This window comes from Spinacia oleracea, chromosome 2 (genome assembly GCF_020520425.1).
Source record: "Spinacia oleracea cultivar Varoflay chromosome 2, BTI_SOV_V1, whole genome shotgun sequence".
Classification (NCBI taxonomy): Eukaryota; Viridiplantae; Streptophyta; class Magnoliopsida; order Caryophyllales; family Amaranthaceae; genus Spinacia; species Spinacia oleracea.
This window is the reverse complement of record NC_079488.1, coordinates 1302789-1374877: the sequence shown is the minus strand read 5'-3', so window position 1 is coordinate 1374877 and position 72089 is coordinate 1302789. Positions and strand designations below refer to the sequence as shown.

The 72089-nt window shown below is 36.5% G+C and overlaps 4 protein-coding genes across 9 annotated transcripts; 3 read left to right on the top strand and 1 right to left on the bottom strand.

Annotated features, from left to right (window-relative positions):
- The first annotated feature begins 34787 nt into the window (after positions 1-34787).
- On the top strand, positions 34788-41689 carry LOC110799957 (uncharacterized). The gene is made up of 3 exons (XM_022005241.2): positions 34788-35369; positions 36463-37710; positions 40987-41689. The coding sequence occupies exons 1-3, from the start codon at positions 34870-34872 to the stop codon at positions 41576-41578; spliced, it is 2340 nt and encodes a 779-aa protein (XP_021860933.2). The 5' UTR covers positions 34788-34869; the 3' UTR covers positions 41579-41689.
- A 289-nt stretch (positions 41690-41978) lies between these two features.
- On the bottom strand, positions 41979-43178 carry LOC110799958 (uncharacterized). 5 transcript variants are annotated; one of them, XR_008927414.1, is made up of 4 exons: positions 42844-43178; positions 42700-42763; positions 42451-42566; positions 41979-42245 (listed from the first exon to the last, which is right to left on the bottom strand). XR_008927414.1 is itself a non-coding variant. In XM_022005243.2 (3 exons), exons 1-3 carry the CDS (start codon positions 42722-42724, stop codon positions 42078-42080), a joined length of 309 nt encoding a protein of 102 aa, XP_021860935.2. In that variant the 5' UTR covers positions 42725-43157; the 3' UTR covers positions 41979-42077. The 5 variants fall into 5 exon arrangements, 2 of the variants coding, with proteins under 2 accessions (XP_021860935.2, XP_056692343.1); XR_008927413.1 differs by having other exon boundaries at positions 42695-42763; positions 42844-43171; XR_002536510.2 differs by having other exon boundaries at positions 42695-43154.
- Positions 43179-44808: 1630 nt separating this feature from the next.
- On the top strand, positions 44809-51166 carry LOC110799963 (protein trichome birefringence-like 5). The gene is made up of 5 exons (XM_022005250.2): positions 44809-45788; positions 48575-48767; positions 49256-49449; positions 49778-49936; positions 50423-51166. The coding sequence occupies exons 1-5, from the start codon at positions 45172-45174 to the stop codon at positions 50769-50771; spliced, it is 1512 nt and encodes a 503-aa protein (XP_021860942.2). The 5' UTR covers positions 44809-45171; the 3' UTR covers positions 50772-51166.
- A 2893-nt stretch (positions 51167-54059) lies between these two features.
- LOC110799962 (protein PLANT CADMIUM RESISTANCE 10) lies at positions 54060-67166 on the top strand. 2 transcript variants are annotated; one of them, XM_056836364.1, is made up of 5 exons: positions 54060-54241; positions 54575-54818; positions 55576-55796; positions 62544-62636; positions 66644-67166. In XM_056836364.1, the coding sequence occupies exons 2-5, from the start codon at positions 54638-54640 to the stop codon at positions 66812-66814; spliced, it is 666 nt and encodes a 221-aa protein (XP_056692342.1). In that variant the 5' UTR covers positions 54060-54241; positions 54575-54637; the 3' UTR covers positions 66815-67166. The 2 variants fall into 2 exon arrangements, with proteins under 2 accessions (XP_056692342.1, XP_021860941.1); XM_022005249.2 differs by lacking the exon at positions 62544-62636 and having other exon boundaries at positions 54071-54241.
- The last annotated feature ends 4923 nt before the right edge of the window (positions 67167-72089 follow it).

Genomic DNA, 72089 nt, shown 5'->3' with positions numbered 1-72089 from the left:
TCAAGATGAAGTCGGGCCATACTAGATCACAAATATCTTATGCATGTTTTAAGTTATTTATTGCTTTAAATATGTCTTAAAATGCATGAGATCAAAAGCTTGATTATGTTGCATGATTAAGGATTTTAGTTCACTTAAAATCTAACCAACATAGTAAGAGCCTTAAGTTCCAAACTTAAAAATTGAGTTAAAAGGTGCCATGCCAAAATATACACTTGCTTGGATATCCTTTACATCAATCTAGTAATAGTTTTCGCTCAGCGAGGTGTTACTTATTGGTCCTAAAGGGGCAAGGTACACAAATAATTGTGAGTACATGTTAGTTTTGGTGAAACTCAACGATATAAGTAAGGAGTCCTTTTATGTCGTGGCAAATTCGATAGGTTTACCTAATAAGTTCTTAGACGTACCTATCAACCAAGAATAGTTTCTAGACTATTAGCAAAAGGCTTTTGCTTACCTAAGATGTTCTAGGATTAAGTCGACAAACTGTGCTTAGTTCTTCAATGATTTTAGGATCTTGGAATCATTTTATTCACACCTGCCGGAACACATAATTCGAATAAAATGCTAATGACTTGTTTAAATTGCATGATTGCTTTTATTTTCAAGTTATTATTCATGATAAATGTTTAGACTTTGCATGCTTCAATGTATGTTTTAATTATTGTTTATAATTAAATATCTTGCACTGCAATAAATCCTTTTAGAAAGGTAACAGTAAATTTCCTCGATTGGTAGTGAATCCAAGAACGATTCACGGAAAAGAGAGAAAGTGAGCAATTTAAAATGTACGTTTCTTATAGCGACTTTTATGGTTGTTTTCGAATATCAAAATCGAATGGCAAACCAATTGGTGCTTGTGAATTCAAAATACACTGTAGTTTTGAGATCATGAAGCATTGAGTTTAACACGCTCAGCTTTACCAATGGTTAACAACCTAATATCTTTTTCCATTTAATTCTCGAATGAGTCTAGTCCCTAGACATTCGAATAGATCGATGCTTAGAGAACTTTAGAAGCTTCTGGTAAGATCATCTAGTTGAAACAAAATATTCAACATAAATGGTAAAGAACCTTGTTGGGGTGACATTGGACATGTCTAACAAAGTATAAAAGTCAACACTAAAGAATTCAATTCTTAAGACTATAAGAAAGGGTACAAGAAATAGGAAAACAAAGGAACAAATGAAAGGAATTTACGATTCCGGTTCTACCTATAAGTTTAAAGAGAAGTGACCTAGCAATCAAACTTCCTTGGTATCATATACCGCTTGAGGTTCTTACTTCGGTAATAACTCAAACAAATGAAGCTAGGATACACTAATGACCTACAAGTGGGAAATGAAGCATGGAAATGCTACATTAGTTGTAGGGTCATCTAGTTTGTTTTAAGTCCTTTCAAAGGCTGGAACTAAATGGCTATTTTATTCCATAATCAGCATACCTAAATTTCTGCTTCAAACACAGAAAGACTCACATTCAGAAGAACAAAAACAATGTTTGTTTGTTTATTTGAATGAAATGGTCAATTACAGGTTGAGTCAATATGCTTGATTAAAACAAACAACTCTTTAAAGAACTTTACTAGGTTCAAATCAACCCCTTGATTTGAGTTCCACAAATCTTTGGCATTGTTGCTTAGACCATATCAACAAGTTAACATTCATAAGCTCTATTTTGATGGACTTCTGAAAGTTGATTGATTTCTAGATCATTTTAAGACAAGCTAGTCTTACTTGTTGAAAGTAACAAAAGATGTGAACTATTGTTAGAACACCTAGACAATAGAGTTCAAAGCTAAAGAAAGATTTTATGACTTTATTATTTCGCATGGATTTGAGTGAATGTAGGTTTATTTACTCAAATGTGATATAAGTTGAATCTGTTTGGCTAGTTCAAAGATTCAGAAGTATAAAATCCACTTGGCAAGAAATCATAAAGATCTAGGTTAGATCATGTTGATGATTACTTGAGACCAAATATGATCATCAAGGATTGTGTGTTGTAATTTCACAATCTAGCTCCATAAGATATGGCATATCTACGTTGGAATGATCGAAGTCAATTAGTACTTGATTCGATCAATGATGAATCATAAAGACTTTTCCTATAATTTCTAAAACAAAATGCTCAACTACCACCAAACTAAACCAAATTCGTCAAAGCTATTGAAAAGTAATTTCAGGATATCTTTTCAATTATATATATCTAAAGAGTTGCTAAACTCAGTGGGAGCTTAGTGTTTGTTATTCAACAAACTAAGGCCCAAGTCTAGATATATGTTTCATTGTGATTTATTCAAATGAGACACAAGGGTATTGTTTCTACCACGAATTTTTGAGAACATAATGTTTGTTTGCTCGAAATAATGTCCTTTTGGAGATTCGTTTCCAAAATGACAAGTGGGAGAAAATAGACCTCGAAAGTTTTCGAGGCGAACAACAAACATAAACGGACATTCCGGAGGCTTTTCGAAATGCTTCAGAAAATCCGAACTTATTCTGAAAGGACTTTAGAAGTAGCTTTTAAAGAATAGACATCTCTTAGAAGACTTTACAAGTGCTTCAAGGAGAATAGAATATTCAAAGGACTCTCAAAGTGCCTGTTGATATTCTATTGTTTGATGTTCTATACCCAAGTAGGCATAGAGTTCAAGTCACTGGAACTATGAGATTCTTCTATTAGATAGTAAGGAAACATAGAGTTCTGGTCAATGAAACTATGAGATTCTTCTATTCGATAGTGAAGAAACCTACAACTTGCAGTCAAACTATTATCATGTAGATTAATGAGTTTATGACTTGTAAGAAAGCTATGACGAAACCTAGATTCCCTAAAATGGTTAGAGGCCATATATAGACTCAAATGTTTTAAATGGTTAGAGGCCATAAAACATACTCAATGTTTTGATGACAAAATTGAAATTTTGTTGATTTGCAAGAATAGTTTCACACCTATTGGTTGCAAGTTTGTTTTAAGGATAAAAACCATCAAACATGGAATTGTGTTCACACACAAAGCTAGATTAGTTGCTAAAGGTTACAAGCAAATTCATGGCATGGATTGTGTTGAAACCTCATGCAAAATCGTAATGCTTAAGTCTATAATTCAAGCAATGATTGCATATTGGTACATATGGCAATTGGATGACAAAACGTATTCCTCAATCAAATGTTGGAATAAACTATGTACATGGTATGTCATAGGATTTGTGGATCCAAATAAATGCTTGAAAAGGAAAGCTAGCTTATGAAATCTAAGTCCAGATTTAAGCAAGCAATTGGGAATTAGAACTGTATTTTAGTGAAGCTAATAAGTATTTTAGTTTCATAAAATATACATGATTCTTATAGATATATAAGAAGTTTAGTGGGAGTACTTAAAACTTAATTGGTCCTATGTGTATTACACACATATCTCTCTATTGTGAAATAACATTCAAATGCTAATGACTTAGATTTGAAATTATTCATCAATGATGGACCATGGCGAAACTTAGTACATACTGGGTATTAAGATCTATTTACAAAAATCTTATGATATTGTTTTGGATTAAGTAATGGCATTTACTAAATCAAACACGAAAGTCTCCATTGGAGATATTCGACCCATGTGAATAAATCTAAGTAAAGGATGTTTGAACTATGTATAATCATTTACTAAGTTAAACATCAAAGAGTCTAAATGAGATTCTTAACCTATATTATATGTCAAAGAATTTAGCTGGATTCAGTATCTGCTGAAATTGAATAAGCTAAAGTTACATGAATAGAATTCAATTGGGAATTATTCTGCAAAAGAATTTATCATGTATGATATAATATGAGGATCGCCAAAAACGTATCGTATGACTTTAGCCATGACGAAAATATACCAATCTCTATTGATCTAAGTGAAGATCAACTAGATTGAGATCAAGAATACTTAAGGTACTTGAAAAGGTACATAGGAATAGTTCTTGATTCAAGGAAATAAAGATATGCTAAATATTGATGCTACACGCAGAAACACTGGCAAAGGATCAAGCAAGACCCCTTTGGAGTTAACCATTGACAAGGACGAGCTATAGAGCATCGTGTTTTGAAATGGCAACATGGGTTGGAGACCATGAGTTGTTGCGTGGGAAATTAAAATAATGATTTCTATGTTCTAAGATATAGTTGAGAGTATTCCACATATCTGTGAACTGCTTGGATAAGTAATTCCAAACAAAGCATCACTAGCAACCTATAAAGTTGAAGTAAAAGTAATTATTGCCTAAGAAGCAATAAAACAGGGTTGTTTAAAGTTCTTCACTGAACTTGGGTAGATCACCTATCTGCTGGCTTGATGATTCTTCATTGAAAAATGCGTAGAACCACTCTTGAAGCAAGAAAAACGTCTGCTAACTTGATGGTTCTTCATTGCAAAATGAGTAAAACCACCATCGAAGTAAGAAAGACTAGATCACATAATAAACAAACTCGAAAAGATCTTATCATCATATCTCGAAGAACATTCGATGAAAAAGGATATTAAGATTGGCAAAGCATGATAACTAAACCTATGCAACAAGTGAGAAGCAACACTCACATTGTCGCATTGGAAATCAAGCATAGCTTTGAATTCCATGAATTGTTTTAGAAGATGGGTTTGAGGCCCATGGTTATAAAACATTGGGGTTGAACATTTATCATATATGAAATGTATTTTCATATTCCATTTAATCTTGGTTTAGTATTAAATGATGAGTCCCTTCAAATTTGACGAAATATTCAAGATAGACTGTCAGGACCAGTCCTGTGACTAAGAAATGTCTATCAAGTGAACTTGAATGTCAAAGGTTGAAAATGGTCCCTAGTCGGAGTTTTCTATAAAATTGGACGCATAGAAAACGTTAGACGACTAGAATGCAAGATGACTAGTAGTTCTGTTTCTTGAACTATGTGGACATGGCAATGTCATAATCATTTGCGTAGATACTTACTTTGGGAAGACTAGTATCGGACAAGACCTATGAAACTTTACTGTAAGAGATGAAAGTCTGTCATAAGTAAATTTCATTAAATTATTAGACACTAAATCCTCAATACCTGAGTGATTTGAGATTACTTGTTTGAGAACTGGTTGCTTTGACGTTGACCAACCGTCGCACCGTAAAAGGAGGCTATAAAGGCAACGCTCAGGTAATCACCTATCAAACGAAGTCTAATCTCAAGATCGCAAGATTGGGATTGTCCTCCCATAAATCGGGATGAGATGCTTAAAAGTTGTACAAGGCCACTCGGAGAGCTAGAAACTGTGAAATGCATGGCCGTGCTCGGATGAATCATAGGCTATGATTATCTGTTTATTTGATCAGTTGAACTCTGAAACCGAGGAACACCTCTGGACATAATAAGGATGACAACTCTTACCTTATGTTCAAGAGCAAGCATCGAGTGACAAAGGAATTAGGAAATGCACACTTGTCCCTAAGGACAAGTGGGAGACTGAAGGAAATAATGCCCTTGGTCCAAGTATGCATTCTATGTTAAGTCTAATAAATGCGGTTCAGTATTAATTGACAAGTTAATAATTCAGTGAGATCAAGTGAGCTGAATGCCTAGCTAGAGGCCGCTTCAGTTCAAGTGGAATTAATGATATTAATCCACAGCTTACTCTTGACTGAACCCGTAGGGTCACACAAATAGTACGTAAACGGATCAAGTATCTAATGGCATTAGATACTCTATCTATGAATATTCGGAACCGACGGATCTTGGTTTCAGTGGGAGCTAAGATCGTCACAGGCAAGAAATGAATACTCCGGAAACGATGATATTGCCGGAAACGGAAATATGGATCGTATCGGAAATATGAATATTATCCAAGTCGTAGATGTTGCCGGAAACGGAAACATGGTACGTATCGGAAAATATTATTGGAAATGGAAATATTACCAGAATCGGAAATATTGCCGGAAACGGAAATATTGTCAGAATCGGAAATATTACCGGAATCGGAAAATAATTCTGGAAACGGAAATATTAAATATTTGTTCGAAACGGAAATTAATTCCGGAATCGGAAATATTAAATATTGTTCGTATCGGAAATAAATTCCGGAACTGGAAATTTAATCGGAAGCGTATCGTACGAATTAGCATCGGACGAGGCCTGCCGGACGAAGGCCCAGCACGAAGCCGGGCCATCGCCCAGCAAGCACGCACGCCACAAGCCCAGCCAAGGCAGTGCCCAGGCCTACCGCAAGGCAGGCCCAGCGCGCGCCAAGGCCACGGATGCGTGGGCCGCGCTGCGTGGGCTGCTGCTCGCACGCGCATGGGCAGCCCTTGTGGCTGCCGTGTGTGTGTGAGTTTGTGCTCATGCGTGATTCCTAAATCTACAAGAGTCAGTGTATGATTAAATTTCTATTCCTAATTGGATAAATTAATTAAATAGAATTCATGTAGGATTCTAATTTCAATTAATTCGTATCCTACTAGGATTACGATTCCTTTTCCATAACTCTATAAATAAAGGCCTAGGGGTCATTATTTATACAACAAGTTTTAAGTATTCAAAACTAAGATTTTTAAGCAGAAAAATCAGCCAATATTCTTGCCTACCTAACCGAAAATATTAGAACCTTAAGGGCGATTCTAGTTGGTCAATCTTAAGGCGGATCCGGACGTGCTGTGGACTATCTACGGAGGGACGACACTTGGAGTCCTAAAGACTTGTTCTTGTTCGGTTCGGGCGCAGCTAGGGAAGGCACGCAACAAAGAGTATGCATCTAAACTATGCTAAATGATTATGTGTAAATAATATGTTTCCTGGCTTTATGGTTTTTCCGCATGATTTATGAACTGTCATATGAATCATAACCTAACAAAAATAGACCTCGAAAGTTTTCGAGGCGAACAACAAACATAAACGGACATTCCGGAGGCTTTTCGAAGTGCTTCAGAAAATCCGAACTTATTCTTTAAGGACTTTAGAAGTGGCTTTAAAGAATAGACATCTCTTAGAAGACTTTACAAGTGCTTCAAGGAGAACAGAATATTCAAAGGACTTTCAAGTGGCTATTGATATTCTATTGTTTGATGTTCTATACCCAAGTAGGCATAGAGTTCAAATCACTGAAACTATGAGATTCTTCTATTAGATAGTGAAGAAACATAGAGTTCAGGTCAATGAAACTATGCGATTCTTCTATTAGATAGTGAAGAAACCTACAACTTGCAGTCAAATTATTATCATGTAGATTAATAAGTTTGTGACTTGTAAGAAAGCTATGACGAACCCCAGATTCCCTAAAATGGTTAGAGGCCATATATAGACTCAAATGTTTTAAATGGTTAGAGGCCATAAAACATACTCAATGTTTTGATGACAAAATTGAAATTTTGTTGATTTGCAAGAATAGTTTCACACCTATTGGTTGCAAGTTTGTTTTAAGGATAAAAACCAGCAAACATGAAATTGTGTTCACACACAAAGCTAGATTAGTTGCTAAAGGTTACAAGCAAATTCACGGCGTGGATTGTGTTGAAACCTCATGCATAATCATAATGCTCAAGTCTATAAATCAAGTAATGATTGCATATTGGTACATATGGCAATTGGATGACAAAACAATTCCTAATAAAATGTTGGAATAAACTATGTACATGGTATGTCATAGGATTTATGGATCCAAATAAATGCTTGAAAAAGAAAGCTAGCTTATGAAATCTAAGTACAGATTTAAGCAAGCAATTGGGAATTGGAATTACATTTTAGTGAAGCTAATAAGTATCTTGGTTTCATAAAATGTACATGATTCTTATAGACATATAAGAAGTTTAGTGGGAGTACGTAAAACTTAATTGGTCCTATGTGTATCACACACATATCTCTCTATTGTGAAATGACTTTCAAATGCTAATGACTTAGATTTGAAATTATTCATCAATGATGGACCATGGCGAAACATAGTACATACTGGGTATTAAGATCTATTTACAAAGATCTTATATTAATGTTTTGGATTAAGTAATGGCATTTACTAAATCAAACACGAAAGACTCCATTGGAGATATTCGACCCATGTGAATAAATCTAAGTAAAGAATGTTTGAACTATGTATGAGCATTTACTAAGTTAAACATCAAAGGATCTAAGTAAGATTCTTAACCTATATCATATGTCAAAAAATTTATCTGGATTTAGTATCTACTGAAACTAGATGAGCTAAAGTTACATGAATAGAATTCAATTGGGAATTATTCTGCAAAAGAATTTATCATGTATGATATAATATGAGGATCGCCAAAAACGTATCGTATGACTTTAGGCATGACGAACATATACCAATCTCTATTGATCTAAGTGAAGATCAACTAGATTGAGATCAAGAATACTTATGGTACTTGAAAAGGTACATAGGAATAGTTCTTGATTCAAGGAAATAAATATATGATTAATATTGATGCTACACGCATAAACACTGGTAAAGGATCAAGCAAGATCCCTTTGGAGTTAACCATTGGCAAGGACGAGCTATAGAGCATCGTGTTTTGAAAATGGCAACATGGATTGGAGACCATGAGTTGTTGCGTGGGAAATTAAAATATTAATTTCTATGTTCAAAGATACAGCTGAAAGTCTTCCACATATCTGTGAACTGCTTGGATAAGTAAATCCAAACACAGCATCACTAGCAACCTAAACAGTTGAAGTAGAAGTACTTATTGCCTAAGAAGCAATAAAACAGAGTTGTTTGTATTAATGAGTTCTTCATTGAACTTAGGTAGATCACATGTCTGATGACTTGATGATTCTTCATTGAAAAATGCGTAGAACCACTCTTGTAGCTGGACTGTAACACCCCGACAATTCTCTCTTTTCTAAAACAACATTTTAATATAAAACGTAGAGAATTATCAAGGCATTATCGCCCGTGTGAAAACGTAACGGCTTATTCAGAATTTTGCAGCGGAAAACATAAAACTAACTTTAGGTTTATAAATAATCGATTACAGGTTTAATCCCAAAAATCATCCAACGAAAATAAGGAAATATAAATAGTACGACAAGTTTAAAGTCCCAATTAACAAACCCAAGTCAACTTAGTAAATCAAAACTAAATACAAGCTCTCTATTCCCGATCCCAATGATGCAACATCTTCAAACCTGCAGATGGACGATGCTTATTGATTCTTAGAGACTGCTCACCAAAGATTGGGTCATCACATGATCAATAAGGCATAGCCATGATCAACATGCACAAGCAAAAGCACGTAATCAGCAAAGCTAAGTACTACATACTAAATCAATAATAATCCTAACGTGATTCTATTAAACGAACAATCCTAACATGGTACTAAATAAAACATAAGCAAAGATAATCAAGATATATTGACTTGAATACTATATTTGACTGAACTAGACCTTTGTATCATTAACATTATTTTAATTGAAATAGTCAATGGACTGAGTTGTCTACTAGAAACTTCTTCTTCTTCACTAAGGAAGACGAGGTACAGGCGCGACTCCGTAAACCCCAATGACCTGCGATATCGAGGGACTTTTAAATAAAAATAGAACCGGTGATCAATCCTGTTAGGTTATGATACATATGACAATTCATAAATCATGCGGAAAAACCATAAAGCCAGGAAAGCATATTATTTACACATAATCATTTAGCATAGAATGGATGCATACATGTTGTAGCGTGCCTTCCCTAGCTGCGCCTAAACCGAACAAGAACAAGTCTTTAGGACTCCAAATGTCGTCCCTCCGTAGATAGTCCACAGTACGTCCGGATCCGCCTCAAGTTAGACCAACTAGAATCGCCCTTAAGGTGCTTAGGAATTTCGGCTAGTGTTTGCAAGTGTATGGCTGATTTTTATTTCAAAAATTTACCCTTTGAATACTTCAATCGTACCCATAAATTGTGTGAAGGAAATAATGCCCTTGGTCCAAGTATGCATTCTATGTTAAGTCTAATAAATGCGGTTCAGTATTAATTAACAAGTTAATAATTCAGTGAGATCAAGTGAGCTGAATGCCTAGCTAGAGGCCGCTTCAGTTCAAGTGGAATTAATGATATTAATCCACAGCTTACTCTTGACTGAACCCGTAGGGTCACACAAATAGTACGTAAACGGATCAAGTATTTAATGGCATTAAATACTCCATCTATGAATATTCGGAACCGACGGATCTTGGTTTCAGTGGGAGCTAAGATCGTCACAGGCAAGAAATGAATACTCCGGAAACGATGATATTGCCGGAAACGGAAATATGGATCGTATCGGAAATATGAATATTATCCAAATCGTAGATGTTGCCGGAAACGGAAACATGGTACGTATCGGAAAATATTATTGGAAATGGAAATATTACCAGAATCGGAAATATTGCCGGAAACGGAAATATTGTCAGAATCGGAAATATTACCGGAATCGGAAAATAATTCCGGAAACGGAAATATTAAATATTTGTTCGAAACGGAAATTAATTCCGGAATCGGAAATATTAAATATTGTTCGTATCGGAAATAAATTCCGGAACTGGAAATTTAATCGGAAGCGTATCGTACGAATTAGCATCGGACGAGGCCTGCCGGACGAAGGCCCAGCACGAAGCCGGGCCATCGCCCAGCAAGCACGCACGCCACAAGCCCAGCCAAGGCAGCGCCCAGGCCTACCGCAAGGCAGGCCCAGCGCGCGCCAAGGCCACGGATGCGTGGGCCGCGCTGCGTGGGCTGCTGCTCGCACGCGCATGGGCAGCCCTTGTGGCTGCCGTGTGTGTGTGAGTTTGTGCTCATGCGTGATTCCTAAATCTACAAGAGTCAGTGTATGATTAAATTTCTATTCCTAAATTGGATAAATTAATTAAATAGAATTCATGTAGGATTCTAATTTCAATTAATTCGTATCCTACTAGGATTACGATTCCTTTTCCATAACTCTATAAATAAAGGCCTAGGGGTCATTATTTATATAACAAGTTTTAAGTATTCAAAACTAAGATTTTTAAGCAGAAAAATCAGCCAATATTCTTGCCTACCTAACCGAAAATATTAGAACCTTAAGGGCGATTCTAGTTGGTCAATCTTAAGGCGGATCCGGACGTGCTGTGGACTATCTACGGAGGGACGACACTTGGAGTCCTAAAGACTTGTTCTTGTTCGGTTCGGGCGCAGCTAGGGAAGGCACGCAACAAAGAGTATGCATCTAAACTATGCTAAATGATTATGTGTAAATAATATGTTTCCTGGCTTTATGGTTTTTCCGCATGATTTATGAACTGTCATATGAATCATAACCTAACAGTGGTATCACGAGCCCCTTATTATTTTCATAATCTAAATTGCATGAACATGGTTAAAAATTACAAATTTGCAAGAATTAAAAGGGGTGATTAATTTTCGTAATTGTTAATTAATTGCAAATTGCGTTTATTTAATTATACGTACGCAGTTTTTCGGCAGTTTCTTCGTTACTCATCCGAATTGAGTGATTTTTGTGTCAATTCCGCATGTAAAAGGCATTCTAAAATTTTGACAAAAAAAATATTTTTCTGCCGAACCCAGAATTCTCAAATTCGAAGCCTAACTATGACTTTTCGAAGGTTTTAGTTTTTCGAATGCAAAATTTCGTAAATTTAAGATGTTAAATTAAATATTTGCGATTCTTGTTGATAAATCTTGAATTTTTGATTGACCTACTGCATATGTTTAACAAGATTTGAATGCCTAGTCTTGTTAATTATGCAATCTAATTATTAATTATGATTAATTTGTTGAAAATTAGAATAATTTAGAATTAATTTGATTTTCATAATTAATTGTAATTTAATTAGAAACCTATGATTAAAAACCACCATAAAAATTGTAAATTTACGATAAATTTTAAATTTTTATGACCTAGACTTGAATCCATAACAATCGGAAATCAATTGGATAATAAATTTTCGATTTTTTGCCCTAAAATTATGAAATTAATATTATTTATTAATTTGTCATTAATTTTAAATATAAATTTTAAATTTTTATGCGATTCGTTCATAAAACTTGCACGCACGAAGCAATGGACGCTTCGTGTTACCCTTAAGGGGTGTTGTATAATGCGGGCATGCGACGACGAGCAAGGGAGCTCGTCGCCCGTGCGGCACGAATGCAATGAGCAAGGGCGTAGTGCACGAGCACAAGGCAGCAGCCCTGCCTTATGTCGTGTGCCACGAGCAATGAACGAATGGGCATGGGCGAAGGGCGAGCCAAGGCAGTCGCGTGTGGGCAGCAAGCGAGCTGCGCCACAACGCGCGCTGCCTCGCACAAGAGCGCGCAGCCTCGCGCGCAGCGAGCGCAAGCTCGCGTGCCACGAGCGCTGCGCCCAGCATTACTCGCGCGCACAGCGAGCGATGTCGCGCGCCCAGCGAGCGATGTCGCGCGCCCAGCGAGCGATGGCTCGCGCGCCCAGCGAGCGATGTCGCGCGCGCGCACTGCGAGCGATAGCTCGCGTGCGATGGGCGCTGGCGCACGCAGCGAGCACCAATGCGTGCGGAGGCTTGCGATAAGGCAGCAGCAGCTATGCGACGAGCGCATGGGCTGCGCGCACATGGCCAGCAATGGCTGTGTGCGTACGGCCCATGGGCGTGCAACGCGTAGGGTGTTTGCGTTACGATTAGATCGTTTTGAATGTTTAATTTGAAAATTTCAGTTCACGTAATTTTAATTAATTTTAAAATTAATAATTTGAATTATTTTCTTGGATTTTAATTTTGAATATTATAATTATAATAAATGTTATTTATTCTAATTATTTTACTAAAATTAAAATCATGAATTAATTTAAATACGACTGAAATTAAGTTAAATTTTTGGATTCAATTATAAATTGATATGAGCTTTAAATTTTAATTAAATTTGTATGTTTCCGGTTGGACTAGAAATACATTTTTATGTTTAAAATTGGTAAAGCATATGAATTTATTGGTTTAAGTGGGAGCGCTTTTTAGTCATAAACTCTTGATTAGGTCTACAAATCCTTAAGGTTAAAACAACTTGATTAGAATTAATAAGGACTGAATAATTGGTAGATTATTGGTGCCCTTGATTAATTGCTGCAAATGTTTACGTGATGCATAATGTGTTTTACTAACCAGCTATGTGGGCCATTCATGATAATGAATGGGTGAATGGTATATATTGTATATGTACTGTTTTGCAGGTTATGAAGTGACTAGTATGGCCCAAATAGGATAGAAAATATGGTCTGTGTACCATTAATTTGAATGTAATTGGTCTTAAGTACCAAAGTTATTTTTCAATTCAAATATGGTCTGCGAACCATCAAATAGTTGTAATTAGTTATAGCTTATCCTATTTGAAGAAAATGGTGCCTCCCACGGAGATTTTCAAGACGGACTTTGAAGTCAAAGCTTCAAGATGAAGTCGGGCCATACTAGATCACAAATATCTTATGCATGTTTTAAGTTATTTATTGCTTTTAAATATGTCTTAAAATGCATGAGATCAAAAGCTTGATTATGTTGCATGATTAAGGATTTTAGTTCACTTAAAATCTAACCAACATAGTAAGAGCCTTAAGTTCCAAACTTAAAAATTGAGTTAAAAGGTGCCATGCCAAAATATACACTTGCTTGGATATCCTTTACATCAATCTAGTAATAGTTTTCGCTCAGCGAGGTGTTACTTATTGGTCCTAAAGGGGCAAGGTACACAAATAATTGTGAGTACATGTTAGTTTTGGTGAAACTCAACGATATAAGTAAGGAGTCCTTTTATGTCGTGGCAAATTCGATAGGTTTACCTAATAAGTTTTTAGACGTACCTATCAACCAAGAATAGTTTCTAGACTATTAGCAAAAGGCTTTTGCTTACCTAAGATGTTCTAGGATTAAGTCGACAAACTGTGCTTAGTTCTTCAATGATTTTAGGATCTTGGAATCATTTTATTCACACCTGCCGGAACAATAAAATCGAATAAAATGCTAATAACTTGTTTGAATTGCATGGTTGCTTTAATTTCAAGTTATTATTCATGATAAATGTTTAGACTTTGCATGCTTCAATGTATGTTTTAATTATTGTTTATAATTAAATATCTTGCACTGCAATAAATCCTTTTAGAAAGGTAACAGTAAATTTCCTCGATTGGTAGTGAATCCAAGAACGATTCACGGAAATGAGAGAAAGTGAGCAATTTAAAATGTACGTTTCTTATATCGACTTTTATGGTTGTTTTCGAGTATCAAAGTCGAATGGCAAACCGATTGGTACTTGTGAATTCAAAATACAATGTGGTTTTGAGATCATAAAGCATTGAGTTTAAACGCTCAGCTTTACCAATGGTTAACAACCTAAAATCCTTTTTCCATTTAATTCTCGAATGAGTCTAGTTCCTAGACATTCGAATAGATCGATGCTTAGAGAACTTTAGAAGCTTCTGGTAAGATCATCTAGTTGAAACAGAATATTCAACATAAATTAAAATGGTAAAGAACCTTGTTGGTGACATTGGACATGTCTAACAAAGTATAAAAGTCAACACTAAAGAATTCAATTCTTAAGACTATAAGAAAGGGTACAAGAAATAGGAAAAACGAGGAACAAATGAAAGGAATTTACGATTCCGTTTCTACCTATAAATTTATGTTTAAAGAGAAGTGACCTAGCAATCAAACTTCCTTGGTATCATATACCGCTTGAGGTTCTTACTTCGGTAATAACTCAAATAATGGAAGCTAGGATACACTAATGACCTACAAGTGGGAAATGAAGCATGGCAATGCTACATTAGTTGTAGGGTCATCTAGTTTGTTTTAAGTCCTTTCAAAGGCTGGAACTTAATGGCTATTTTGTTCCATAATCAGCATACCTAAATTTCTGCTTCAAACACAGAAAGACTCACATTCAGAAGAACAAAAACAATGCTTGTTTGTTTGTTTATTTGAATGAAATAGTCAATTACTGGTTGAGTCAATATGCTTGATTAAAACAAACAACTCTTTAAAGAACTTTACTAGGTTCAAATCAAACCCTTGATTTGAGTTCCATTAAATCTTTGGCATTGTTGCTTAGACCATATCAACAAGTTAACATTCATAAGCTCTATTTTGATGGACTTTTGAAAGTTGGTTGATTTCTAGATCAACTTAAGACAAGCTAGTCTTACTTGTTGAAAGTAACAAAGAATATGAACTATTGTTAGAACGCCTAGACGATAGAGTTCAAAGCTAAAGAAAGGTTTTATGACTTTATTATTTCACATGGATTTGAGTGAATATAGGTTTATTTACTCAAATGTGATATAAGTTGAATCTGTTTGGCTAGTTCAAAGATTCAAAAGTATAAAATCCACTTGGCAAGAAATCATAAAGATCTAGGTTAGATCATGTTGATGATTACTTGAGACCAAATATGATCATCAATGATTGTGTGTTGTAATTTCACAATCTAGGTCCATAAGATATGGCATATCTTAGTTGGAATAATCGAAGTCAATTAGTACTTGATTCGATCAATGACGGATCATAAAGACTTTTCCTATAATTTCTAAAACAAAATGCTCAACTACCACCAAACTAAACCAATTTCGTCAAAGCTATTGAAAAGTAATTTCAGAATATCTTTTCATAATATATCTAAAGAGTTCCTAAACTCAGTGGGAGCTTAGTGTTTGTTATTCAACAAACTAAGGCCCAAGTATAGATATATGTTTCATTGTGATTTATTCAAATGAGACACAAGGGTATTGTTTCTACCACAAATTTTTGAGAACATAATGTTTGTTTGCTCGAAATAATTTCCTTTTGGAGATTCGTTTCCAAAATGACAAGTGGGAGAAAATAGACCTCAAAAGTTTTCGAGGCGAACAACAAACATAAACGGACATTCCGGAGGCTTTTCGAAGTGCTTCAGAAAATCCGAACTTATTCTGAAAGGACTTTAGAAGTAGCTTTTAAAGAATAGACATCTCTTAGAAGACTTTACAAGTGCTTCAAGGAGAATAGAATATTCAAAGGACTCTCAAAGTGCCTGTTGATATTCTATTGTTTGATGTTCTATACCCAAGTAGGCATAGAGTTCAAGTCACTGGAACTATGAGATTCTTCTATTAGATAGTAAGGAAACATAGAGTTCTGGTCAATGAAACTATGAGATTCTTCTATTCGATAGTGAAGAAACCTACAACTTGCAGTCAAACTATTATCATGTAGATTAATGAGTTTATGACTTGTAAGAAAACTATGACGAAACCTAGATTCCCTAAAATGGTTAGAGGCCATATATAGACTCAAATGTTTTAAATGGTTAGAGGCCATAAAACATACTCAATGTTTTGATGACAAAATTGAAATTTTGTTGATTTGCAAGAATAGTTTCACACCTATTGGTTGCAAGTTTGTTTTAAGGATAAAAACCATCAAACATGGAATTGTGTTCACACACAAAGCTAGATTAGTTGCTAAAGGTTACAAGCAAATTCATGGCATGGATTGTGTTGAAACCTCATGCATAATCGTAATGCTCAAGTCTATAATTCAAGCAATGATTGCATATTGGTACATATAGCAATTGGATGACAAAACGTATTCCTCAATCAAATGTTGGAATAAACTATGTACATGGTATGTCATAGGATTTGTGGATCCAAATAAATGCTTGAAAAGGAAAGCTAGCTTATGAAATCTAAGTACAGATTTAAGCAAGCAATTGGGAATTAGAAATGTATTTTAGTGAAGCTAATAAGTATTTTAGTTTCATAAAATGTACATGATTCTTATAGATATATAAGAAGTTTAGTGGGAGTACTTAAAACTTAATTGGTCCTATGTGTATTACACACATATCTCTCTATTGTGAAATAACATTCAAATGCTAATGACTTAGATTTGAAATAATTCATCAATGATGGACCATGGCGAAACTTAGTACATACTGGGTATTAAGATCTATTTACAAAAATCTTATGATATTGTTTTGGATTAAGTAATGGCATTTACTAAATCAAACACGAAAGTCTCCATTGGAGATATTCGACCCATGTGAATAAATCTAAGTAAAGGATGTTTGAACTATGTATAAGCATTTACTAAGTTAAACATCAAAGGATCTAAATAAGATTCTTAACCTATATTATATGTCAAAGAATTTAGCTGGATTTAGTATCTACTGAAACTAGATAAGCTAAAGTTACATGAATAGAATTCAATTGGGAATTGTTCTCCAAAAGAATTTATCATGTATGATATAATATGAGGATCGCCAAAAACGTATCGTATGACTTTAGCCATGACGAACATATACCAATCTCTATTGATCTAAGTAAAGATCAACTAGATTGAGATCAAGAATACTTATGGTACTTGAAAAGGTACATAGGAATAGTTCTTGATTCAAGGAAATAAAGATATGCTAAATATTGATGCTACACGCATAAACACTGGCAAAGGATCAAGCAAGACCCTTTGGAGTTAACCATTGATAAGGACGAGCTATAGAGCATCGTGTTTTGAAATGGCAACATGGATTGGAGACCATGAGTTGTTGCGTGGGAAATTAAAATAATAATTTCTATGTTCTAAGATATAGTTGGAGAGTCTTCCACATATCTATGAACTGCTTGGATAGGTAAATCCAAACAAAGCATCACTAGCAACCTATACAGTTGAAGTAAAAGTAATTATTGCCTAAGAAGCAATAAAACAGGGTTGTTTAAAGAGTTCTTCACTGAACTTGGGAAGATCACCTATCTGCTGGCTTGATGGTTCTTCATTGAAAAATGCGTAGAACCACTCTTGAAGCAAGAAAAAGGTCTGCTAACTTGATGGTTCTTCATTGAGAAATGCGTAGAACCACCATTGTAGCGAGAAAGACTAGATCACAAAATAAACATACTCAAAAGATCTTATCATCTATCTCGAAGAACATTCGATGAAAAGGATATTAAGATTGGCAAAGCATGATAACTAAACCTATGCAACAAGTGAGAAGCAACACTTACATTGTAGCACTGGAAATCAAGCATAGCTTTGAATTCCATGAATTGTTTTAGAAAATGGGTTTGAGGCCCATGGTTATAAAACATTGGGGTTGAACATTTATCATATATGAAATGTATTTTCATATTCCATTTAATCTTGGTTTAGTATTAAATGATGAGTCCCTTCAATTTGACGATATATTCAAGATAGACTGTCAGGACCAGTCCTGTGACTAAGAAATGTCTGTCAAGTGAACTTGAATGTCAAAGATTGAAAATGGTCCCTAATCGGAGTTTTCTATAAAGTTGGACGCATAGAAAACGTTAGACGATTAGAATGCAAGATGACTAGTAGTTCTGTTTCTTGAACTATGTGGACATGGCAATGTCATAATCATTTGCATAGATACTTACTTTGGGAAGACTAGTATCGGACAAGACCTATGAAACTTTACTGTAAGAGATGAAAATCTGTCATGAGTAAATTTCATTAAATTATTAGACACTAAATCCTCAATACCTGAGTGATTTGAGATTACTTGTTTGAGAACTGGTTGCTTTGACGTTGACCAACCGTCGCACCGTAAAAGGAGGCTATAAAGGCAACGCTCAGGTAATCACCTATCAAACGAAGTCTAATCTCAAGATCGCAAGATTGGGATTGTCCTCCCATAAATCGGGATGAGATGCTTAAAAGTTGTACAAGGCCACTCGGAGAGCTAGAAACTGTGAAATGCATGGCCGTGCTCGGATGAATCATAGGCTATGATTATCTGTTTATTTGATCAGTTGAACTCTGAAACCGAGAAACACCTCTGGACATAATAAGGATGACAACTCTTACCTTATGTTCAAGAGCAAGCATCGAGTGACAAAGGAATTAGGAAATGCACACTTGTCCCTAAGGACAAGTGGGAGACTGAAGGAAATAATGCCCTTGGTCCAAGTATGCATTCTATGTTAAGTCTAATAAATGCGGTTCAGTATTAATTAACAAGTTAATAATTCAGTGAGATCAAGTGAGCTGAATGCCTAGCTAGAGGCCGCTTCAGTTCAAGTGGAATTAATGATATTAATCCACAGCTTACTCTTGACTGAACCCGTAGGGTCACACAAATAGTACGTAAACGGATCAAGTATTTAATGGCATTAAATACTCCATCTATGAATATTCGGAACCGACGGATCTTGGTTTCAGTGGGAGCTAAGATCGTCACAGGCAAGAAATGAATACTCCGGAAACGATGATATTGCCGGAAACGGAAATATGGATCGTATCGGAAATATGAATATTATCCAAGTCGTAGATGTTGCCGGAAACGGAAACATGGTACGTATCGGAAAATATTATTGGAAATGGAAATATTACCAGAATCGGAAATATTGCCGGAAACGGAAATATTGTCAGAATCGGAAATATTACCGGAATCGGAAAATAATTCCGGAAACGGAAATATTAAATATTTGTTCGAAACGGAAATTAATTCCGGAATCGGAAATATTAAATATTGTTCGTATCGGAAATAAATTCCGGAACTGGAAATTTAATCGGAAGCGTATCGTACGAATTAGCATCGGACGAGGCCTGCCGGACGAAGGCCCAGCACGAAGCCGGGCCATCGCCCAGCAAGCACGCACGCCACAAGCCCAGCCAAGGCAGCGCCCAGGCCTACCGCAAGGCAGGCCCAGCGCGCGCCAAGGCCACGGATGCGTGGGCCGCGCTGCGTGGGCTGCTGCTCGCACGCGCATGGGCAGCCCTTGTGGCTGCCGTGTGTGTGTGAGTTTGTGCTCATGCGTGATTCCTAAATCTACAAGAGTCAGTGTATGATTAAATTTCTATTCCTAAATTGGATAAATTAATTAAATAGAATTCATGTAGGATTCTAATTTCAATTAATTCGTATCCTACTAGGATTACGATTCCTTTTCCATAACTCTATAAATAAAGGCCTAGGGGTCATTATTTATATAACAAGTTTTAAGTATTCAAAACTAAGATTTTTAAGCAGAAAAATCAGCCAATATTCTTTCCTACCTAACCGAAAATATTAGAACCTTAAGGGCGATTCTAGTTGGTCAATCTTAAGGCGGATCCGGACGTGCTGTGGACTATCTACGGAGGGACGACACTTGGAGTCCTAAAGACTTGTTCTTGTTCGGTTCGGGCGCAGCTAGGGAAGGCACGCAACAAAGAGTATGCATCTAAACTATGCTAAATGATTATGTGTAAATAATATGTTTCCTGGCTTTATGGTTTTTCCGCATGATTTATGAACTGTCATATGAATCATAACCTAACATTGTGACCCTAGGCACCTATTTATAGGGGTATGGAAAAGGAATTGTAATCCTACTAGGATGTGGATTTGCTAGTTAGAACTTTATTAGGACTCTAAATAACAAAACAAATCTAATAGGATTAGGAATTTAATCTTTGCACAAATCCTAATAGGATTAGGATTTCCCGCACAAGCATTGCACAAGCCGTGCACCCGCGCAAGCCTTGCGGCCCACGACAGGCGCACAGCCCACGCTGTTGTGATCTCGCGCGCGCGCGCCCTTGGCTGGGTCTGGCCTTGCGCTGGGCCTGGTCGAGGCGTGTGTTTATGCGTGCGGCTCGTTGGGCGATGGCCTGGCTTCGTGCTGGGCCTTCGTCTAGCGGGCCTCGTCCGATGCTAATTCGTACGATACGCTTCCGATTAAATTCCCGTTTCCGGAATTCATTTCCGATACGAACAATATTTAATATTTCCGATTCCGGAATTAATTTCCGTTTCGAACAAATATTTAATATTTCCGTTTCCGGAATTATTTTCCGATTCCGATAATATTTCCGATTCTGACAATATTTCCGTTTCCGGCAATATTTCCGATTTCGGCAATATTTCCATTTCCGATAATATTTTCCGATACATACCATGTTTCCGTTTCCGGCAACATCTACGACTTGGATAATATTTATATTTCCGATACGATCCATATTTCCGTTTCCGGCAATATCATCGTTTCCGGAGTATTCATTTCTTTCTTGTGACGATCTCAGCTCCCACTGAAACCAAGATCCGTCGATTCCGAATATCCATAGATAGAGTATTTAATGCCATTAAATACTTGATCCGTTTACGTACTATTTGTGTGACCCTATGGGTTCAGTCAAGAGTAAGCTGTGGATTAATATCATTAATTCCACTTGAACTGAAGCGGCCTCTAGCTAGGCATTCAGCTCACTTGATCTCACTGAATTATTAACTTGTTAATTAATACTGAACCGCATTTATTAGACGTAACATAGAATGCATACTTGGACCAAGGGCATTATTTTCTTCAGTCTCCCACTTGTCCTTAGGGACAAGTGTGCATTTCCTAATTCCTTTGTCACTCGATGCTTGCTCTTGAACATAAGGTAAGAGTTGTCATCCTTATTATGTCCAGAGGTGTTTCTCGGTTTCAGAGTTCAACTGATCAAATAAACAGATAATCATAGCCTATGATTCATCCGAGCACGGCCATGCATTTTACAGTTTCTAGCTCTCCGAGTGGCCTTGTACAACTTTTAAGCATCTCATCCCGATTTATGGGAGGACAATCCCAATCTTGCGATCTTTGAGATTAGACTTCGTTTGATAGGTGATTACCTGAGCGTTGCCTTTATGGCCTCCTTTTACGGTGCGACGGTTGGTCAACGTCAAAGCAACCAGTTCTCAAACAAGTAATCTCAAATCACTCAGGTATTGAGGATTTAGTGTCTAATAATTTTAATGAAATTTACTTATGACAGATTTTCATCTCTTACAGTAAAGTTTCATAGGTCTGTCCGATACTAGTCTTCCCAAAGTAAGTATCTATGCAAATGGTTATGACATTGCCATGTCCACATAGTTCAAGAAACAGAACTACTAGTCATCTTGCATTCTAGTCGTCTAACGTTTTCTATGCGTCCATCTTTATAGAAAACTCCGACCAGGGACCATTTTCAACCTTTGACATTCAAGTTCACTTGATAGATATTTCTTAGTCACAGGACTGGTCCTGACAGTCTATCTTGAATATTTCGTCAAATTGAAGGGACTCATCATTTAATATTAAACCAAGATTAAATGGAATATGAAAATACATTTCATATATGATAAATGTTCAACCCCAATGTTTTACAACCATGGGCCTCAAACCCATCTTTAAAACAGTTCATGGAATTCAAAGCTATGCTTGATTTCTAGTGCCACAATGTGAGTGTTGTTTCTCACTTGTTGCATAGGTTTAGTTATCATGCTTTGCCAATCTTAATATCCCTTTCATCGAATGTTCTTCGAGATATGATGATAAGATCTTTTGAGTTTGCTTATTATGTGATCTAGTCTTTCTTACTTCGATAGTGGTTCTACGCATTTCTCAATGAAGAACCATCAAGTTAGTAGACTTTTTTCTTGCTTCAAGAGTGGTTCTACGCATTTTTCAATGAAGAACCATCAAGCCAGCAGATAGTTGATCTACCCAAGTTCATTGAAGAACTCATTAATATAAACAACTCTGTTTTATTGCTTCTTTAGGCAATAAGTACTTTTACTTCAACTGTTTAGGTTGCTAGTGATGCTTTGTTTGGATTTACTTATCCAAGCAGTTCACAGATATGTGGAAGACTTTCCAGTTGTATCTTAGAACATAGAAATTAATATTTAATTTCCCACGCAACAACTCATGGTCTCCAATCCATGTTGCCATTTCAAAACACGATGCTCTATAGCTCGTCCTTGTCAATGGTTAACTCCAAAGGGTCTTGCTTGATCCTTTGCCAGTGTTTATGCGTGTAGCATCAAAGTTTAGCATATCTTTATTTCCTTGAGTCAAGAACTAATCTTATATACCTTTTCAAGTACCATAAGTTTTTCTTGATCTCAATCTAGTTGATCTTCACTTAGATCAATAGAGATTGGTATATGTTCGTCATGCCCAAAGTCATACGATACGTTTTTGGCGATCCTTTATATCATACATGATAAATTCTTTTGCAGAATAATTCCCAATTGAATTCTATTCATGTAACTTTAGCTTGTCTAGTTTCAGTAGATACTAAATACAGCTAAGTTCTTTGACATATAATATAGGTTAAGAATCTTACTCAGATCCTTTGATGTTTAACTTAGTAAATGCTTATACATAGTTCAAACATTCTTTACTTAGATTTATTCACATGGGTCGAATATCTCCAATGGAGTATTTCGTGTTTGATTTAGTAAATGCCATTACTTAATCCAAAACAATAATATAAGATCTTTGTAAATAGATCTTAATACCCAGTATGTACTAAGTTCCGCCATGGTCCATCATTGATGAATAATCTCAAATCTAAGTCATTAGCATTTGAATGTTATTTCTCAATAGAGAGATATGTGTGTGATACACATAGGACCAATTAAATTTTACGTACTCCCACTAAACTTCTTATATATCTATAAGAATCATGTACATTTTATGAAACTAAAATATTTATTAGCTTCACTAAAATACAATTCTAATTCCCAATTGCTTGCTTAAATCTGTACTTAGATTTTATAAGCTAGCTTTCTATTTAAGCATTTATTTGGATCCAAAAATCCTATGACATACCATGTACATAGTTTCTTCCAACATTTGATTGAGGAATACGTTTTGTCATCCAATTGTCATATGTACCAATATGTAATTATTGCTTGATTTATAGACTTGAGCATTAAGATTATGCATAAGGTTTCAACACAATCCATGCCATGAATTTGCTTGTAACCTTTAGCAACTAATCTAGCTTTGTGTGTGAACACAATTTCATGTTTGATGGTTTTTATAATTAAAACAAACTTGCAACCAATAGGTATGAAACTATTCTTGCAAATCAACAAAATTTCAATTTTGTCATCAAAACATTGAGTATGTTTTATGGCCTCTAACCATTTAAAACATTTGAGTCTATATATGGCCTCTAACCATTTTAGGGAATCTGGGTTTCGTCATAGCTTTCTTACAGGTCACAAACTCATTAATCTACATGATAATAGTTTGACTGCAAGTTGTAGGTTTCTTCACTATCTAATAGAAGAATCTCATAGTTTCATTGACCTGAGCTATATGTTTCTTTGTTATCTAATAGAAGAATCTTATAGTTTCAGTGACTTGAACTCTATGCCTACTTGGGTATAGAACATCAAACGATAGAATATCAACAGCCACTTGAAAGTCCTTTGAATATTCTGTTCTCCTTGAAGCACCTGTAAAAGTCGTCGAAGAGATGTCTATTCTTTAAAAGCCACTTCTAAAGTCCTTAAAGAATACGTGTTCGGATTTTCTAAAGAACTTCGAAAAGCCTCCACAATGTCCGTTTATGTTTGTTGTTCGCCTCGAAGACTCTCGAGGTCTATTTTCTCCCACTTGTCATTTTGGAAACGTGAAAATAATAAGAGGCTCGTGATACCACTGTTAGGTTATGATACATATGACAATTCATAAATCATGCGGAAAAACCATAAAGCCAGGAAAGCATATTATTTACACATAATCATTTAGCATAGAATGGATGCATACATGTTGTAGCGTGCCTTCCCTAGCTGCGCCCGAACCGAACAAGAACAAGTCTTTAGGACTCCAAATGTCGTCCCTCCGTAGATAGTCCACAATACGTCCGGATCCGCCTCAAGTTAGACCAACTAGAATCGCCCTTAAGGTGCTTAGGAATTTCGGCTAGTGTTTGCAAGTGTATGGCTGATTTTTATTTCAAAAACTTACCCTTTGAATACTTCAATCGTACCCATAATTTGTGACCCTAGGCACCTATTTATAGGGGTATGGAAAAGGAATTGTAATCCTACTAGGATGTGGATTTGCTAGTTAGAACTTTATTAGGACTCTAAATAACAAAACAAATCTAATAGGATTATGATTTTAATCTTTGCACAAATCCTAATAGGATTAGGATTTCCCGCACAAGCATTGCACAAGCCGTGCACCCGCGCAAGCCTTGCGGCCCACGACAGGCGCACAGCCCACGCTGTTGTGCTCTCGCGCGCGCGCGCCCTTGGCTGGGCCTGGCCTTGCGCTGGGCCTGGTCGAGGCGTGCGTTGGTGCGTGCGGCTCGCTAGGCGATGGCCTGGCTTCGTGCTGGGCCTTCGTCTAGGGGGCCTCGCCCGATGCTAATTCGTACGATACGCTTCCGATTAAATTCCCGTTTCCGGAATTCATTTCCGATACGAACAATATTTAATATTTCCGATTCCGGAATTAATTTCCGTTTCGAACAAATATTTAATATTTCCGTTTCCGGAATTATTTTCCGATTCCGATAATATTTCCGATTCTGACAATATTTCCGTTTCCGGCAATATTTCCGATTTCGGCAATATTTCCATTTCCGATAATATTTTCCGATACGTACCATGTTTCCGTTTCCGGCAACATCTACGACTTGGATAATATTTATATTTCCGATACGATCCATATTTCCGTTTCCGGCAATATCATCGTTTCCGGAGTATTCATTTCTTGCTTGTGACGATCTCAGCTCCCACTGAAACCAAGATCCGTCGATTCCGAATATCCATAGATAGAGTATTTAATGCCATTAAATACTTGATCCGTTTACGTACTATTTGTGTGACCCTACGGGTTCAGTCAAGAGTAAGCTGTGGATTAATATCATTAATTCCACTTGAACTGAAGCGGCCTCTAGCTAGGCATTCAGCTCACTTGATCTCACTGAATTATTAACTTGTTAATTAATACTGAACCGCATTTATTAGACGTAACATAGAATGCATACTTGGACCAAGGGCATTATTTCCTTCAAATCCGGCCCCAGAAAAAGCCATAGGCTACCCATGACCCCAACTCCTGATTGTCCGTCACTTTAGACGTGCACAGTCTAAAGCTATTGCTACTCATTTTCACTTTACATGACTTAACTTTTAATACTTGGTTATGACTCATCAAACATAAATATTATATTCAACAAGTAAACACAACTTCTTTTATCTTTGAATTAAACCAGTGATCACAACATTCAACCAAGAGCCAATTCCAACTATTTTAATCCTTCCTTTATCCATATTTAAAAACCTTTATTAGGTATAAGGTTCAACTACCAAACAAGATCCTCAGCCCTTATAAAGTAGTGAAAATCTAAAGAGGAACAACGATCAATAAAGATCTAAACCAATACTAAATAATATAAAGTTCCACAAAACCAACATGCTTGCATCAATATTCCATGCTAACATGATTCAATTCTTATAAATAAAGTTCTATGCTCAACGCATTAATTCAACGACATTGAACATGAAATTCCAACATAAACAAGTTCATAAATATATTCATCATATTCTCAATACAACACACATCCAAGCACACAGGTATGTACGTACCTTGTGTAAACAAACTGATAGGCCACTTTAACGAATTCAAAAGTCGCCCACAAAGAATTCTCCGCCTAAAATAATCAAGAAACGTACCCAAATCAATTTCTAATCATTGACAACCATAATAAAGCATTCTAAATGCATCCTAACCATATCTAGAACCTTTCCCAATATCAAAACTCGGATATTTGATTTCCTAGCATCATAATTATTGAATTAATTATTGAAATTCGTTGAAAACTCTTTGCAAACATTATACTTTAATTTTCAGCAATATAAAATAATTTCAAACGTCCACAAAGCATAATCAACGTTCTTAAAATCATAAAAATAATAGCTTTAATAATATATAATCATGCTATTATGATTTTAGAATATTAAAACCTTAAAAATCCATGCTTTAATAATTAAATTTCTTATTTCAATTTAATTCCATAATCTGAAAATTAAGTTAATAATTAAGCATAATATATAATCTGAAAATATAATTTAAGAATAATAACTTATAATTTACATTCAATAATCATGAATTAAATTAATAAAACTTTATTAAAACTCTAACTTAAACGCAATTAACAAATCTGAAAATGATTACATTAATTTCAACAACATATAATCTGAAATTTCTAAATACATCATCAAAACTTAATAATTTAAATATGAAAACCCTAATTAAATTATTAAAACATTAATATTACATAATTTAAACATAATTTAAAAACATTAAATTCACTTAGGGTTTTTCAGGGATTAACCAAAAGGAAGGGAGGACGAAGGTGGCCGGCGGTGAGAGGCGCGACTGGAGGCGGCAGAACTTGCTCGGCGGTCGTGAGTGGTGGTGGTGGCTGTGCGACACAAGCACGATTAATGGGGGGAGCGAAAATAAAAGAAAGAGAAACAACGAAGAAGAAATAAGGAGGGACAAGAGTCAAGAGGGACTACCGTGCAAAAGGAAAACGTTCAGGCGACGACACGGTGGCTGAAACAAGGCCACGAACGCTGGTTTCGTGGCGGCGCTGTGCGAAAGACAAGAAACACGCACGTAAGGAGAAGAGCAAGAAATCAAATTGTGTGAAGAGAAGAACGAACAAGAAGAGAGATGAAAAAGGAGAACGAAAGAGAGGAGTTACCGGCGGTGCGACTCGCCGGTGACTGGTGGCAGGAGGTCGGTGCGCGCTGGTGGTGGCGACTGACAAAGGGGAGAGAGAAGCAGCAATTTCACGTGAAGGGGATGAAGGGTTTTGAGGGTTTTCTTTCACGTGAAGTTGAATAAAGGAGAGAGAATTGAGATTCTTGTTTTACGTGAAATTGAATTGAAACATGGATAGGGAATTGTGGGTTATCTATTTGGGCTTTACCGATTTGGGCTAGGATTAGAATTTGTTTTATAATTTGAATTCAACACTGCTTAGGATTGTTTTCTAAATTCAACGAGTTTTCCTGATTCAAATTCTTTTCAACATAAAATTCTAAAATTATTTTTGATTGCACAAACCGTTAAAATCTTTAGAATATATTTAAATGAAATTAAATATACATTAAATATATAAATATAATAAAGTTCAAAAATCGTTAAATATTTAGAACGTACTTAAAATAAAATAAATATACGTTAATTATATATTTATTACTTAAAATTCATACATTCTATTTAAATATAAATAATATACGTTAATATATTAATAAAATTTATAAATTTACGGGGGATTACAATCTACCCCTCTTAAAAGAAGTTTCGTCCCGAAACTTGACACGAAATTTCCCACATTTTCCCCAAAACTTTTAACTTATTCTTACTAGAGAAGTACTTGTGCCACCTATGTGCACTCTTTTGCCAACTCAAAGCTATTTGTGTTACTCATGAACACCTTTTCTTATGCGGAGAATCTATTTGCTTTGCATCAACTTGTAAAATTTGCTAAAATAAGCACAAAAATGCCACAAAATAGGTAAAAAGCGCGAATTTCTATCGCATTCTACCCCCCTTAAAGAAAACGAGTTACGCCCTCGTAACTCACCTCAGGGAATAACTAACCAAAATTCTCTTTTGACGAATTCTATCCTCAAAATTCCTATATCACTAAAACTACTAACTTTAGACTCTTAATAACAAATGACAAAACGAAAGAATAAGTTTCTACCGAATCAAATAATGTTTTAACTAGCACGAAGTTAATAGAAAAGTACCAGAATCTATATCGGCAGATCGTTCATCCTCATTCTGATTCATCATGTACAACTTTCCTGGAGCCTTATTTGGGTTGTTGTTATCATTTGCAGGCTTATTATGGTTCTCCTGATTGTTTTGTGCCCCTCCAGGCTTTGAATTCTGACCTCCAGATTGGTTAAACCTCACTTGGTTTCCAACTCCATTACTATTTTGTTCCTTTCTGTGCTTAGTGAAGCACTCATACTCCCTATGCCCCCTTTTCTGACAATAGTTGCAGGTCACTAATTCTCCTTTGCAGTTCTTACCAGGGTGATTGTTACTGCACATCTTGCAATGATGCACTCTCTTAGATTGGTTCGAGTTGTTGTGGTGCCCCTGATTGTTCCCTCCTTGGAAATTTCCATCTCCATTTCCGTTTCCGTTTCTATTCCTTTTAAAGTTTTCTTGGTTACCCCCAGCATTAAAATCTTTTCTCTTTTCCCCAATTACCACAGTTTTCTTGTCCCTTCTAGACTGCAGACCATAAATATGAGCAGCTCTCCCATACACTATGTCTAAGGATGTAAAAGTTTCTCCACCTAATCCCAATTGAATTTCATCAGTGAGCCCTTGCTCAAACCTTTGAGCCTTTAGCTCCTCAGTAGCTACCACCTCAGGTGCAAACCTCGATAAAGCTATAAACTTGCTATAGTATTCAGCAATAGTCATATTCCCCATCCTAAGGTTGATGAACTCCTGCGCTTTCTGCTTTCTCATAAAAGGAGGATAAAACTTCCCCCTCAATGCAACAATAAATGAATCCCAATTGAATCCCTCAACATCACTTAGTCTATTTCCATTTTCCTTCCACCAAAGGTCGGCCTCATCTTTCAGGTAAAGGACAGCTTGACTTACTCTCATACTCCTAGGGCAACTCACAGCCTCAAATAGTTTCTCAAATTCCCTAATCCAGTTTTCCAGGAAGGTAGGATCTGCCTGCCCCTTGAAATACGGTGGCTTAACCTTATAAAGTCTTTCAAACATTTCCCCTGCAGAATCAGGGCGCTCAGTTCTCTCCTGGGTTAGCTTTTCCGCTAAGAGGCGAATCGCAGCAGCTAGATCATTGTTGTTGGCCATTCTAGAACGCGACCTGCAATTAGTATACTCTACTTTAGGTTTGAAACATCACCTATACGTTATCCCATACAATTTAATATTTGAATTGACCGTAAAGATCGCCTCAACCAACAATGTTCACATTAATACACATCATTTACGAAGGCACGACAATCATTTACGAAGGTGCAACGATCGTCTACAAGATGCAATAATTATTGAAAGGTAATCATCCTCAATAGTTCACGAAAGAAATTCACACGCTGCACATAAGGCATAACATTTTGAATCATATTGGTCATGAGGGTCTAGATTGGCCCTCACTTCCTTTGTGTACTCAAATCATTTAATATTATTGTGGCAATTAAATTGATCCACAATTCACACTGAGTATGCAACCAATAGAAAAATTAATCCATGACGTGTTACCTAAAGGTTGGGGTATTATGGAATCCTCAAATAGAATAAAGAACAATTCCTTGAAAACTTTAACTTTTATTGCTAACTCCATAGAGGTTTATTACATCCTTGAAAATAATAAAGAATATTTCAAACTTCAATAAACTTAAACCTTAAACAGGTATAGCTTTGCTACTTATTCTTTAAGACATAAAAGAGCTAATTAACTATTTATGACTTCAAAATATTTGTGGCCTCTTGCCTATCCATTGCTCCTTAAACTTGCGGAGGGAAATTTAGATCTCAAGATCATCGAACTCTTCTTCAGGGTCTTCCTCAGGGTTTGCATCTTCACCCATGTCTTCATCTTGATTAGGCTCACTTTCCATCTCCTGTTCACTTTCGAGCTCTTCATCTGAATCACTAGAAATCTCAATGGTTGGCTCATAGGCCGCTGGGTTAGGATTCTCTGCCTCAACATCTATATTCTCATTCTCCACAGCTACATCATTTTCCTCTAGGTCATTATTTACACTTACTCCCATAGGTTCTTCTGTAACTGCAACTCCAACATGACTCCCTACGATTTTACCGTCTCTAAACCCACTTTCTGCCGCTTCAATAATGGTGGTCAGAATTTCTGAATCATATTTCCATCTACCATCCCAAGTTCCATACTTAGCCAAGTTTGGAGTTCCATTATCAGAATGCATGCTTTAAACTTTTCCTTGAGTTCTAGGTATGGAAATTTGTTAGGTAAGCAATTAATGATAGTGGCTGCTATGATATCCTTTCTCATTAAGATAGGTTGCCCTTGAACTTTAGCATAATATTCACATCCAAACACAATTTTCTTCACGTAAATATCAGGGGTTTCTATATCAAGTTTCTCGAAGGATCCTATGTTGGTATACTTGGAAAGAAACATTTTATTCCTGAAATAAACAATTCAAGGTCTCACTAACGATTTTCCAGCCAAAACATAAACAAGGTTCAATAATCAATAAGTTTGGTGGAATCAAACAATTCTTTATGCACATGTAAATGTAACACTTAAACAATTAGCACATGCACATACATAACAATCAATTTCTTATCATTAACTAGCTACTAATGCACATATAATTCTATCTTATATGCCCTTCTTATACTACCCATCTCTCATAAACTAAAGCATTAGAATAATTTATATAACGAAATAAAAGAACGAAAATTTAATAAAATTATAACATAGAATAATAACATAAATAAAAATATAAAATAAATAAAGTGAAATAAGTTAAGAAAATGCGTAGCGAATAAATTCGAGAATAAAGTTATTAATTCGAAAAGATTTATATTTCCTAATTAACGAATTCTAACTCTTGAAACAACTTAAAAAAAAGTGTACTCATTATTTTTTTTGAATAATAAATAATAAGAAAAATAAAAATGTCGAAAGTATCACTTTAACTTGAATAATAATTTGATTTCGAACTTAAATAAGGAGTATTATATGCTTTCAAACAAGATAAAAGGAAATCGGCTCCCCAAAAAAAAGTACCAATTTTTTGAACACTATAATACGTAGAAGCTCGATTTTTAAGAAATTTATTATAAATAACTAGATAGTTAGGCGCCTAAAAATTTATTAAAGTAAAACCTTAGCTTCTAGATACCACTTTGTAACACCCCGACAATTCTCTCTTTTCTAAAACAACATTTTAATATAAAACGTAGAGAATTATCAAGGCATTATCGCCCGTGTGAAAACGTAACGGCTTATTCAGAATTTTGCAGCGGAAAACATAAAACTAACTTTAGGTTTATAAATAATCGATTACAGGTTTAATCCCAAAAATCATCCAACGAAAATAAGGAAATATAAATAGTACGACAAGTTTAAAGTCCCAATTAACAAACCCAAGTCAACTTAGTAAATCAAAACTAAATACAAGATCTCTATTCCCGATCCCAATGATGCAACATCTTCAAACCTACAGATGGACGATGCTTATTGATCCTTAGAGACTGCTCACCAAAGATTGGGTCATCACAGGATCAATAAGGCATAGCCATGATCAACATGTACAAGCAAAAGCACGTAATCAGCAAAGCTGAGTACTACATACTAAATCAATAATAATCCTAACATGATTCTATTAAACGAACAATCCTAACATGGTACTAAATAAAACATAAGCAAGGATAATCAAGATATATTGACTTGAAGACTATATTTGACTGGACTAGACCTTTGTATCATTAACATTATTTTAATTGAAATAGTCAATGGACTGAGTTGTCTACTAGAAACTTCTTCTTCTTCACTAAGGAAGACGAGGTACGGGCGCGACTCCGTAAACCCCAATGACCTGCGATATCGAGGGACTTTTAAATAAAAATAGAACCGGTGATCAATCCGGCCCCAGAAAAAGCCATAGGCTACCCATGACCCCAACTCCTGATTGTCCGTCACTTTAGACGTGCACAGTCTAAAGCTATTGCTACTCATTTTCACTTTACATGACTTAACTTTTAATACTTGGTTATGACTCATCAAACATAAATATTATATTCAACAAGTAAACACAACTTCTTTTATCTTTGAATTAAACCAGTGATCACAACATTCAACCAAGAGCCAATTCCAACTATTTTAATCCTTCCTTTATCCATATTTAAAAACCTTTATTAGGTATAAGGTTCAACTACCAAACAAGGTCCTCGGCCCTTATAAAGTAGTGAAAATCTAAAGAGGAACAACGATCAATAAAGATCTAAACTAATACTAAATAATATAAAGTTCCACAAAACCAACATGCTTGCATCAATATTCCATGCTAACATGATTCAATTCTTATAAATAAAGTTCTATGCTCAACGCATTAATTCAACGACATTGAACATGAAATTCCAACATAAACAAGTTCATAAATATATTCATCATATTCTCAATACAACACACATCCAAGCACACAGGTATGTACGTACCTTGTGTAAACAAACTGATAGGCCACTTTAACGAATTCAAAAGTCGCCCACAAAGAATTCTCCGCCTAAAATAATCAAGAAACGTACCCAAATCAATTTCTAATCATTGACAACCATAATAAAGCATTCTAAATGCATCCTAACCATATCTAGAACCTTTCCCAATATCAAAACTCGGATATTTGATTTCCTAGCATCATAATTATTGAATTAATTATTGAAATTCGTTGAAAACTCTTTGCAAACATTATACTTTAATTTTCAGCAATATAAAATAATTTCAAACGTCCACAAAGCATAATCAACGTTCTTAAAATCATAAAAGTAATAGCTTTAATAATATATAATCATGCTATTATGATTTTAGAATATTAAAACCTTAAAAATCCATGCTTTAATAATTAAATTCCTTATTTCAATTTAATTACATAATCTGAAAATTAAGTTATTAATTAAGCATAATATATAATCTGAAAATATAATTTAAGCATAATAACTTATAATTTACATTCAATAATCATGAATTAAATTAATAAAACTTCATTAAAACTCTAACTTAAACGCAATTAACAAATATGAAAATGATTACATTAATTTCAACAACATATAATCTGAAATTTCTAAATACATCATCAAAACTTAATAATTTAAATATGAAAACCCTAATTAAATTATTAAAACATTAATATTACATAATTTAAACATAATTTAAAAACATTAAATTCACTTAGGGTTTTTCAGGGATTAACCAAAAGGAAGGGAGGACGAAGGTGGCCGGCGGTGAGAGGCGCGACTGGAGGCGGCAGAACTTGCTCGGCGGCCGTGAGTGGTGGTGGTGGCTGTGCGACACAAGCACGATTGGTACGTATCGGAAAGTATTATCGGAAATGGAAATATTGCCGGAATCGGAAATATTGCCGGAAACGGAAATATTGTCAGAATCGGAAATATTATCGGAATCGGAAAATAATTCCGGAAACGGAAATATTAATTATTTGTTCGAAACGGAATTTGATTCCGGAATCGGAAATATTAAATATTGTTCGTATCGGAAATGAATTCCGAAATCGGGAATTTAATCGGAAGTGTATCGTACGAATTAGCATCGGACGAGGCTCGCTAGACGAAGGCCCGGCACGAAGCCAGGCCATCGCCCAGCAAGCCACGCGCATCACCAACACACGCCAAAGCCTCGACCAGGCCCAGCCGAAGCCATGGGCGCGCGCGGACAGCAGCATGGGCCGAGCGTTGTGCGCTCAGCGTGGGCCGCAAGGCCTGCGCGGGTGTACGGTGCTCGTGCGATGCTCGTGTGCGAATCCTAAAGCTATTGGGATTCGATAAAAGATTAAATCCTAAACCTATTAGATAAAGTTTATTTAAATAGAGTCCTAGCATGATTCTAATTAAATTAATTAGTACCCTAATAGGATTCCAGTTTATTTTCCATACCTCTATAAATAAGTGCCTAGGGTCATTATTTACAGACACAATTGAAGTATTCAAAGGGTAAGTTTTTGAAAGAAAAATCAGCCATACACTTGCAAACACAATAGCCGAAATTCCTAGTAACCTTAAGGGCGATTCTAGTTGGTCTAACTTGAGGCGGATCCGGACGTACTGTGGACTATCTACGGAGGGACGACATTTGGAGTCCTAAAGACTTGTTCGGTTCGGGCGCAGCTAGGGAGGGCACGCTACAAAGTGTATGCTCCTAAATTATGCTAAATGATTATGTGTAAATAATATGTTTCCTGGCATTAAGGTTTTTTCCGCATGATTTATGTTTTGTCATATGTATCCTAACCTGCCCGGCACACCTTATTTTGAAACAACTCATATTCCGAAGTTTACAGCAGATTACAAAGCAATCAGGAGAATCATAAACCAGAAAATGGAACCGAAGAAGGGAAGCAAACGAACCAAAACTCGCAAGAAGCATCCATGGCAGAAGAAGAAGAACAACCCCAATATCATCACACTCTTCTCCACAACTCTTGCCGCCCTCAAAATCCCAGAAAACCCTCTATCTAAACCCTTAATCCTCAATTCCTTAATCAAATTTCTCCATCTCCTAAACCCCAACTCACCTTCTTCCTCACAATCACCCCTTCTCAGTCCCATTCTCTCTCTCATCCCTCTCCTTCTACACTCTAACTGCGGCGCTATCGTTTGCATTGCGGCGAAGATTGTTGGGGCGGCATCCCTTGTTTCGATTGAGGCCAATGAGAGGATTGCTGGGGATACTGAGATTGTAAAGGGTTTAGTTGTGAATATTTTTAGGGCTGAGAAGATGGAAGTTAAGATTGCTCTTTGTAATGCTGTTTTGGATCTTTCTATTTCTTCATTGGGTTGTCAAAGGTTGTTGGAACTTTCCGGTTTGAATTATATAATGTAAGTTTCTCCTCCTTTTTTTTGCAATTTTGTTGTTTCTGCTTTAGTTTTGTTTATCTGAATGTTGCTTTGTATTGAACATTATAAAGTCAGAACATATTTTTCATGTTTCATGAGCCAAGGTTTCAAATAATTCAATTATATGGAATGGAACTTTTCTGTATTATATAGTTGATGTTTGGGTACTAAAACATAAATTAAACTAGCCCAGGTTTTGAACAGTATAGAAATTTCAGACCCAGGGTTTCAAATTTCAATAGTGTATAAATTTCATGACCCAAGGTTTCGAATAGTGTAGAAATTTTGCAATTAAGGTTTCGAGCAGTGTATTGATCAACAAACTAAGAGGGCTGTGAATATGTGCTTGCCGGAATCATATAGTCGTGGACAATTGGTATTTCCGGATGTTTCCTTGATTGGTACAATGAATAGAGGGGCGATGGAGGCATGGCTTTTTGAGCTGAGATCATGGGAATTTTGAATGGTGTGAACTGGCTACAAACCCGGTTAGTTTTCATGCACTCTCATGCAGTGATATGGTCCTATGTTATGGTCTACTATGGAGCTGAAAGTATCCAAAACTTCATCGTGTTTAGTAGACTTCCACAACAACGTTAGTTTGAACCTTGTAGGATCCCTTAGTGGCCTTTGTTTACTGTGGTATTGCTTTTTCTTCATGTGAGAAAGTCTTACTTGGTTGACTCTTATGGAAGGGACACTTCTGGCTGCTGATTATTTTGCAAGGAGCCAAGGATCCCTTTGTGCCAAGTCAGCAGTTTTGTTTTTTGATAAACCACCTTATCGGTAATAGATTCAGTTTTCCTTTATGTACAAATCACCCAAAAATCCAAAAGAGGTGCAAATTAGTGGATGACAAACGAAACAACATTAATTCAATTGTCAAGAATATGCTGACATATGAATCTCAATGTTCTATTGTTGGTTTTTCATAATCTTGCAACTGCTTACTTCCTGGTATGGTTGTTCATATAATCCTAAAATATTCATGCGCTTCTTGACTTTGTCGCCGCTTTCTCATACTTAATTTTATATTTTTATGCATGACAACTTTATGATGTGTAATATCTATTAGGCTTGGGTTCCTTCAGGTTCAAAAACCCATGGTATCTTCCCTGTATATTAATCTCATCGAAAATGAGGGTGATATTTTCCTTGGAGTTGAACATAAACAAGATGAAACTCTACTGCTTCTTCTCAATGTTGCTGCTACTCTTACCAACTTTTGCAACTCTGAACAGCTCAAAAACATTCCGAGAAGGCTGAAAGAAGCGATTTTGCCTTACTTGAGAGATATATGGTCTAACTTACGTGAACAGTTGTTAGTTTCAAAATTTCTGAAGTTCTTCGAAGTAAAATGCTCCTACATGAGCAACATTACGGCTAAGAACTTGGCAGAAAGCATTTTTAGGCTGTCAATGACTGCTCCAGCTCTTACTCACTACATACCTTCAGAGGCTGTCATTGGACAAATATTTTGGCCTTCATTGTCAAGTTTTATGAACTTCATGATGGAACATTGGGAATCCTCACCTTTTCTGATAAGGAATCAAGCAAAAGATCTGGAGATGCCTAAGGTCGATTTCAGCTCATTTATGCATTCACTAACATGTGAAGAAGCTCTGCCTAGATTTCTTTCTTCTATTCTACGAGGAATGGTTTCCTGCCCTCCTGTAGCTTTGAATGAAATAGACAGCCTGAGTCTACTTAATGATGTAAGGGATACACTTGGTTCCCCAATAATGTATCAGCAGGACATACGTGTTGTAAAGACCAACTTGCATTCTAAATTCGAGGAGCATTACTTTCAGGAAGGTTCAAGCAGTGGCATTGGGACTCCAATATCTTTTTCTGCTCAGGACATCTTAAAGTGTGAAGCAGCATTTGAGGAAGGTTATACTATAGCTGTGCGTGGTATGGAGTTCCGCATTAGTAGCATTGCTGCAGTAACACGAGAAATTGCTTCTATTTTTGGTCAACCATCAGTAGGTGCTAACCTGTATGTTACACCACCTAATTCTCAAGGATTATCCTGCCACTATGATGATCATTGCGTCTTTGTCTGTCAACTTTATGGAGCTAAACAATGGACAGTCTATCCACAACCAATTGTCAAGTTACCTCGTCTATATGAGTGTCTTGAAGTTCCTCCGGATTTACTGGTGGAAAGCAGGAAGATTTTGCTTAAAGAAGGTGATGTCCTATATCTTCCAAGAGGTTTTGCTCATGAGGCATGCACAGTTACAGATCTTGGTGCAAGCGGCAATGTTAATGAGTCATCTGTGCATCTTACTCTTGCTATTGAGGTTGAGTCTCCTTTTGGGTAAGTTACCGAACCTCTTCTAAGATTGTTAATCTTGATCAAAGCTGCTTTCACATTTTTTAGTCTCTAGAAACTATGGTTTATTGTTTATCTTGTGAAAGTGTACAAAGTTAGTGAAATAATTTTCTGAAAATTAAAGGGCTATGTGATGATTGGTTTGGCCTCAGATGAAGCAATTTAAAACAAGACAATTGTGGTGTAAATAATTGGCTGTTTAACCTTTTATGTTGAATTATCAATTATGGTTTCAGAAATTGGGACATTGGGCATCAATAGCAATTATGTTCAATCAAATATAGTTCTGGTTAATTAGACTTCAATAGAGGGTATTGATAGTTCGAGTCTAGTGTGGTTAAGGGGCTTTTATGAAGGCTTAAATTACATGTGATAATTTCTTCACCAATTGTGATGCTTTCTGGGATCAAATTTTGGTGGTGACAACTGGCACATGGTAATGGTGATGACAATTATGTAGGAGCCATATAGAGAATTTGCTCTGTTATCAATTGACCTTGAATAGCTTCTATCAAGCAGCTTGAATTCCCTCACGCAACTGTGATGTTTTTTCATTAGGATGTATCCACTTTATTCTATTTTTGGCAACACAATTTACCATTTTAACAACCCACAATATTTACACATTTCCATTCACTCACTCTAACTTTATCTATCATTTTCCTATACCCACCCACCTTTTTACTACATCTCTCTTATTCTGTCTACCTGTTTCTTACACCCACTCACCTAAAGCTGAGGTGGTTTGATTTGTTCTATGTCTGGATTCTGGATTGTTTGGAGAACAATGAAGAAATACAAATGAACACTAAGCCACCAATGAAAACAACTGAGCCTTATCCAATATGTTGGATTGACCATGTCAATTTTCATTAACAAGCAGGTAATCAATGCCAACTGCCAAGTGTAATTGAAAACTAAATTTATTGCTAGATTCCTGCTAGTCTGCTACCTAACACTACCCGCCGAGACCATCTCGAGAAGTATAGTCACGGTAAAGACAACTTGTGGTGGAACCAAATATACTTGTAAATTTAACTATCCTCATCCTATATGGTGGCTTTACTATGTTATTTACTTTTAAACATGTTAATTTGCTATTTTAATCGTACAATGGGACTCCAGACCTAGTGACCTACCTTTCTCTTATTCAGTAAATCACTTTGTCTACTTCTAAACTTTTTAGCTATCTGAATTGTGAACGCCGTGCATAGTGATTTGTGAGTCACGGCCTCATTGGCTTTTAGTGTTGGACAGTACCTGGAATATCTGTCAAGGGAATTTATCAATTAGCTGTTTTGTGGAGTACTGAAGCATGTTGCACATGTCATTGCAGAAGAACTATAATCTATCTACCTTGCCTAGGATCCTCTTGTTTTCTGGTTTCTGATTTGATATTTTTTGCATAATGAGGATTGAGAAGTTGACTACCATGTTCCATCTTTCTCTAGTTTGAGTTAGTGCAGACTTGCAAACAAAAGAAGCATTAGTACAATAATACCTAGCTTCCTAGCATGAATCCTACCCCATGATGTCAGAGTTTAGTCGTCCTGCCTTACCCTCACAAGTAGAAAATACAATTTGCAATTGACTCATACGATACAACCTCCGTTTTCCTACTTAGCTACTTTAACAACAAAACTAAGGAGAAATCAAGATACTCAAGTGGTTACCTTACTACCTTTTGCTTTTAGGAGGAGAGAGACAGAGAGTAAGAGAATTGTTAATATTGGGTCAATGGATCCCATGAAGTGGGGTGGAAGATTGGCATAAATAGGACAAAGTAAAAGTGAGTAGAATTCAGAAAAACAGATCAAAACGTAAAGTGATTAGAACTTCGAAAACGGAGCAGTATACCTCCTCTGTTGTTTCTTAAGTATTACACTTTGACCAACACATGGTTTTAGGAGGTTTTAGTTGAATTTAGTAAACTAAAATGCAAGTGGGGTAGTGGGTTAATTATTATTTTATTATGAAGTTGATAGTGGTCGAATTGTTTTATTGTAAGAAAAAGATGGTGTGAGTATAATGTAACAGGTAATAGGGACTATGAGATGAGATAAATATAATGTTAAAATGTAGAAGCTCACCAAAAAAGGAAGTATAACACTTAAAAAAACGGAGGGAGTACTTGTCTAATGTTAAAAAAAATAGTTAAAGGAGGGCTTATAAAATATAGAAAAACAAATGCTACAATTTGCTCGACAATTAGTGTATTTTGCTCTACCACAAAAGAATCTCTTTTATATACGTATATCTTTCGTATCTCAAAACTCTTCTCATTTCCATATTGTGCGGTCTCTAGTTAACATCTTTCACGTATCTTTACTTTCAAAACAGTAAAATGTATTAAAAAATTGATGAAAAAGTTTGGTATAAGAGGTGCTAAACTTAAAATCATAATATTTCCAATCTCTGCGAAGCAGTCCATATTAAGCAATAGAATGCTAATGATGCAGCAAGATATGTCAAATCAAAAGCCTGTAAATGATCAACATTTAAATGAATATCTTGCAGAAAGGACCCCCCTACATGGGATTACTAAACGAACCCTAGAAAGTGACAAAATCTCACTAGGGTCTTCTATTTTCTTAGCTTTAAATGTATGAAAGTGTCTTCATTACTTTTGGAATCCCTAATTATAAGTATTATTATATTTCTATTGCTATGACCTATTTTTGGTCCTTTGCCTGATGTTAGAAACGACCAAACTAGCTAACTTTGTTGTATCACTTGTTACCTCCAGCGTAGGTTATTTCATTTCATATCAGATTACTTTGTACTTAATTCAGATTTTGTGTGGCTACATATCTAATGTAATGTCCTCGTACCTGAGTTCAATATGACAATCTTACAGATCTGGTACAGACAGTTCTTAGCCAGTTATCTTTACCATTACACTATGTTGGTCTTATTAACACGTGCTTATAGTTTGAGTCTAATTCTAATCTTCTTGTTACTCAATCATTTGAAGTACCCCCCCATTTCAAGTCACCAGTGATCCCGGAATTTAATTTTTATTCCGTTTCCCGAGTTATTGAGCCCTTAGGTTTTCTAAATACAACCTGGATACTGATCTCAGCATTGCCTTCATTAACATTCTTGCCATCATTTCCTTTCATGCTAACTACTAACTTTTTTTTTCATTGGGTATGAAGTCCTTGGGTTTCAGAGTAAACCTCTAACCCTCCAAGGTTCCAACTTAATTGACATTAAGGTTTGCTGATTACCCTTTCTGTTGATAACTTTTGATGAAAACAGGTGGGAAGGATTTGCGCATATTGCACTTTATCAGTGGATCCAGAAAAAAGGGCCTGATTCTATTGCTTGTTACGCTTCTGGGATGTTAGCTATTTCTGTGAACATTTTGCATGTTGCAATCAAGCTTATTAGCAGTGCTGAGCCCGTGCTTCGGAAAGCTTGCTTGGTTGCTTCGAGTTCTTTGCCTACAGAGACTGAAAACTGGTTTGACAAGAACCAGAGAGCCATTTTCAATATAGTCACGGATAAAATAAGTGAACTATCCAGCTTTGCAGATTCTTTCGAATTTTTGCAAATGGCTGTTGAGAGAGACGATGATCCTTTTCATTGGCTCAGATGGCTCGAGCATCTCAGTGGGAGAGAAGAATACGCTCGGGATTTTTGTTATTTTACTTCAGACGGAATTTGCGAAACTTTGTCGTTTATAAATCAACACAAGGAAGATGCAGAGGCTGCATTTGCCCATGTTAAGTCGAATTTTTGTAATGAAGTTCTCTTTGATGATGCAAAAGAGAGCTTTAAAACTTTGCATGTCTTGTACAAGGAGGCCAGAATGCGATATATGAACGGCATGCTTTCCTTACATTATTAATCAATCAAATTATATCAAATCATTCTTTTCCTGGATTTTGGTTTCACCATTACCTTCCAGACAGATATGTATCTTGACTGTTGCAGTCTTGCTTATTTATCTCTTCCACAAGCTCTGATGTTTCCTGTTGAGCAACACAGCTTTATTCCAACTGTGCTATTCCATACATTTTATTATGGTGGTACTTACTGTTTAAAAGGAAAACTTGCCTGGTGAGAGCTGATCAAATTTACTTTCTATCTCTAGTCTGATATTTTGCAGAAGGATGCATCTTCTTATAATGGATTTTTAATTTACTTATTGAAAGATCTTGGTACGGCATAAGGTGTTGAAGATACAGCGGAATAGACATGATTGAGGCTTGTAAGGTTTGCAATGCTCTCATTTTTTTTTACTCAAGTTCGAGGTGGTAAAATGAAATTAGAACAACTACATCTCATTGATTAGCTAGATCATGTTACATATATTCAAAAGAATAAAAAACGATCTGATGACTGTTTTATGGTTTTCCATGTTTAGGATTTGAACCAGGATGGGTCGTCACACCGTGATAATCTATGTGATAGACTAATTCATCTTCTCCCTCATCACCATCGATGCCGCTCTTCACAGGTTCTTCCCTTCTGTATGCTACTTGGTGAGGTGAACGCTTAGTTGCATCCAAAACCTGTGTGTTTATCATGATTTTGATGTAACACTATCTCGTGAATAATGATGAAATATCAACTATCATGATTTCAATGTTAAACTATCTTGTGAATAATGATGAAATATATAAACTATCACGATTTTGATGTTACATGTCTTGTGAATAATGATAAATATTAACTTGATGATGGCATATAAGATGTGATAATTATTTATAAGCTGACCTTAACTGCTTCTGATTCATGTTGAATGAGATGTGTGCTCAAAGCTCTCCTTGATGCTCGTCCGTGTAGATTGTTTGTAGGAAAGGATGCACTGAAAAGAGGTGACGAACATAGACCTGTGTATTTGGTGAAGAAACAGAAAGTTGTAGCAATAATGATGAAATATAGAATCAAGCAAGAATGTTTCATTCTGTTAGCTAGGTGGCTGAGTTATTTTGAATTGAAGGAATTGGATATACAATACCTTACTTATAAATAGAGATCCATTATTCATTCTATGTGCCCCCTCTTCTCTCTATACCCTTATGTGTGTCTGAATAGAAATTATTAGATAGTTTAGGACCACCACGTTTATTACAGTCTCGTATACATAGCTGTCTATCAAAGACTTACAGATTTGCTTCTTTGGAGATGAAATGAAGTGACATGAAATAATGATCTTTTATGTGATTGGGAGAAAGGAAAACAGTGCTAACTTATTTCCATTTTTAATTTTTTATAAACATAAGGCGGGGATTAGGTTGACCCACGTAAGTAGTCCCAACCTATAGCACCGTTAGGAAGATAGGGCTAACAATATTTTTGGCTTAAGCCCATCCCTGATCATTCCTTCCTCTTTCGTTTCCCAATTTCGGTATTTTTTTTATATTTTATTTTTCTGATGGAGAGAAAAGAACAGGGATGGGGCGTTGAAGAGTGTCTGAAACCAGATCGTTTTCAAATATTTGACGAGTCTGTAAGTGCAACCCATCCACTTAGTAAGTGGATGGGTTGGTGCATGATTAGAAATTTGGAGATATATTGAGTATGGGGCCTATTAGTAGTAATTGAGGCACTGTTAGAGATGTATCTGTAGACGTGTATGGTGTTCAATCTGATAAAATATTGGACACTATCCTTCATTACATTTAAAACTCTCACATGGTGGTGGGAGACTAGCTGTCTCTTTTTCAATTCTGGTAAGACCAGAGTTTTGTTCTTTGCAAATTGTATGATATAACTATATAAGCCATGCGCCCATGCTGGTCCTGCACTATTGCCCTAACTTCTGACTTACTAGAGGTGGCAATTTGGTGGTTTGGATTGAATATGAATTGGGTTGGCTCATATCAGGTGGCGAGTCATTCAAGTCGTGTTCGGATTTGGTCATTTTTTGGTATTTCGATAACTTGTTATGAAATTGAAAAAGTAGATCGAGTTAATAATTTCAGGTCAGGTCGGGTAGGCTTTGGTTGATTTCTGTTGTGGTCCAAATTGGGTTATATCCAGTATTGAGTACAGTTCAGTTCAAGTCATCTGAGATTCAGATCGAGTCGGGTTAATTTTGCATAGTCCAACAGGAATTTACTTAAGTGTGTTACCAGGTTTTGGAATGTTAAAATGACTCCATGTTTTTCCAGACTGTTGAAACAATCTTGATACTGGACTGAGCTCATCCATTTGTTCTGTCCATTGGTTCAGCTGTTATTGACCATCACGAGTTTCGGCCAGTCAGATGCCTCCTGGGCTGGGCTGGGCTGGGCTGGGCTGTTAATGAATTTCCGAAACCAGCATATCAATGGTTGCTACTCTTGCTAGTTGGTGATGACCAGTGAGCCATTCTAGTGAGTAGTGTGGGTGATGACCGGTGAGTCATTAGGGCTGGTTTGAATTGGATTGACTACGGTTCGGATGATTGGATTGGTTACAGTTCGGATCAAAATCGGGTTATCTAACTTTTTAGTGTTGTTTAGGTGTAGTCAAATTCGATACTGGGCCGATCTAGTATCTGACAAACTCATATCCACTTGGTCTGCCCATGGTTTAGGCTGTCAGATAATGGACTATGGACAAAGCCATCGTGAGTTTGGCTAGCCCAGATCCTTCTCGGGTTAGGAACGAATCAGCCCATTCGATATTTCTATTAGTATTAAACAAAGATCACAAGAACTATATTAATGGTTAGCATCGCTGGTGGGTTTGCGTACGAGAGGTCTCAGATTCGAATCCTCCACCAGTGATCCCCCATTTATAATTTATATTGATGTTGTGGCACATTCGCAAAAAAAAAAAAAAAAATACTGATGCCCTAGTCAAGTTCCCCAAGTTTGAGCGTCGATAGTCTTTTCACAAGAGTTGCTAATTGTTCTCCAACTATCAAATAATAATCACTTCCTCATTGTTCAACCTCTTTTCATCCTCTATTACGCAAACAACTAACCAAACAATCCTAATAAAAACGGTTAACAACTAAACGCTAATTGTCAAACAAGGCTAAACTAAATACGGAGCACGTATGTTTTTTATTCACTTTTCTTCTCGATCAATTACATTTTATTTACCCGATTTGATTTTAAACTGATTTGCAACCTAAGGTAAATAATTTTTTTAATTCTTTGTGCACAATCCAAATGGTGTAAGTAAAAAAACGGAGGAAGTATACCTTTACAATGCGGTCAATGCCCACAAACTAGAGCTAACAATGCTTGACTGGAGTCGATAACCTGACTCGACCCCAACCTAAAGTTAATGAAATAAACCTGAACTCGACCCATTTATCACATTATGTTTTAAACCAAGTTTTACATTATTTTTGATTTTTTTCGACACAACCTTCCGGCCCGAAATTAAACCCGAATCCGACCCGTTGACCCAAATTGCCACCCCTTGCCCAAACAGTAAAACAGAGGGAAACTTGTTTGGTGAAAAAGGGCGGTTAATGTTAATCCCTGAAACAAGACAATGACAACCCAGAAAAAGATAGCATCCGAAGCTCCCAAAATGGGAGGAGATTCATTACCACTTCAAAAGAAACATCACAATGTATTCATCTTCACCTCCATTCTTTTCATCTTCTCCTTCTTCCTCGTACTCCTCATCTTTCTCTCCAGCCAACGATCTCTTAACTTCCTCTCTTCTCCTTCCATTGATCCAGATCTCTTTTCTTTGACCACCACTACCGCTATCACCACCACTAACACCACTGTATCACCACCACCTTCTTCTCTCTCTCCTCCACCTCCTATACCATCTACAGAATCTATACCACCTCCAGAATCTACACCGGCCGAATTAATAGAGACTGCGGATGGCCCAATTGAGAAAAACGAGAATGTTGGTTTTGTTAATGGATCTATTCCTGATAATGGTGCGGGTCAAGAAGAAGTAGAAAGGGTGGAAATTTCGGGTAAAAATTGTAATTTGTTTATGGGTAAATGGATTAAGGATGATGGGTACCCGGTTTATCAACCGGGTTCTTGTCCTTTTGTTGATGAAGCTTATGATTGTCAGAGTAACGGACGGCCTGATTTTGAGTATTTGAAGTGGCGGTGGAAGCCTGACGGCTGTGATCTTCCCAGGTGATTTTGCTGTTTTTAACTTCATAGTATTTTTTTTCTCTCTTGCTATTTGGAGTATGATTTTGGTAGTTATTGAATTTGTTTTGGTTATTTTATTTGGGTATGGTCAATAATGTTGAATGATTTAGCTTAAAGTTAGTTTAGAGTTAGATGCACTTAGATGAGTGGTTAGTGGAGTATTTTAATTTGATGGGGGCAGTGAGCTAGCTTCTGGGGTTGTATCCAAGACTACAAATTTTTATGCCAATTGGTGGACCCTTCGCATTATACTGTTAAAATGTGAGAGGATGCAGGGCCTGCATCTAGAGCTGGCACCCGCGTGCAATTTAGATGTTATCAAGACATGAAATTGAATCCCGTCTTTGTCATTTCCTAATGTGGCCTTCTAGTATAAGCCAAAATATATTTAAATATAATGCTCCACATGGAAGAAAAAGGTGATTGAGATAGAGCCATAGAGGTACATAGGTCGAATACAATGATTTTAGTGTTTTTTTTTTTTGGATTGTTTGAATCATTACGCTTGCCAATAACTGGAGTAGTTGTTGGTAGTGAACTAGTGATTAACACTAATATGTTAGCGAATTTGGAATAAGAATAGATACTCCAGGTTAACTATTTTCTAAAAACAAATTGATCTTTCAATGCTTTATCTATGATTTAAGAAGACGAATATAGTAGTAGAGAATTAAAGGTCATTTGCATCACTATAGTAAAGCAAAAGCTTTTTGCATGCCCCAGGTTTACAATAATCTCATTATGCGGCGAGGCTTATTAGGCATGAAGTAAAAAGCTTTCCTAATATTTAACTAAAGTTGCCCCTATACTCGATAAAAGTTAGCCTAAAAAGGGTTGGGTCAGGTTGCAACGCGAATAACTTATAATTGTCCATGGAAATTTATTTCCCAGGTTTCTTCAGTTTTCCATCCTTTGGTAAGTTTTAATTAGGAGATGGGAGTCGTATTTTCTTTTGGGAGGATGTTTGGATAGGAAAGCACGTTTGTTCAATCTATCTTCTTTGCATTAGGCTCAGGTGTCGTATTTACATTTTAGGAGACCACCAAATTATTGGGAGTTGGAAGAGTTAATTTCTTTGTGTGATTACTTGTCCGTTCAGTTAAGGGATGTGAAGGATTGTAGGGTGTGGAAAGGGGATCCAACACTTGTAAGTCATTTCTTCAGTATTTGATTAAACCCCCGAAATACCCAACCTTCCCAATAGCAAACTTTTTCTGGAAGGCTCCTCTAAAAGTTAGCTTTGGGAAGAATTAACTCGAATGATATGCTCCGTAAGCGGAGGCCGGGAATGGCAATATCACCTAATATTTGTGTGCTTTGTCGAGCTAATAGAGAATCTACCTCACATATCTTCCCTCATTGTTATTTACATATTATATATGGAGGAGACTTTTTGCAGTGTGTGGAGAAGAGTGGGTGTGTCCTTTGAATACAATTGAGTGTTTGCAAATTCGATTTGTGGGTTTTAGAAAGGCGAAGGTGAAAAAGGACTATGGCGAAATGCTGTTTTGGCAATCCTTTGGACAATTTGATTGGAACGGAATGCTCCAATGTTTAAAGGAGCATATGTTTGCTGGAATGGAATGCTCGGATGTTTAAAGGAGCATATGTTTCACGTGATTTACTATGTGATAAGTAACTTTGTTGGCATCCGTCCTGTGTGGACTAAGGGAGCTGAGATTTAAAAACTTTCTAAATTGGAGGCCACAATGGAACTGGGATAATTTGTAATAGTTTCTTATGGTTCTTCATAAGGACACCTTCGTATCAATTTTTTTTTTTATATACGAAGAGTAAATTTACCCTAGTTCTCTCCGAATCCGTCGGGGTCGCTACTGCTTTAGAATTCCAGATCCCCATTCATATATTAGGGTGGGAATGGAAGAGGTGAGAGGTGGGAGCTAAAATAGAGGAGCATGAGAAAGATAGAGAGTCACCATTCAATAAATTAGCGTGACCCAATTTTTTGAAATGTTTGTGATAGTAAAGGCAATTGATGGAGTGTTAGTTATGAGACTTTGATTATTTAAATCGAATAGCTAGTCTTTTAGCAGCACACGGATTGCAGGTTGAAATGCTGATGCAGCTTCACTAGCTAGTTTAGAAAGTGATAAACTGATAATTATATGTTCTGATAGTTTGTTGCTTTCACTGTGAATATATGTCCAAAATCTTAATAGTCTTGGTTACGTCATCAGTTTATTGAATTTCCTAATTGAGCATATGTTTACTTCAGTAGTTATTAGGTTCCGCATGCCAAATCATCTAAAACGAGGGGGAGATTTTGAATTTGGTTTCACTCACCTAAAATAAGGATCGATCAAATCAGTTCCTTCCAGGAAACATTTGTTTCATTTCTTTATTCTTGAAAGGATTGCTCTTAGTGTTGTACATAAAATAAGGATCCATCGTATCAGCACATAAGCTGATTAGCTTATATATATAAAGTGTACTTGCTAGTTCTAGCATCTTGGATAGCAAGGAATCTGCAATGTGATTGTCTGAACTTCCATGATCTTAAAACCCTTAGGCTTCACCTTGACAAACTCAATCTCATCTTGATCTCATGTCTGATATTTCTGGTCTTTCTAGTTTAATTATGTTTTCCGCTCAACTTACTGCAATATTCTTTTAAATAAAACTTATGATTCGCCGATGCAACAGAAATCTTGGCCTTTCCTTCTTCCGGACTTGTTTATGCCGTTAAAAGCTTTATCCTGACCTAGACACTAGAACTGATAATGTTATTTCCTTTAAATGAGTTGCAGGTTCAATGCGACCGACTTTTTGGTCAGAATTAGGGGTAAAAGATTGCTGCTTGTTGGAGATTCTATGAACCGGAACCAGTTTGAGTCAATGTTATGCCTTCTTCGTGAGGGACTTCCTGATAAGAACAAAATGTATGAAGTCCATGGATATAAAATAACTAAAGGAAGAGGTTTCTACATCTTCAAGTTTGTGGTAATTGCAACTTCCTAATGTTTTTCTTCATATTTATCCGGGTTGCTTATTTACATGTCATTCATTTTGAACACTTGGTTTGTCATGATTTTCCTGTCTATTGGCAATGGAGTCAAACCTCACTGTATTATATGTTGGCTTTTGTATTTTCAGAACTATATAAGTGGCTCATTAAATTATCTGCTGGTCATATTTATTGTGAATTACCAGATGTTCATTGCATATAATATCAAGGGTTCATTCGAAAAAGTTAATGTGTTGTTGCAGGGTTAAGGATGTTGTTGCCTGAAATGCTCCTCTCCTTACTCAGTTATTGTTGGGTTTAAGTTGATTTTATTTGTGGTTTAATGGAAACGGCTTGGTTAGGAAGAGTTAACTCTACAGTTACTATAAACCAATTGTCTTTGAAATTCTAACTATGAAGTTTATGCAAATCTAAGAAAAATGAGTTCCTCCTAATGTTTTGTAATGTGAACGCCTTTATGCAGGACTTCAATTGTACTATAGAATATGTGAGGTCCCATTTCCTTGTAAAAGAAGGAACTCGCGTTAATGGACAAGGAAACTCAAACCCGACATTATCTATCGATAAAGTTGATAAGACAGCCAAACGATGGAAGCAGGCTGACATTCTTGTTTTCAATACTGGCCACTGGTGGACTCATGGGAAAACTTCAAGAGGGTAGGTATGCAATCATCTCTTCTCAAAATATTTAGTGTGAAATATGAAGTATATATATTGTTGAAAAACTGTATTGTTGCATATGACAATCATAGGGACTGGATACACCTGTATTGTTTTGGTTGGAAAACCCTTGCACATTGTCTTTAACTGTTTTTTTTTCAAATGTGCTATTGGTTTCTTGGGACTTTTTGTCTACCTGATCTAGTATCACCTGTCCAATTCTGCTTTTAGTTAATGGATCAATGAATTCACTTAATCCAAACAATTATTTGCTGTTAATTTCTCCCTTTCCTTTCGTAACCAATGTAGAGCTCTTTTGATGCAGGAAAAGTTACTTTAGAGAAGGCGACTATGTTTATCCAAAGTTTGATGCAGTTGAGGCTTATAGAAAGGCCCTGAAAACATGGGGAGATTGGATAGACAAGAATTTGAACCCTGATAGGCAATTAGTATTCTATCGTGCATACTCTAATGCGCATTTCAGGTATTTTATCATCCTTCTTTAAGAATAATTTCTCCATTTACACTTATTGTTTTTCACCGGGCATTGATAATTTATGTTGAAGAGAAGATTTTGGGTTTTCCTCTAGGCTCCGTTTGGTATGGTGTAAAACGGTTTTCATGGAAAACCATTTTCCTCTGTTCAACAGGCTCCGTGTTTGGTAGGGTGTAAAACGGTTTTCATGGAAAACCAGTTTCCCCTGTTCAATCATTTTCCCTTCTTCCCCTCAATCTTCACCATCTTCTCCCATCTTCTTTTAAGGAACAAAACAATGGAAAACTAGTTTGGAATTGTGTTTTTCTTTGGAAAATATTTTCAATGGAAAATCATTTTGCACTGGAAACGTTTTACACCAAACCAAACAGAGCCTTAGTGATTCTGGTGCTTGAGGGTCTTGTAAGTTTATCATTGAAAGATTGTGAAGACCCGAGTTATGTAAGGTTTGTAATTGTTATTGATCTGAAACAGGGGAGGAGATTGGGACTCGGGAGGTTCATGCAATGGTGAAACAGAGCCCATATTAAGTGGGTCGTTTCTAGATGGATACCCATTAAAAATGAAAATAGTTGAAGATGTTATCCAACACATGAAGGTACCTGTGATATTACTAAATGTGACAAGGTTGACGAATTTCCGTAAAGATGGGCACCCATCAGTTTATGGTAAAATGAGAATAAAGGGGATGAAAGTTTCTACAAGAAAGCAAGATTGCAGCCATTGGTGTCTTCCTGGTGTTCCTGATGCTTGGAACGAATTAATTTATGCAACTTTAGTTTACCAACAGAGGACAGCTTCTTCTATAAGTCAAATACAATAATAGGAAAACAAATATTCTGCAAATCGAATTCAATTTTGAGAAGGATATGATATGATGTATCGATGCAACACGTGTAAATGTATCTGTATTCTGTTATGTGCATGAAATACATCTGCATAGCTTAATGTATCAGATGAGTTGATTGACCTAGAGTCATGGAATGTATTCTTTAATCTTTATAGGTAAAAGATCGTTTACGAAGTACTATGTATTATGTATAAGATTAGTTAGTCCAGCTTAAGATGAGTGAGACTCTGTTCGGGTTTCTTTACAGGTTTTCAGTTTTCCTGATCAATGGATTATGATGTTCAAACTTTTTTTGTATGGTTGTTTCTTTTACTCGGGGATTCATGACATCAATAATTCAATATGACTTGTTATTCTTCCTGGAAAAATTCATTGATGTGTAACAATGTGTATTTGTTGATTTTTTTTTGGCTTTCTTAGAGGGTTATATGAAGGTGATTTTTATGCTCAAAGGATAAATGTGGGTTGTGGCTTAGAGAAGAACTAGTATAGGACCCGTAATCCAAAATTATTGACATGTTATACATATTTTTGTTAAAAAATAATTCGTATTCATCTAATTTTCGTACCACTAATGTTCCACTTTTCAAATGATTCGTATAATTATTAATTTGAGATGTTCTTACGGTGCATAGGTGAACAATATATCTACTAATAACATGAATATATACATGAATATGAAACAATTTTAATTTTTTATACTATATGTGGATATATTATTGAGCGATTTCCTTCAATATTGGTTAAAGATCCAATAATTCTCAAAATACGTCACTTTCTAACTTATTTCCCTCCATATCGTCCACGTCAGCATGGAAGAAAGAAAAGTACTTTTTTTCCCGGTTCAGCTTAGAACCACCAATTGAAATGGCGGTTTTGTTATAAAACAAACCGCCATTTGAATTGGCGGTTCAATGGTATAAACCGCGAACTCAAATGTCGGTTTGTTTTAAAACAAAACCGCGCGGTTTTATAAGCCGCTATTTCAGATAGCGGTTTATTGTAGATTTTATAAAAAAAAATATTAGGCCGGTTTTCTTGCTGACGTGGACGGTAGAGGTGTTAGCAAGAAAGAAGTTTGAATCTTGCCTCCCTAGTATATAATAAAAAGTAAAATAAAGAAATAGTTAGCAACATATTATTTCACGATATTAACATTGAATATAGCACAATATGAATGATGGAATTACCTCTACATCTAGTAAAACCATTTCAATAGTATACGTTTCACTCGGATTATTGAAGGCAGGAAATGTCCATAGTCGGATAACCCTTGTATCGTTACATTTTCTATGTATGGATTAATACTCTGTATGAGACTTAAATTTTGTGTCATTTTTTCTCTCTCACAAATGACGTTTATAATGTTGCTTGATAATATTTGTTGGATCAGTAGGGAGTATATATAGTGTTGATTATGGCTGGTTGAATTAGGTGTAACCCTAATTCTTTGTGATTATTCTAGATTCTAGGGATTACTGGATAAGCAGGGAGTATTTTATAATTTTTGTTGCACGCCTAATTATCTATCTCTAACTTCTACCTATTTTTTATTCTTAAACGCTTTTTGTACGTAATCTTTTCAAAGATATTTATGTTATTTTTTTCTATGCATTCCTATTTTGCAGGGAACTTAAGGAATTTTCTTTTTTGTAGAATATTTTTTTTATTTGTTACCTAGTTTGTAAAGTAGGTAACTTGGGGAATATTTTTGTTTTGTAATTTTATTTATTAATTTGTTACCTACTGCCATCAGTATTTTATGGGTTGTTTAAGTAATTTGAACATATTGTATTCGTTTTTTTTACGATTTTTTTTTATAACCATCCGTATTTTTTGGGCTGTTTTTGTAATTTGAACAGATTGTATTCATTTTTTTTTTACGGTTTGGCTGTTTACTTAATGTAAATATATTGGCTGATGTGGTTTCCTATATTTGTGGAAGCTAAAATTTAAATACTTATTATTTGAATACTTATTCACGTATTTATCTCAACAATATCTAATTGATATTTTTTGTTTCTCCTAAAATTTAGGTACCCCAGCTACACATTATTTTTAGATTTCTTTTTATTATTTTTTATTCTATTTTTTAGGGAATTTAATTTTTTTTGTGCTATATGAAATTTCATCTGTTATTTTTTGTAAACAATCATTCGTAAACTGAATTTTACCTATTTTTTTTAACAATTTTATATTTGATTTTATAGTTATTTATTATTTAATTAAAAAGAATTTTAAAAAGGAAAATACTAAGATGCACCAGGAGATGACACGTGTTATTCCTGGTGTCTCTTTTAGTATATAGTAATAGATTCCCAAACTTAAAGAACTGGTAATGGCACTAGCGGTTTAAAGTAGAACTTAGCAGGCAATTGAGGTTCTATATTTAAAATCGTTAAACGGTTCTATATATAAGCCGCTGATGATAGTAGAACTTTGATTCAAAAGCACTACCAAAGTGTTTCAAAGAAGAGTTATCTTGACGTAGGTATGCTTTTGACCTAAATTCAATTCTTGTTATAATTGAAATAGAGAAAAAGAAAAATGCAAATAACGATTTTTAGATTTTTTATTGAAAAGATGCAATACTAATTAGTTATACTTTGGATTTTCTTATGTCATCGGGTAAACATAATTTGAAATCAAAATCTACGAATCGTTGCTGAAACTGCAGTCAAGTTTTATATTTTGCAGTTCTATAAGAATCTATATTTAAACCGCTAATGTCAGTAGCGGTTCTATATTTTAAATCGCCAGAATCAGTAGCGATTCTATATTTTAAACCCCTAGTGCCAAATTATAAACAAACGAAACTCTTACCCGATCCTAAGTGAAGGTACCACGACAAAATAATTTTCAATCTAAATGTAAATTGTGAATTTAATTAGGTTTTAGTTATCCACATTTGACTTTTTTTTTGGGTTCTACTATAGGAGTCCACAAGAGACCCTTAAGTCCTTAATCACTTGTACCAAGGTACCACATTGACTAATTAGGTAAAAATAACCTAGCTGCACCGAAATAAAATTCACAAATTCTTATTTATAATGGGTGTACAATAAATATTGTACACCGAAGTAAAAGTTGACTCAAAATGCTTAAAAGTTAAATTTATATATGTAAAAGTTATCTATTTTTTAATGACATATTTTTTAATTTGAATAAAAATTATTTGTTCAAAATCACTAATAATGTATAAATTAATCATTTAATCCAAAAACTGCATAAAAGTTATCTTGGTACACCTTGTGCGTGCGCGCAAGACCTTTTATGTAAAATTCACCTTCTCCTCAATTTGAGGAACAAAAAAAAATTGAGAGGAAACAATTTCCGGGAAAATTTCTGACGAGTTAAGAGTACTACTCATCGGATCTTCCCCAAAACTCGAATTAAGAGCTGAAAAAACCCAGCAACAGTCTCTCATTCACTCACTCTCTTAGGTAATACGAAGTAATATTTTATTTCTTCTTCTAATTGTTAACTTAGCAATCTCAATTGTTTTTCTGTAGATTTGTGGTTTCAATTTCATTCCATTTAACCCTTCTTGAATACGCCACTGATTATGGGCTTTGATCACCTTTGAACCAGTGGTAATTCATGGTATTCCGCTCTCAAATTGATAAAAAAATTGGGTTTTTGTTGTTTTTCATTTTTATCTAATGCACGAAAAAATCTGGGATTGGATTACTGAAATTGATATTTTCTTGATTATATGATATTTTTTGGTGGTTGTAATTAATTTATTTGTATATGTCGTGGGGAACTTTTATCAGAAATTTTGGAGCTGATTGGAGAGAGTGTTGGGCACTGTTGTTATTTTCTTGTGATTCCGAAGAATGGAAATGATAGGAATTGGAAGCTATGTGCCACCTCCTTATATACCCTTGTCGCAGTCAGAGGAAGAATCTGAAGCTTTAATCACAGGGAACAATAGTGTACAAGCTTCAGCCTCGATTAGTAACGGCACCGTGCAATGGTCTTCTGGAATCTGTGCTTGTTGCGACGATTCAACGAGCTGTATGCTACCTTCTGCTCTTGTGACCCCTTGATTTTATCACAAGGATGAATTTGTCAAAGGTGCAATTTGAGCATATTTAAGATGATTCTAAACAAAATGTAGTTCTAGGTGACACTTATCTTTTATTTTTGGTTTGCATTAGAGTTAGTGAACCTAGATTGCCCCGTCTTGCTCCTTTGATGTGAGTGGATATAAGCTCTACAGAAAATGTATACATGTATGGATTTCGACGAAATTGGTTAGTTGTGCATTTGCACTGTTTTATAACCATATTATCATGGGGTATGTTGATTTTGTTCCAATTTATTGAAGGGAGTGTGTAAAAGTGTAAAATATGGATCATGTATATACCCATGTAGACAGCATTGCTACTGATAATTCATATTGATCTTGTTGCTCAAAATTCATCATGGAAAATTATCTTATACTGCCTCTTCTTCAATTTGGTTCAGTAAATGGATTTATGCATGTTTGTTTATCCTAAATTAACCCTTGCAATATACATTCATCACTGGATATAATAATTAGACGTCCAAGTTCATCTTTCCATCAGAAAACATGGGATCTTTTACTTCTTTTTTAGAAATTTTGATGACTTAAGCGTTGCTTTTTTTGATTGAGTCTATTGATGCGCCTCTGGTATTTTTGGTGGGAGCAATGTTTCTATTAAAGAAAAGAATCTAATAGGTAATTGTTGAGAATTTTTTATTCATAGTATCTTGTTATATGATTATACCCTTATTCATTTCTCTGCAGGTTGCATAGGTATCTTTTGCCCCTGCTATCTCTTTGCTAAGAATGCAGAGTTTCTGGGTTCTGAAACCCTGGTAGGACCTTGTATGGCTCATTGTATGCTCTGGGCCCTCGCCAGCAGTCTTAGTTGCTTATATTGTGTACTTTTGGGGTTGCCTGGCTGCCTTCTTTCGTGTTATGCTTGCAACTATCGAAGGATTCTTCGGACCAAATACAATCTTCCGGTATGCCCCTTTTTACTGTGTGTGCTTTCTTGGCTGTCCATAAATAATAGATGTGATTCCATAAGGTGTCTTAAAGTAAACAGTGAGCTTGCTTCTGAATTCTATTCTCATTTGTTACAGTTGGTGTCTGTATCTTGGACAGTCACTATTAATCACTTTAGCTCCTTCCGAGAAAACATGAAATTTGTTTCTAAAACTCAGGAGTAAATTAGCTTTCCATGGAATGATTAATGAGATTTCGTGAATTCTTTCTCTTGTGTAACAACTAACTTGGATAACACTAATGCCTGAATCAGGTTTAGGTAGAAAAGTGAAAAATCATTTAAAATAGGATACTGAGAAAATAAAGGGAGAAATGAACACGCTTATAATACATCTATTTCCTTACCAAGGGGTGCCTTACATTTTTGGTTGTCCAAGCTTGTGAGGGCGAGATTTTAAGATTGCTAATGATCATGATGCTGACATCTCAAAAAGGAAAAAAAGAAATCTTCTTGGCTGAGATTTTAAGATTGCTAATGATCATGATGTTGACATCTCAAAAAGGAAAAAAGGAGGAATAATCTTTTTAGTTAGATCTTTGCTATCAAATATGTGGCTAATTATCTGAATGAATCTCTCACTTAGAGGCTGTAAAACAATGAAGAGTAACTGCACATCTTTTAGGAATGTTGGATCTATACCCTGGACAAACTTTTTAGGAATGAATCTGTTACAGAAGTTTGATTCAAAACTTTAAAATTTTTGGCATTTTCAAAACTATTCTTTTCTGTGATACTTGCTTATCTGGTGTCTAAGGTGTATAGGGTTTTTAGGCACTACTCTGTTAGTCTGTTGGCATCATAGAAACGGACGCTTTTTACTACTCCCTCCGTCCCAAAATTATAGTCCTGTTTTCTAAATCGGGCGTCCCAAAATTATAGTTCTGTTTCTAATTTTGGTTGTTTTGGTCCCACTTTCCCATGTACTATATTAATTAAAAATGCATTGAAATCCCCACCCATGATATTCTATTTTGCCATGTACTATATTCTCTTTCCCATTTACTTTATTCCACTTTTCCATGCAACTCAATCATTATTTGTACTTTATTCCACTTTTCCATGTACTATATTCTATTTTTCTTAAAATCCGTGTTTTTGGTCAAACGGAACTATAATTATGGGACGGAGGGAGTATGTCGCTAAAATTTCGAGAGGAATCTCGAATCACGGTCTGAAATAATATCGATTGGTACCTCATGCAACCTCACTACATGCTTAATATACGTCTTCGCAAGTTGCTTCTTCTTCCATGTCTCTTTAATTGGGATAAACACGACCGACTTCGTTAGACGGTCCACAGTAACCCAAATAATATCATTTTTCGTTCTTTATTCTAGGCAAAGCAGTAACAAAATCCATTGAAATGGTTGAACTTCTAAGAGTTGAACTTTTCCCATGGGTCTCTTATGATCTATCTTGACTTTGTGACAAGTTAGACATTTAGACACGAACTCGACAATTCACACCTCATATTTGGCTACCAATACATCTGCTTAAGGTCCTTGTACAACTTGTCACCCCCAAAGTGCACAAAATACGGAGTATTATGCCCTTCATCCATTATTCGTCTCTTAAGCTCCTCACATTTTTGTGGTACACACCATCTTCCCTTGAACCTTAGACTACCATCATCATGGATCTTAAAATCAACTTCCTACCCTTGCCCATCTTTTCCTTAATCTTCTCTAGGTGCTCATCCCCAACTTGACTCTCCTTGATCTCGTCGAATATTGACAACCCCAATGATAAAACACTTAGTCTTGCCTTGATTTCCCTAGGATTTAATATTTCTAGGCTAAGTCTTTGCATATCTCGACAGAACTCCTCAGGAACTACCAAGACATTCATGTTGTGGCTCGACTTTCTATTCAATGCATCAACAACCACATTCGCTTTCCCTTCGTGATATTGGATGTCTAACTCATAATCCTTAATCAACTCTAACCACCTTCTCTTTCTCATATTGAAGTCTTTCTAGGTGAAAATGTACTTCAAACTTTTATGGTCAGTTAATATCTTACATGTTGCCTCATAAAAGTAATGTCTCCAAATCTTCAAGGCGAACACAATAGCAGCTAGCTCCAGGTCATGGGTAGGGTAATTAGCCTCATAAAGTTTCAATTGACGCGATGCATATCCAATCACCTTCCCATTCTGCTGCAACACACATCCCAAACCAATCTTTGAAGCATCACTATTCACCTCAAATCGCTCATTCCCATCAGGCAAGGTCAAAACAGATGCAAAGGTCTAACGCTCTTTTAAAATCTGGAAAGCTTCCTCACATTTCTCACTCCACTCAAATTCTGACTCCTTTTTCATCAGATTGGTCATTGATTTCGCTATCTTCGAGAAATCTCTCACAAAACTCCTATAATAACCAGCTATGCCTAGAAAACTTCGAATATCAAACACATTCTTTGGAGTGGGCCACTCACTCACAACTTGGATCTTAGCAGGATATACAGAGACTCCTTCCTTCGACACATAGTGACCAAAAAATGCTACTTTCTCCAAACGAAAATCACTTAGAGAACTTGGCATACAATTGATTCTTCCCAAGTGTCTCCAATATAATCCTCAAGTGTTCATCATGCTCTTTTTCATTCTTTGAATAACTCAGGATATCATCAATGAATACAACAACGAACTTATCTCAGAATTCGTGGAAAATCTTATTCATCAAATCCATAAATATGGCAGGTGCATTGGTTAACCCAAAAGGCATTATTGTAAACTAATAATGACCATAACGAGTCCTAAACGCAGTCTTAGGTATATCCTTATCAGCTACCCTCAACTGATACACCGAACGCAAATCAATTTTCGAGAACGCACTTACCCATTCAATCGTGAATGAATTTAGGGATGTGTTTCCTAGTGAGATTGCGGGTATGCCACCTGCTACAGCCGTTGAGTTCACCATAGACTTAGTTCCCGGAACAACACCTATATCTAAAGCACCCTATAGAATGCCACCTCCTGAGATGAGAGAATTGAAGACACAGTTGCAAGAGTTGTTCAATAAGGGTTATATTAGGCCTAGTGCATCACCTTGAGCAGCTCTTGTGTTGTTTGTTAAGAAGAAAGATGGGAGTATGAGGTTGTGTATCGATTATAGTGAACTAAACAATGTAACCATCAAGAACAAGTATCCTTTGCCTAGGATATATGAGATATTTGATCAATTGAATGGGGTAAGTGCGTTCTCGAAAATTGATTTGCGTTCGGTGTATCACCAGTTGAGAGTAGCTGATAAGGATACACCTAAGACTGCGTTTAGGACTCGTTATGGTCATTTAGTTTACAATAATGCCTTTTGGGTTGACTAATGCACCTGCCATATTTATGGATTTGATGAATAAGATTTTCCACGAATTTCGAGATAAGTTCGTTGTTGTATTCATTGATGATATCCTGAGTTATTCAAAGAATGAAAAAGAGCATGATGAACACTTGAGGATTATATTGGAGACACTTGGGAAGATCAATTGTATGTCAAGTTCTCTAAAGTGATTTTCGTTTGGAGAAAGTAGCATTTTTTGTCTCTATGTGTCGAAGGAAGGAGTCTCTGTAGATCCTGCTAAGATCCAAGTTGTGAGTGAGTGGCCCACTCCAAAGAATGTGTTTGATATTCGAAGTTTTCTAGGCATAGCTGGTTATTATAGGAGTTTTGTGAGAGATTTCTCGAAGATAGCGAAGTCAATGACCAATCTGATGAAAAAGGAATCAGAATTCGAGTGGAGTGAGAAATGTGAGGAAGCTTTCCAGATTTTAAAAGAGCGTTAGACCTTTGCATCTGTTTTGACCTTGCCTGATGGGAATGAACGATTTGAGGTGAATAGTGATGCTTCAAAGATTGGTTTGGGATGTGTGTTGCAGCAGAATGGGAAGGTGATTGGATATGCATCGCGTCAATTGAAACTTTATGAGGCTAATTACCCTACCCATGACCTGGAGCTAGCTGCTATTGTGTTCGCCTTGAAGATTTGGAGACATTACTTTTATGAGGCAACATGTAAGATATTAACTGACCATAAAAGTTTGAAGTACATTTTCACCTAGAAAGACTTCAATATGAGAAAGAGAAGGTGGTTAGAGTTGATTAAGGATTATGATTTAGACATCCAATATCACGAAGGGAAAGCGAATGTAGTTGTTGATGCGTTGAATAGAAAGTCGAGCCACAATATGAATGTCTTGGTAGTTCCTGAGGAGTTCGGTCGAGATATGCAAAGACTAAGCTTAGAAATATTAAATCCTAGGGAGATCAAGGCAAGACTGAGTGCGTTATCATTGGGGTTGTCAATATTCGACGAGATTAAGGAGAGTCAAGTTGGGGATGGGCACCTAGAGAAGATTAAGGAAAAGATGGGCAAGGGAATGAAGTTGATTTTAAGATCCATGATGATGGTAGTCTAAGGTTCAAGGGAAGGTAAAAATGTGAGGAGATGAAGGGCATAATACTCCGTATTCTGTGCACCTTGGGGGTGATAAGCTGTACAAGGACCTTAAGCAGATCTATTGGTGGCTAAATGTGAAGTTGCCGAGTTCGTGTCTAAATGCCTAACCTGTCAGAAAGTCCAGATAGATCATAAGAGACCCATGGGAAAAGTTCAACCCTTAGAAGTTCCTGGATGGACATGAGATTCCATTTCAATGGATTTTGTTACTGCTTTGCCTTGAACAAGGAACGGAAATGATATTATTTGGGTTTTTATGGATCGTCTTACGAAGTCGGCCGTGTTTATCCCAATTAAAGAGACATGGAAGAAGAAGCAACTTGCGAATATGTATATTAAGCATGTAGTGAGGTTGCATGGGGTCCAAACCGATATTATTTCAGACCGTGATTCGAGATTCTCTCGAAATTTTAGCGACACAGTAAAAAACGTCCTTTTCTATGATGCCAACAGAGTAGTTCCTTTAAACCCTATACACCTTGACACCAGAGAAGCAAGTATCACATAAAAGAATAGTTCCGAAAACGCCAAAATTTTTGAAGTTTTGAATCAAACTATTCAGCATTCCTTAAAAGTTTGTTTAAGGGTAAACCTCTACCTAGCTGGGATGAAATATGTACAACAACTCGAATCCAGATACCCTTGAAAGAGCATCAGCCACTACATTTTCATTTCCACTTTTATAGCGAATTTCATAATCATACCCCATGAGTTTTGACAACCCAAACTGTAGAAATCTTTTGTTGCAAGAGCCACCTCAAACTCTTTTCATCTGTTCTTATAACCGACTTTTGCCCCATCAGATACTGTACTGCAGTCACAAATGCTAATAATTCCTTCTCATATACCTATAATTTCTGCCACTTAGGCCCTAGTGTTTTGCTTAAAAAAGCCAAAGGTTGTCCGCTCTGCATCAGTACTGCGCCAAAGGTCTCTATCCATGTCAGGATATGAAATACCCTAGATACTCTACTTTATCAATAGCAAAAGAACACTTGCCTTTTCGTAGCAAACAAAATATTCTGATGCATTAACTGTAAAACTGCTTCCGAATGAACTAAATGGTCTTGCATAGTAGCACAAAAAACTAGTATGTCATCAAAAAAGACCAACACAATTTTTAAAAGACGTTTGAAAATGTGGTTCATCCATGCTTGGGATGAGGCAGCGGCGTCAGTTAAGCCAAAACACATCTTGTTTACACACTCTCAACTGGTGATAACCAACTCTCAAATCCAATTTGCTAAACACATAAGATCCTTGCAACTCATTAATTATCTCATCAACAACTGGAATTGGAAATTTGTCTTTCACTGTCCTCTTGTTCAACTCCCTATAATCAACACATAGCCTCCATGACCCATCCTTTTTTCCTACCAACACGACCGGGGATGTAAAAGGACTGCAACATCCTGAATAATGTCCTGATTTTGCATTTCCAGAAGCAACTTCTCAATGATGTCCCTTTGTTTCAAAGGTTACCTATAGGGCCTGATGTTGACGGGGTTTGACCCAAATTCTAAAGGTATCCTATGATAAAAGCACCCCTCGCTGGAGGTAAAACAGTGGGTTCTGCAAAAATAGAACTGTGCTTTTCAATCTGTTCTTCTACTTCCTTGGGAACTGTATTCACTTCTACCTTCCTGCAGCGGATTCACATATTCAAATCCTCATTTTCATCAACAACCATTTGCAGCAAATAAAGTTGGATTGCATTGGCCATTAGCTTCTGAGTATTAGTGCCACAAGTAGCCCTCACGCATTCTGTTGTTATTCCTTTTAACACCAAATGATTGCAACCAAAATCAAACTCCATAATCAATTTCCTGAAATCCCACTTAACAGTCCCTAAATTACTCAACCCACTGCACACTTAGAAGGCTAGAACCATATCACAACTCCCAAGAGGAATGATTAACATGTCAGATTTAAACTGAACACACTGCATACCCCACACAAAATCTTTGCAAACAAACTCACAAGCTAAATGGTTTCCATTGGCAACAGTTACTGCTTGTATAGCACTGGGATCCAGTTTCAATCCTAACTTTTTTGCGAACTCCGAGTCTAAAAAATTATGAGTACTACCCGAGTCGATCATTATATGGAGAGGTTTACTTTGCATATAACCCGTCACTCTCATTGTCTGAAAAGTGTGACTTCCACTCAAAGCACTTATTGAAATCTGAGGCTCAATATTTTCTATTTCATAACATTGATCTCATCATTCTCTACATCAGCTCTATCTTCCAATTCTACTTCATCATAGCCAGGAATTTCAACGGCGAAGAGTTGAGTTTGCCTCAACTGACATCTATGGTTTCTTCCATAAGGTTTGTCACAAAAATAACATAACCCTTTCAATTGTTTTTCTCTCCTTTCTGCAGCAGTGAGTCTTGTTTGAGGTCTTTGAAAAGGTTTGGAAGCATTTGGGTTTGTGTTTGGGGTTATTTGGGTGTTGTTTAGTATGAAAGAGGGTGCTGGAGTGGGCAAAAGGCCACCAACAGAATAGCTTTCAGAAGAAGAGGGCTCGAAATTGTTAGCATAAGAAGGTTTAGAAAGCCTGCTTGCTTCTAAGCTTTCTTCCTGAAATCTGGCATACTCCACTGCCTTAGCCAAGTTAGCAGGATGAAATGCTCTCACCATGGGTTTTACAGTAGGCTTCAATCCACCAATGAAGCTCTCCAGAAAATAGTTATCAAGTAGGTTATTTTGCTGAAACATTAATGACCTAAGGTTTTCAAATTCATCAATAGAGGTCTCTATATTTCCAGTTTGTGACAACTTATTTGCGTTGGAGAGACCGCTTCCTATTTGCACGCTCTGTAGGATTTGAACCTACGGCATTGGTCTTCACACCCAAAAAAAGGCGAGCGACGTCCCGAGTTAAACTTAAACTTAAACTTGGAGTTGGAAGTCTTCTTTCGTTTCTCGGCTTGGTTATTACACCAAGTAAAATCAGCACCAACTGTGGGAACCTGGTACAAGCAGTTACTTTGAATACATTGATCAAAGTCTTTAATTTCCTTTGCCAGAAGTGAGGGAGACCGCCCCGGCTCACTAACGAACTAAGCTAGTAAGGAAGAAGAATACCTGATTGTTCTTATTCTTATGCAGTTAAACATTTGCTATTGGTATGGAATACCTAACTAGACAGTTTCAGCAACTGAAACGAAATCCTAATTTCAATTTCCATCCTAAGTTTGAGCAATACAATTCCATCTCCCTTACTGTAAAACCTAATTTTTTTGCTCAAATTGAAAGACCGTCTACGAAGGCGCTGGAATTTATCCTGTCATGAAGGAAGGGAAGAGGGTGGCACAACTGCAGCAAGCTGAGCTTGAATCTTTGTCAGGAAAATGGATGGCTTCCATGGTCCTGTATGTTGTAGGTGAAACCCCTACCATATTTGCTGCTAATCCTGCCTGCTATACCAAGAGAAAGAAGACTGCTACCTTCTCATTTTTATCTGTCTTAGCTGGAGATAAAGTTGCCGAAATACAATCGATTTTTCCATTTAAGTGGTTTTTGCTTCTTCTTGTTCCTGTTCTTAACTCTTTCCCGGGTAGTTCCCAATGTTTGGCACTTTCCGTACTTCGTGGGTGCAACATCAACAAATTCGCTCGGACATTTCTTGTTGGGTACGCTAGACCGGTGAATTTGGACCAGAACGTTTCAACTGCAAGAGAAAGTAGAACTTATACAAAATAAGAGTCTCGGCTCCTGTCACTTTGCTGGAGGTGGAACCTTTTAGGCTCTGCCTAAGACAGTGTGGGTTGGATTCAAATTCCAAGAAAATGGGCACAGATGTGTTTACCTAAAAGTTGTGGTGGGTGGAATAGAGAGAGTCTAGGCTCACTCACAGGTCAAGGGCTAGTATAGCAAAGAGGCTGTCAATTCCCGCAAAGCAAGTAGGAAAGCAGATCCGATGCTGCTCTGAGCAGGTTGGGAAGGCAAGATCTTATTTTCATTTGAAATATTTCGACCCGGACGTTTTCGGGCTGCCCAACGAATGGCAAGTGCTTTTCCTTGTGTGGATCCTATTTCAATGGGAACTTGTCGGAGCCATTTTTTTTCCAACTTCCGGGATCCCCGCATCCCAAGAAAAAAGACTCATAAATCTTAGCTAGAGCAAACCATGTAGAGGTACTGATAATAGTTCTGTCTGGGCCACGTCTGTTAAACTTGACTGCCTACATGTCCTAAGCCACTAGACCTGGGGTGAAGCCAAGCAACTGGTTCTTGCTCGGTGAAGAAGACGAACTGCTTCACGCCATTAGAGTCGAGTTAGCCCCATGTTCGTCCTTAAATCTAGGAGAAACATCAATGCAAAATTCTCCCCAGTCTATATTTTTCTTCTACTACATAACTACTCGTCCAGTTTTCAGCCTTGTCTATCATGTTCAAACAAGCTAAATCCACTTTCTGATCCTCACTAATATTGCACAGACTAAAGTATATACTACACTTCTTAAGCCACATTCTCGGGTTATTGCCATCGAATTTAGGAACTCAAGCTTAGGAACGTACCTTTGAACTTTAGTGAATTCATGTCTCCTTGCATCCCTGAAATCTTGTCTCCTATTATCTCTTGACTCAGCATCACTGTCTTTGTGAGTCAAACTCTCCTTGATTCCACCCACAACTTGCATCAATTTCATCATGCAGTCTTGCATCAGCTTGTGAGATTCTTGCATATCCCTCTGAAACCCTTCTTGAGCCGCCATTCTCACTCCCAAAGCAGCTACTTGTTCTTCAACTGCCACCATTCTTCTTACTGAAACTGGAGCCAGAACTGATTCTGATGTTTGGTTTTTAAAGGGTTTGTGTTTTGGATCAAATGATATGTGTTTAAGGTTCAAGATTCAAGGAAAAAACTGAATAACAAGAGTAATTTTCTCACAGGACTTTATCAAACACTGGTATGCAGTATTAATTCTTCAAGAATTCAAGAATATCTTGATGATGGGAATGTGGAATGTTGTGAGAAATAGAAAAATAAGGTAGAATGAGTGCAATGCAGCAGTTATGGCTCTGATACCAATGTTACAGCTCAAAGAATTGAGCTGTAATAATGATCAACAATGGTGATCAGTTTCTGAGAAACAGAACAGAGAGGAAGAAGACTGAAGAGAGATGTTAGAGAGAGAAGCAGGGAGATTCTATTATTACTAGAGTTATTCATATGCTCAGATTGTCAAGTTAGCTAACGAACTTCTCCCTATTTTGTGCTATAGTTATAACAGAATATAACAATCTGTTACAATCGATATTACACTTTTTTATGGAACAGTGTCTGATAGTTTGTCGGCTGCAAGAGCAACCTAGGTAATCTTATGTTCTGGAAAAGATTCAATAGCTTATTGCATTAAATTGGGCCTGCTGTGAAGGGGAGTTGAAGAGAAACATATGTTTTTAGGTGCTCCTTTGCTCAAGTCTTTACTTTATTGCTCAAAGAGTTTTCCATGAGGCTAAGTGTCCTCTTCTGTTGGATGTGTATTTTCAGTTGTGAAACACATAATTATGCCGATCTGAGTATCATATATGGAGCCCTATTACTTCGTCACATGAAAATAAGGGTGGATCTGTCAACTGTCAACTTGATCTAACATGGGATGTAACTCTAGAAATGGGTCTGACAATAGGCGAAATTCGGCTTGCTTTAATAAGGGTTGGATATAGGTTTATACTAGAAACTCATAGAACTACAAGTTGACTAGTCGAGGCATTAAAGAATGAGAAGTTAACTATTAGAAATTTTGTAGATTCAAATAGGTGATTCTTTGTCGTTTTGTTGTCACCAATTGATGTTTGGTCATCTTATTCTTAGGCCAGAAATAGAATTGACTCGTTGAGAGCATCACTAGTTATTTGGGCAACGGGAGGGAAAGGGAATGGAGAACAGAAGATTACAGGTAGCGGTCAGATTTCATATTTTGTATTGCTGAATCTGCATCGCAAAGCTTGAGTCTAAGTAACATATACGTGGAATGGATAATATTGCTTGTTCCTTTTTCATTTCAAGAACTCTCAAGGAACTTGCAGCCACCTCTGTTTAGCTTATTAAGACTTACCCCCAGGTTCTTTGGTCTTTAATACAACTAGATATCCAGACCTAGTGATATTTCTTTTACCCGTTTTACAGTATATAGTAGTATTTGTTGCAGCTTTACAACTATTTTGGACGTTTCCATATTTCTTTTGTTTTGGTTTGTGTGTTTCCCCCCTTTCCATATTTCCTTTACAGTATATAGTAGTATTTGTTTTCTTTTGATCCATAAGCTGGTTCCAATTTTCTCAGTGTTTGATTTCTGGTCTTCTCATCTATGATATGATTCAGGAGGCACCTTGTGGAGATTTTGCGACTCATTTGTGCTGTCATCTATGTGCATTGTGCCAAGAATACAGGGAAATTTGTGAAAGATCTGGTGATCCCAACTACAGTGACCCTAAACTACCTGTAATCACCGCTCCTCCTGTACAGAAAATGGAAGCGAGTCCAGGAGAATGATCGAGTATTATCCAGGTTTGTTTGACTATAGCTACCCTAAAAAATGCCCAGACATTGATTTCAAGTAATCATCGTGGCCCTCGATGTGCTGCTTTGGGGAATTATCATGTCATTAGGTCTCATGTTATGATTCTTAATATCTATCTTTCTGAGAGACTATGAATGTATTAATCTTTTCCTGAGAGACTATGTATTAATCTTTTCTGAGAGACTATGTATTAATCTTTTCTGAGAGACTATGAATGTATTAATCTTTTCCTGAGAGACTATGTATTAATCTTTATATACTTGAAATCATTTTAGTGCTCTCAACATATAAGGAATGATAAATTACTGTTGTGTCGCCTACCAATTCTTACTCTCTTATCTCTCTCTCCATCCCCTACTTTTTCTTAGTTGAAGGCAAACACATTGAATGCAAACAATCCTACACGCATCTAAAATGGAGTGGGAAATATAAAATGTCCATTAAAATATTTCAAAATTAGAGTATTTCCAAGAGAAAATTTAGAGGAATAGTATCTTCAAGATAATATCAACAATTACGATGTAATGACAACGCTAACTGTTGTACCCGGGTACAGCCAGCTCTGGCTGTACCCCCCAAAACTACGCGCTTATATTGTTTGTTCATTCTTGTCGACTGTTTGTTCTTTTTTATTGTACTGTTTGTTCATTCTTATTGTACTGTTTGTTCATTCTTGTTGTACTGTTTGTTCTTTCTTGTTGTACTGTTTGTTCTTTCATGTTGTTTTTTAAATTCATCATCAAATTTTCATAATTTTTGTATTTTTTGTACTTTCTTCTGGAATTTTATGTTCTTTTTTACATTGTTTGTTCTTTCTTGTTTATTTGTTTGTTTATAATAATCATATGGTTAATGTTCATAATTAAACTCTTCATTAATCTTTTATTCTTTCTTTTTGTATTGTTTGTTCTTTCTTGTTGTACTGTTTGTTCTTTCTTGTTGTTTTTTAAATTCATTCATCAAACTTATTGTTGTATTGTTTGTTCTTTCATGTTAGCTTTAAAATTCATCATAAAATTGTTCATAATTGTTGTATTGTTTGTTCTTTTTTCTGGAATTTTATGTTCTTTTTTATATTATTTGTTATTTTTTGTTGAATTATTTGTTCTTTCTTGTTTATTTGTTTGTTCGTAATAATTATCTGCTTTATTGTTTGTTCTTTCTTGTTGTATTGTTTGTTCTTTCTGTTAGGTTATGATACATATGACAATTCATAAATCATGCGGAAAAACCATAAACCCAGGAAAACATATTATTTACACATAATCATTTAGCATAGATTAGATGCATACTCTTTGTTGCGTGCCTTCCCTAGCTGCGCCCGAACCGAACAAGAACAAGTCTTTAGGACTCCAAGTGTCGTCCCTCCGTAGATAGTCCACAGCACGTCCGGATCCGCCTTAAGATTGACCAACTAGAATCGCCCTTAAGGTACTATTATTTTCGGCACTTTATAGGCAAATGTGTGACTGAATTTTTCTCTCAAAAACTCACTTTGAATACTTTGAAACTTGTGTTATAAATTGTGAGCCCTAGCCTCATATTTATAGCGGTATGGAAAGGGAATCGAAATCCTATTCAGATACAAATTAATTAAACCTAGAATCCTACAAGAACTCTAATTTAATTAATTTATCAAATAGAATTAGGAATTTAATCATTAACCGAACTCTGCATGTTTTAGGAAACGTGCATGAACACAAACACTTGCACACACACGCACGGCAGCCACGATGGGCCCCATGCGTGCGCGCGGGCAGCAGCCCACTCAGCGTCCGCGCGCGCTGCGCGCTGCGCGTGCTGTGCGCGCTGTGCACGCTGCGCGCTGCGCGCAGCCTGCTGGGCCTGGCCTTGCGCTGGGCCTGGCGTGGCTGTTTGTGCGGCGCGCTTGGCTTGCTGGGCGATGGCCTGGCTTCGTGCTGGGCCTCGTCCGGCAGGCCTCGTCCGATGCTTATTCGTACGATGCGCTTCCGATTAAATTTTCCGATTCCGGAATTCATTTCCGATACGAACAATATTTAATATTTCCGATTCCGGAATTAATTTCCGTTTCGAACAAATATTTAATATTTCCGTTTCCGGAATTATTTTCCGATTCCGGTAATATTTCTGATTCTGACAATATTTCCGTTTCCGGCAATATTTCCGATTCTGGCAATATTTCCATTTCCGATAATATTTTTCGACACGTACCATGTTTCCGTTTCCAGCAACATCTACGACTTGGATAATATTTATATTTCCGATACGATCCATATTTCCGTTTCCGGCAATATCATCGTTTCCGGAGTATTCATTCCTTGCCTGTGACGATCTTAGCTCCCACTGAAACCAAGATCCGTCGGTTCCGAATATTCATAGATGGAGTATTTAATGCTATTAAATACTTGATCCGTTTACGTACTATTTGTGTGACCCTACGGGTTCAGTCAAGAGTAAGCTGTGGATTAATATCATTAATTCCACTTGAACTAAAGCGGCCTCTAGCTAGGCATTCAGCTCACTTGATCTCACTGAATTATTAACTTGTTAATTAATACTGAACCGCATTTATTAGACTTAACATAGAATGCATACTTGGACCAAGGGCATTATTTCCTTCAGTCTCCCACTTGTCCTTAGGGACAAGTGTGCATTTCCTAATTCCTTTGTCGCTCGATGCTTGCTCTTGAACATAAGGTAAGAGTTGTCATCCTTATTATGTCCAGAGGTGTTCCTCGGTTTCAGAGTTCAACTGATCAAATAAACAGATAATCATAGCCTATGATTCATCCGAGCACGGCCATGCATTTCACAGTTTCTAGCTCTCCGAGTGGCCTTGTACAACTTTTAAGCATCTCATCCCGATTTATGGGAGGACAATCCCAATCTTGCGATCTTGAGATTAGACTTCGTTTGATAGGTGATTACCTGAGCGTTGCCTTTATAGCCTCCTTTTACGGTGCGACGGTTGGTCAACGTCAAAGCAACCAGTTCTCAAACAAGTAATCTTCAAATCACTCAGGTATTGAGGATTTAGTGTCTAATAATTTAATGAAATTTACTTATGACAGACTTTCATCTCTTACAGTAAAGTTTCATAGGTCTCGTCCGATACTAGTCTTCCCAAAGTAAGTATCTATGCAAATGATTATGACATTGCCATGTCCACATAGTTCAAGAAACAGAACTACTAGTCATCTTGCATTCTAATCGTCTAACGTTTTCTATGCGTCCAATTTTATAGAAAACTCCGATTAGGGACCATTTTCAACCTTTGACATTCAAGTTCACTTGATAGACATTTCTTAGTCACAGGACTGGTCCTGACAGTCTATCTTGAATATATCGTCAAATTGAAGGGACTCACCATTTAATAAACCACAAATTAAATGGAAAAATGAATTCTTTTCATTTATTGTGAATGATTAACCAATAATGTTTTACAAAGATTTAAACTCTAAAACTTTAAAACATTAAACAGAGACATCAAAGCCATTCTCCAATATGCTTGATTCCCATAGCTGCAGTGTGCGAGTTGTGCTTCGCCTGCGGCAGAGGTTTAGTTAATGGATCTGATATGTTGTCATCAGTTCCAATTTTGCTTATCTCGACTTCTTTTCTTTCAACGAACTCTCGTAGAAGGTGAAATCTACGAAGTACATGCTTGACTCTCTGGTGGTGTCTAGGCTCTTTTGCCTGTGCAATAGCTCCGTTATTATCACAATACAGGGCTATTGGTCCTTTAATGGAGGGGACTACACCAAGTTCTCCTATGAACTTCCTTAGCCATATAGCTTCCTTTGCTGCTTCATGTGCAGCAATGTACTCCGCTTCAGTTGTAGAATCCGCAATGGTCCTTTGCTTAGCACTTTTCCAGCTTACTGCTCCTCCGTTGAGGCAGAAGACAAACCCAGACTGTGATCTGAAATCATCTTTGTCGGTTTGGAAACTTGCGTCCGTATAGCCTTTAACAATTAATTCATCATCTCCACCATAGACCAGGAAGTCATCTTTGCGCCTTTTCAGGTACTTCAGAATATTCTTGGCAGCAGTCCAATGCGCCTCTCCTGGGTCTGACTGGTATCTGCTCGTAGCACTGAGTGCGTACGCAACATCCGGGCGTGTACATATCATAGCATACATTATTGAACCAATCAATGATGCATATGGAATCCCATTCATTCGTCTACGCTCATCAAGTGTTTTTGGGCACTGAGTCTTGCTTAGAGTCATTCCATGAGACATGGGTAGGTAGCCTCGCTTGGAGTCCGCCATCTTGAACCTATCAAGCACCTTATTGATATAAGTGCTTTGACTAAGTCCAATCATCCTTTTAGATCTATCTCTGTAAATCTTGATGCCCAATATGTACTGTGCTTCTCCTAGATCCTTCATCGAAAAACATTTCCCAAGCCAAATCTTGACAGAGTTCAACATAGGAATGTCATTTCCGATAAGCAATATGTCGTCGACATATAATACTAGGAAAGCAATTTTTGCTCCCACTGACCTTCTTGTATACACAAGATTCGTCCGCGTTCTTGATGAAACCAAAGTCACTGACTGCTTCATCAAAACGTATATTCCAGCTCCTGGATGCCTGCTTCAATCCGTAGATTGACTTCTTTAGCTTGCATACCTTTTTAGCATTCTTTGGATCCTCAAAACCTTCAGGCTGTGTCATAAACACAGTTTCTGTTAAAACGCCGTTTAAGAAAGCAGTTTTGACATCCATCTGCCATATTTCGTAATCGTAATATGCAGCGATTGCTAACATTATTCGAATAGACTTTAGCATTGCAACTGGTGAAAAGGTTTCATCGTAATCCACACCGTGGACTTGCCTGTAACCTTTTGCAACCAATCTAGCTTTGAAAACTTCAAGTTTCCCATCCTTGTCCTTTTTCAGTTTGAAAACCCATTTGCTTCCAATGGCTTGGTAGCCATCTGGCAAATCGACCAAATCCCATACTTGGTTTTCAGACATGGAGTCTAATTCAGATTGCATGGCTTCTTGCCATTGCTTGGAGCTAGGGCTCGTCATAGCTTGCTTGTAAGTCGCAGGTCCATCACTTTCAAGTAATAGAACGTCATAGCTCTCGTTCGTCAAAATACCTAAGTACCTTTCCGGTTGAGATCTATATCTTTGCGATCTACGCGGGGTAACATTTCTAGATTGACCATGAGTCTCACCAGATTCTTCTAAAAATCTCTGAGTTTCATCCTGAATGTCATCTTGAGCATTCTCTAGAGTTTGTTGTTCGA

Bases quoted from the DNA above. Each gene is read 5' to 3' on its own strand.
- LOC110799962 (XM_056836364.1), top strand. From the start codon at position 54,638: ATGGAAATGATAGGAATTGGAAGCTATGTGCCACCTCCTTATATACCC. The intron at 54,819-55,575 runs GTATGCTACCTT...ATTTCTCTGCAG, and splicing joins TTGCGACGATTCAACGAGCT to GTTGCATAGGTATCTTTTGC. The intron at 62,637-66,643 runs GTTTGTCACAAA...GATATGATTCAG, and splicing joins TCTATGGTTTCTTCCATAAG to GAGGCACCTTGTGGAGATTT.
- LOC110799963 (XM_022005250.2), top strand. From the start codon at position 45,172: ATGACAACCCAGAAAAAGATAGCATCCGAAGCTCCCAAAATGGGAGGA. The intron at 48,768-49,255 runs GTAATTGCAACT...GCCTTTATGCAG, and splicing joins TCTACATCTTCAAGTTTGTG to GACTTCAATTGTACTATAGA. The intron at 49,450-49,777 runs GTAGGTATGCAA...CTTTTGATGCAG, and splicing joins CATGGGAAAACTTCAAGAGG to GAAAAGTTACTTTAGAGAAG.
- LOC110799958 (XM_056836365.1), bottom strand. From the start codon at position 42,639: ATGAAACATTCTTGCTTGATTCTATATTTCATCATTATTGCTACAACT. The intron at 42,246-42,450 runs GTCAGCTTATAA...ATAAACACACAG, and splicing joins ATGAATCAGAAGCAGTTAAG to GTTTTGGATGCAACTAAGCG.
- LOC110799957 (XM_022005241.2), top strand. From the start codon at position 34,870: ATGGAACCGAAGAAGGGAAGCAAACGAACCAAAACTCGCAAGAAGCAT. The intron at 35,370-36,462 runs GTAAGTTTCTCC...AATATCTATTAG, and splicing joins TCCGGTTTGAATTATATAAT to GCTTGGGTTCCTTCAGGTTC. The intron at 37,711-40,986 runs GTAAGTTACCGA...TGATGAAAACAG, and splicing joins GAGGTTGAGTCTCCTTTTGG to GTGGGAAGGATTTGCGCATA.